At 45.1% G+C, this 72089-nt stretch overlaps 3 protein-coding genes, 3 long non-coding RNA genes and 1 other non-coding gene across 9 annotated transcripts; 6 read left to right on the forward strand and 1 right to left on the reverse strand.

The window, feature by feature from the left end:
• The first annotated feature begins 2619 nt into the window (after positions 1-2619).
• Positions 2620-8135, forward strand: LOC117844453 (uncharacterized). Of its 3 annotated transcripts, none has more exons than XR_004637883.2 (3): positions 2859-5988; positions 6090-7400; positions 7480-8135. It is a non-coding gene; the product is annotated as an uncharacterized lncRNA (long non-coding RNA). The 3 variants fall into 3 exon arrangements; XR_011897741.1 differs by having other exon boundaries at positions 2867-5988; positions 6090-7002; positions 7079-8135; XR_011897740.1 differs by having other exon boundaries at positions 2620-5988; positions 6090-8135.
• A 683-nt stretch (positions 8136-8818) lies between these two features.
• Positions 8819-10363, forward strand: LOC117845227 (uncharacterized). The gene is made up of 2 exons (XR_004638036.2): positions 8819-9198; positions 9610-10363. It is a non-coding gene; the product is annotated as an uncharacterized protein (transcript).
• A 31-nt stretch (positions 10364-10394) lies between these two features.
• On the forward strand, positions 10395-11422 carry LOC140220106 (exocyst complex component EXO70A1-like). The gene is made up of 2 exons (XM_072291349.1): positions 10395-10439; positions 10556-11422. Exons 1-2 carry the CDS (start codon positions 10395-10397, stop codon positions 11249-11251), a joined length of 741 nt encoding a protein of 246 aa, XP_072147450.1. The 3' UTR covers positions 11252-11422.
• Positions 11423-32442: 21020 nt separating this feature from the next.
• LOC140221599 (disease resistance protein RGA2-like) lies at positions 32443-33499 on the forward strand. Its single transcript, XM_072291350.1, has 2 exons — positions 32443-32448; positions 33011-33499. The coding sequence occupies exons 1-2, from the start codon at positions 32443-32445 to the stop codon at positions 33497-33499; spliced, it is 495 nt and encodes a 164-aa protein (XP_072147451.1).
• A 2458-nt stretch (positions 33500-35957) lies between these two features.
• On the reverse strand, positions 35958-55147 carry LOC140222354 (uncharacterized). The gene is made up of 3 exons (XR_011897742.1): positions 55007-55147; positions 37274-37344; positions 35958-36340 (listed from the first exon to the last, which is right to left on the reverse strand). It is a non-coding gene; the product is annotated as an uncharacterized lncRNA (long non-coding RNA).
• Positions 46250-53308, forward strand: LOC117849464 (uncharacterized protein At4g37920). The gene is made up of 6 exons (XM_034731030.2): positions 46250-46517; positions 50867-51273; positions 51367-51538; positions 52007-52251; positions 52384-52571; positions 52656-53308. Exons 1-6 carry the CDS (start codon positions 46349-46351, stop codon positions 52813-52815), a joined length of 1341 nt encoding a protein of 446 aa, XP_034586921.1. The 5' UTR covers positions 46250-46348; the 3' UTR covers positions 52816-53308.
• Positions 55148-55510: 363 nt separating the features above from the next.
• Positions 55511-56906, forward strand: LOC117849473 (uncharacterized). The gene is made up of 2 exons (XR_004639013.2): positions 55511-55650; positions 56320-56906. It is a non-coding gene; the product is annotated as an uncharacterized lncRNA (long non-coding RNA).
• The last annotated feature ends 15183 nt before the right edge of the window (positions 56907-72089 follow it).

Genomic DNA, 72089 nt, shown 5'->3' on the forward strand with positions numbered 1-72089 from the left:
AGGCTTATATACTCTCATGTATACCCTTAGACCTTGATACGGTATATAATTGTAGTACTTATATCTAAGTGAGATTAGTCTCTTACTTACGGGTTTGTCACTTTGTATTTATACAAAGTGCTATAGTTTTCTACGGGATGTCAGATGTAGTTAGGCTAACGTCAGGTTGCGGTGTCGTGGCTGTGAGCTAGGGCATTGGGGGAGTCGGTGATAGATGGCAATATCGGGGTTGCAAGCTGGGGTGGCAATGGGAGGTGCGGCATCAGTGTCAGGGGCTTGGGAGATGGAACTTTTGGAGGGATCATGTGGAAGGGCAGCATACCCTCTTCACCGCAGGTATGTTAATGGATCTGATGGCCCGGGGTAGATCGACAGCTCTGGGATGGCCCAGCCGCTTATCGACGCATCCTTCTCCTTCCTACCTCCGACCCTGGTGCGGGTACCTGCAGAAGGGCTCGAAAGAATCGGTTCAAGGCTTCGATCGCGCGATAAGGGAAGCGGCTTGACAGAGGAACGACCGATTCTTGCTCGAGCGGGCGGGGTGGATCATCCAGCGGGACGCGTGGCCATCACCGCAGAGAATTTTTCTTCCTAAAACAAACCTCCCCAGTCCCCACGTCCACGCCTATAATTAACCTTCCCTCTATGTTTTAACCGCACAACCCTGATCCTCACAATCTTACCCAGCAGTTTCCTAGCGATTAGGTTGTCAGCGTTCCTCTTGGACCGGTGGCTGCCTGCTCCTATATGTGTTCCATCTCGTGCTGCTCCAGTCCATGGAGATCTTGAGTCCTGATCTCCCCCGTGAGGCTGCATCACCTTGTTCCTACCATTGGCGCCCGCTACCCTCGTTGTGCTCCACCCAGCGGCGAACTCTTTCAGATGCAGTGGCGTACGTAGAGCATTCAAGCGGCGGCGGCGGCCAAATCTGAGCTATTTTGCTGCCCTGCCCCTCGATGGCTCTCTGATTGGCATCTGCATCGCATCTCCATCCTGAGGTATTCGTATTTTCCTCCACTTGGTTTTGGTTTGTCCTGATCTGTTAGAAACCAATTGAATGATCTTCAGTCCGCAATCCATATGTAGATGGCATGAGAGGAATAAGAAACAATTGACGCACACAATATTTGGTTGTGCTGTATTCCTAATTGTAAGCCTCCTCCCTCATTTCAGATTTTACCACTAAGGTCACCGATTCTTATGTCCTGCTATGAATCTTTGGATATAACAATTATTGGGTGCCCGATACTAGATGCCTAATGGACGGAAATGTTTGACCTAGTGATAATTATTTCTGAGGCAACCCAACTTCAGTGCATGCCTTAAACCCCGGAAAAGGGTTGACCTAACATAAATCGTTTGTGTGGCAACCCTTCCCCACAGCATGCCTTAATCGTTGGAATACAACATGCCTTAATCGTTGGAATACATGTATAGTGTAGGACCACACGTTGTACATAAGAGTAGCATGAGGATGTTGAAAAAACTTCAGATTATGAACAAGAGATTTGGCCTATATCCAAATATAGACCGGTTTCGCAAGTGTGCATGTAGAAACACTCCATCACTGATAACAAGATTGCCTATACATAAAAGGCATTACATTCATACTATCGTATATGTAACCCTCTCATAAATAGTTCCTACCATAATTCAGGGCTTGGATATCCCTAGACGGGATAACCAACCCTCTCAGTAGTAGTTCCTCACCGCACTCCTCCACAGCGTATTCTGCAATGATGCTTAAGCCAAGAGACTGTCTTTTGATGAATACTTGGATTATTATCGCCCATGCGAGGTCTTGCAGACTGCTTTTGACATTTGCGAAAGCAGTGCCACGAAGATAGAAAACCGTGACAATGGATTGGTAGTCGATAAGAACGACAAGAAGGTCAAATGTATTTACTTTTTTCATGGTGTATTTCATGGTTTTTTAATTTGAGGACACAATATTAATTAGCACGAGTATCTTTGCATGGGAGGTGGCAAGACCCATTCAAAAGCTTATGACCTATGTCAAGAAATCAAAATTTTATGAGCAGTATACGATGCGAGGAGTTGTGTCTTGTAGAAGTGGAGCTACCATATAAACTAGCTAGGAATTTGGGAGCTACCATATAAACTAGCCAGGAATCTTGTAGAAGGGGAGCTACCATATAAATCGAAAAACTGACCTATGTCTGGAAGCCATTCCTAGCTAGTTTATCTGGGAGCTCCCCTTCTACAAGACACAACTCCTTGTATCATATATTGCTCATCAATTCTTCAATTTCCTTGACATAGGTCATCTTGCCACCTCCTATGCAAAGATACTTGCGGTAATTAATAATGTGTCATCAAATAAAACAATCCATCAAATACACCATGAAAAAAGTAAATCCATATGGTCTTCTTTTCATTCTTATCGACTACCAATCCATTGTCGCGATTTTCTATTTTCGTGGCACTACTTTCGCCAATGTCAGGAACATTACGCAAGCCCTTTCATTGGCGATTATAATCCCAGTATTCATCAAAAGACATGTCTTTTGGCTGAGGCATCGTTGCAAACTAGGCTATGGAGTGTGGCGAGGACTACTACTAAGAGGGTTGCTTATCCTGCCGAGAGATATCCAAGCCCTGAATTTTGGTAGGAACTATTTATGAGAGGGTGACATATACAATAGTATGAACGCAATGCCTTATATATATAGGAAATCTTGTTATTAATGAGGGAGAGTTTCTACATGCACACTTCGAAAACTAGTCTATATTTGGGTATAGGCCAAATCCCTTGTTCATAATTCGATGTTTTTCAACATCCTAATGCTACAGTTACGTGCAACGTGTGGTCCTAAGCTATTCATGTGTTCGCACGTGTGGTCCTAAGCTATTCATGTGTTCCAGCTATTAAGGCATGCTGCAGGGGAGAGTTGCCAGTTGCCACACAGACGATTTATACTGGGTCAACCTTTTTGGGGTTTAAGGCATGCACTAAAGCAGGGTTGCCTCACAAACAATTATCAGTGGGTCAACCATTTCCATTGATTAAAACATGCAGTGGAACAGTCACTCATAGATCCCGAAAATCCAACTGGGACTAACTATTTGAGACAAAAGGGGGTCTTTTAGTCCCGAGTCATTCATCCGGGACTAAAGATACCCTTTAGTCCCGTTGGTAACACCAACCAGGACTAAAAAATTTCATAAGAAAAAGGTCACAGCGCCGGCCTCCCGTGCCCCCGCCTGTGCCCGCTCGGCCGCCCGTGCCCACGCCGGAGCCACCTGCTCCCCTGCCTGCCTGGAAGAAAGGGAGAGGAGGAGGGAGAGGAAGAGTAGGGAGAAGAGATAAGTGGGAGAGGAGCTACCTATCGTGCAAGATAAAGAAAGGGAGGCGAGGAGATAAGGTGGAGACAGGGGCGGGAGGCGCGCGTGAAAAGGCCGGGATGGGCGTTTAGTCTCGGTAGTCCCGGTTGGTAATTCTAACCTGGACTAAAGAGGGGCCTTTAGTCCCGGTTAGTGTTTTCAACCAGGACTAAATGCCTCACCAGATTACCTCCATTACAATCGGGATAAAAGAGGCTCTTTAGTTCCAGTTGATATTACCAACCAGGACTAAAGAGCCCGTCGGAGATGGCCGTCAGTGGTTCATTTTTTATCCGGGACTAAAGGCCTTTTATTCCTAGGTCAAAGATAACAGGGAAAAAAGAGTTGGATGGAAGGTAAATTCTCTAGTAATCGGGCATCTAATAATTGCTACATATATATTAGATTAAAATAACAAGAATTCCTCCGTTAAACATACAGGATACTGGAAATGAATCCTCAGCTGCATTGGTTGATTTGTGCAAAGGTTCTTCTACCAAATTGGGTTGCAGTTTGAAGTAAAAAAATCAAATCGCGTTTGTCGTCACCATCTTCTCATAAGAATCCAGAGATCCAATGATCTTTGATACTGACAAAATGGAATTCCCTTGAAACAGCTACCCCACCAATAGTGCTCCTCCATTAGCCTCACTTGTAAATATTCTACAAAAATAATCTTACGCCTGAATATTAAAAACAAAGGAGGAATGGGAAAAGATAAGGCCAACGATTCTGAAAATAACCAAAAAAAAAAACAAAAAGGTTTCAAAAGAGACAGGATCATGAGAGTGTAGGGGTGGGTGCACAAATACCCAAAGTAAACTGTATATACCATCAAAACGTTTAAAGGGCACCAGTAAATATAATGTGACAGGTTGCCACGGAAAGAAAAACCATACTTTACATTGCATGGTGTTCAGATGAGATGAATCAGGCATTAAAGAAATTTTCAATTTTTTTTCTTTGATGTCTATTCATCATGATTTTTCCATTTGCTAGTATTTGGACCACATTTCAGTGAGAGACTCAAGGGGTGAAAAAAAATCAAATCTGGAAAACGATAATCTTTCAGGGTTGGTGGAAAACAGAACAGTTTTGCCAGTATTTAACTTCGGAGGCAGGTGCACTGTGTTTCACATGTCCCTAAGCTAAAGCAAGATTTTATCTTAAAACGGACTTCAAATACAAGAATGCACCATTATCAATCAGCTTTGAACTGCTTAATTATTACTGTTCCTACATCTCACGCTGAAATTTCAACGAAGTCGCAGAGTTGAAACTCGATACTATCCTCATGTTCAAGAATATTTCAAATGCTCATACTTCAACTTAGACCACTGTAGAAGTATTTTTTCTTAAAAAAACATGCATCTGATAACATTTGTTGACCGAATGAAAATGGAAATCATATAACCATTTGTTTGTCAGTTTCATTAACAGGATATATCACTTTAAAAGCAACAAAACCAGTTGACATAGTATGCAGAAGGAGGGAAACAAGTAGTGTCTAGTATATATGGTGAAAGCAAATAGTGAGTGTATGACATCATTAAAACCAACCTTACAGATAATTCTGGAAATTGATATGACGCTGTTATTACACAACCCCCTCTGTGTAGAATTTCTCATTCCCCTATCTATGATGTAATTCGTGTTAAATTACTGCATTTATCTATTGTTATACCGTTGGTTATTTTCAAATTTGTAGCAAATCTATATTTAGCATACACTATCACTAAGCTCAATACTAATTGATTGCAATATAGGAACGTACATTATCTTGCATTACAAAGCGCATACATGTAAACACAATTGGGCGAGAGGTCGCATGCTTCCTCTCCTTTGCCAGGCATCATGAATCCTTAAAAATAATAACGCACTTGCTCCTTGGTTATTTCTTCGGACGTGTGCTTGATATAATTAGAGGGTGAGCAGTCTATGAGAAATGGCGTGGGTAGCTGCTCATTAATGCCATAGCTTTGCCCAAACAAGGTTATAGATTGTAACTCTTTATGTTTTCCTCACGACTTACTAATAAGTTTCTAACTCTTACTTAGTAGTCATGTATTGCTGAACTTTCTTTCAGAAAAATGGTATTGCTGAACTGTTTTTGAAACTGTTCTATAAACACTTATGAAGTTTGATGAAAAGGATGGAACTTTTCCTGAAATTTCCTTCGACCATTCTGAAACTTCAAAACTCCTAGACCCTGTTCACATTGACGGTCTTAAAATTCAATCTTTTAAACTGAAACTTCCACGAAATTGGCTGCACCAAAGGAAGTCAGATGAGTTTAAAAGGTTTTCAATTGGTTGGCCACGTACTGACATTGCTCTTATCAACTAAAGTCCATAACTGCCGCTGTGCATTTAAGAAGTAAATCATTTCAGTCTACATCACTGGGCCCTACTCAATCTATGTCGCCTAGCATTACTTTGGCTCTTCTCCCCAGACTGCTTCATCCTGAACCAGTAGACCACAAGGAGCAGCGATGCATGACTTGATGGCTGTGGCCATATGGTAGGGTGGAGCAACCGCAACCAACGATTTGGTGGTGGCAGGAGCTGCTGGAGCAAGCACGAGCATCAGTAGTGGAGGACATGACTGAAAACAACAACTCGGGGTAGCCAAAGACTGGCCCTTGTAAGTCATGCTGCGATCTTTGCTCATGTTTAATTCCACTGCCTAATTAATCTCTTATTACTCTCAGTTATTTGGCTGACCAATTTTTTCATTCGTACAAGGCAAGAAGATGTTCCCCAAGATGGAGGAAGTAACTTTGTCTGCTATCATGGCTGAACTTGCCAATAGATCAGTGTCTTTCCTCATCAAGTGGTCAAAGCAAATTGCGCCAACCAATGAGATGGTTGACAGACTGCAACGACTGCTACTAAGGATTGGTGCCATCGTTGAAGAGGCAGATGGATGATGCATAACAAACCAGGCCATGCATGCTGCACCAGCTTAGTATATATCCTGAGAAAGGAGTTGTACACAGGTTACTACACGCTACATACATTTAGATGCAGAGCCCATGAGGGAAACAAGGCAGAAAGCCATGAAGTGGGTCACTGTTTCACATTTTCTAGATTCAATCCTGCAAAGCATCTCTGTATCTACAGTAGTAGTAGACAGATTGTGATAGAGTAACGTGAGTTCTCGAAAGCCTGGAATCCTCCCTACAAGATGCAGCTGAGTTTATCTTGCTCATCAGCCATATAGCATATACTCCCTTCGTTCCAAATTATAATCCCTCTGTTCCAAATTATAAGTCATTCTAACTTTCTTGGAGAGTCAAATCATTTTATGTTTGACCAAAATTATAGAGAAAATTACAAAAGTTTATGGCACCGAATAGATATACTATGAAAATATATTTAATGAAGAAACTAATGGTACCTATTTGATATCATGAATGTTAACACTTTATTGTATAAATTTAGTTAAACTTGAGATACTTTGACTCTCCAACAAAGTTGGAATGACTTATAATTTGGAACAAAGGGAGTACTTACTTTTGGACAACTGTAACTCGTGATCAACTTTTTGTTGCAAGCGCAGGATCCTGGTGCCAAGAGTCATGGAGTTCTGCCTATCATTGGCCCACGAAAAGTTGGAAAGAGCACTCTGGTGGAGCATGTTTCCATTGATCAAAGGGTGCGTAGTTACTTCTCACAAATTATGTTCATTAGTGGAGATGATCTAAGAGGTGAACTCATGATGACACTTGGAGATCGTCGCATCATCAAGTACGACAACAAAGACTTGATTAGAGGAAGGGTGTTGATCATCATTAAACTGGATGTGGATATAAATGAGGATTTGTGGCAAAGGTTGCTCTCAGCTTCAAGAAGTCTTGCACCTCAGTTTCAAAAAAAAAAAAACAGGTCTTGTACCTGGCAGTAAATTCATTATCACAGGTAGATCCGAAAAGATTATTAGATTCGGGAAGCCTTCTGGTACTTCTTCAAGGTGCGTATGTTCGGATGCATGGACGTGGTCGAGCACCCAAAACTGGCATCTGTAGCTATGGACATGGCCATGGAGTTGAATGGGTACTTGATGTGTTTTAATTTCATCTCTGAAATTCTGAAATCAAACATTGATCTGCAGCCTGACTCTTGCGATCTGCAGACACTTCAAGCAGAAGAATCCATTTGTGTGTGATCCACCAAATCAGATTGATCCTTGGGCACTGACCAGACCAATACTTAGCCCAACAACAAACAGAATATCTCCTGGGAACATTTTAATAATTGACATGTATCAGACTGCCTCTGCTCAAAGTGGAGCTCATTTCCTTGAAGCATCCACTCGGAGTGATAGCACAGCTCCAAAAATGACCGTGAAAGATCTGATGTTTGGCATGCTAAACCTCAGCTTGCTGCTTTTGCATGGAAATCTCACATTCGACCTGTTTAATGTGAGCTAAAGGATGCCACAGAGAGTAGCATTTAGGAAGAAGAGAAATTAGAAGGTCTCCTACTGATGGTATGGTTTTTTGCTGAATCTGGTGCAATCATGCAAATTGTCACCTTTAAGAGCCATTTATGGGTATTGTTGATTTCTCACATCTAAATTAAAGTTAAAACCTAAGGATATTGTTCAGCTAGTAATATAATAAACAAATGATCCCCTGCTCTTCTCTTGTGTAATAACATAGCAAGAATCTAGCCCGGCCAGCTGAAACGTTGTAATCTACTCCCGGGCTAGATTCTTTTCTTTCATTTTATTAAAATTAGAGGAATCCAAATTATCTCTCTTATTCAATGTTTATCTACTTCTGATCAGTGACAAGTGTATGCTTGTGACATTTATCTAAGCATATCAGCTGAACCCGGCCTGGATCCTTCCAGGTACCTTTGCACAGTTTCTAAGCTTTTCAAAACTGTCTTCTAAATACTGCATCAACTCTACACAGCGCAGTATCTTTCAACTCTAGATATATCCGATTGAGACGAAAAACTTATAATTTACAATTCTACCACAAAGAGACGAGTCATCATTAATCATTTATATAATGCCAACATTCCAATTTCCAACACGTCAGACAGATTTTTTTTAGAAAAAATAGTTTAAATTCAGCCTTGAGCATCGTCGATTGTTACATCCTTATTACAACCATCATCTAAAAATGATAATACAGGTAAATCCGCTTTAGAAGATGTATTCCAACTTAGTACAGATTAAATTGAAAAACTTTGAAAAATCACAGCTAGAGCCGATCCTGATGACACTATAATATAGCTACCACCGCGTAGTTTAGATGTCGTTATCTAGTCCTGTTCCTGTCTCTATTGTCTTAGGCCTGGTTTGGTTCCATTTGCTTAAATTTAAGCAAGTGCATCAATGTTTAGATACTAATTAGGAGTATTAAACGTAGACTATTTACAAAATCCATTATATAAGTGGAGGCTAAACGGCGAGACGAATCTATTAAGCCTAATTAGTCCATGATTTGACAATGTGTTGCTACAGTAAACATTTGCTAATGATGGATTAATTAGGCTTAATAGATTCGTCTCGCTGTTTAGCCTCCACTTATGTAATGAGTTTTATAAATAGTCTACGTTTAATACTCCTAATTAGTATCTAAACATTGATGTGACACTTGCTTAAAAATAAGCAAAGGAACCAAACGAGCCCTTAATTAGCGCGAGCCTATGAGATAGAGAGAGATATATTGCCGTATTGGTTTGTCCACTCCAGTACTCCAACTTTGATTGCTTGATGCTTCTTCCTCTTGCGTGCATTCTGTTAGCCGCCAAAGCAAGGGCCTTCGGTGCAGCTTACTTCGTCAACGCCGACCTCATCCGTCTCCGAAGCACACCGCTACCATCTCGCAGTCCCCAGGTGCGTTTGCGACTCCGGATGCTCTTTTTCGAGTCTGAAAATCACGTATGCTTGTTGAAAATGGATTTGCTTCTTTTTCACTTAGATAAAGTGTGGAACATGAACTCAAAGTGCGATGCATCTATGGCTTGGTAGTAAGGATACAAAATGTTCTAGTCGAAAGTACAAAATACAGTATAAAGTTGTTAAAATTTAAGGACTTAATCGTTTAATCCTCTACGATCTCCTTAGGAAGGGAATTACTGAAAAGGCTTAACGATGAGTCGAAGATCAGCAATTTTGAGTGCAAATGTGCAATAAGAGTCCTGGTGTCTGTTTTACTGCCGTGCGGCTAACGGGCATTCAAGGAATTGTTAGCTAAACTGCCAAGACGAAAGCTTAGGTTGCTGTATTTTTTGCCTGTTGGTGCAGGGCGTAGAAATCTTGGTTGGGGTCAGGTCACCTTCAGCTCCTAATTAAAAGCAGGGTTCACAATTTCGGCAAAATTTCACCAGTAACTTGCCGATCGACGATTTCTCTAAAAGCATGGTTGCCCCGCGGCCACCTACGACGTCCACTATCAACAGCAGCTGCACCAGCTCAGCGACCTCCTACGTAACCTACCTCACGCCAACAACGTCTGCCACTCAAGCCTATGAAACGCCAAGCAGAGCTCTCCTCGAGGAGCACACCCGCGTGGCCATGGAGATTTCTTGCGGCATCCGGGTTCCCACCTCTGCCACCATTGACCTGGGCGTGCTCGCCTCGCCCAACCAGGGCCTGGTCTTCAGGGAGCTAATCAAGATAAGCATGACCACATGAGTATTACCACTTTGTGCATGCAGCAGGCCGGCATTGACACACTTTTTAGATCATGGACTGATTTAGCCAACCAGGAGTTCAAGCTGCTGACGAGTATCACCAAAACCAGTGTTGCGCCGCACCCGGATAATCTCTTCGTGTTACTTAGCATGTTGAATCCACTCACTGACCTGTTCAGCCTCGCCAAGGAGAAGTTTCTGCCTGTCATGAAGGTGCTGTCTTTAGAGGATCATGCTGATACCTTAGCCACAGGGTTTGACCGTGCACTGCTGGCGCTGGGAAGCACAGTAAAGAGCACAATTGAGATGGTCCAAGCATGGATCTCTGGCGAGTAAAATGCACCAGCGGTACATAAATTTCATAACCGGTGTCATCCAGATCCCCGAACTCCCAAAATGCACATTGGAGTTCCTGAACTTACTAATCGATTCGCCGTACATGTAGATTATAGAGATTTGGACTTCAGATGAATCGATTAGCAAGTTTAGGGACTCAAACGTGCATTTTGATAGCTCGGGGACCTAGGTGACACATGCTACCACTGAGATTTTGATAGCTCGTGTACCGCAGGTGCATTTTACTCATCTCTGGCTATGCTACCACTGAGATCCACCACAGTGGCGGTGTCCACGAGATAACAAGATACGTCATGATGTGCATCAAGTTGCTATCCGAGCATAGTGCCCTGCTGACCATCGTCCTCAACGTCACTCATGGCACAGGGGACGTCGCATCTACAACGGAGGCTCCTGAACGCATTATGGCCGATCTCATGTCTCGTCTGGAAAGTACACTTGAGAAGCAATCATACTACCACGTTACTGCGATGAGATGGTTATTCTTAGTAAACAACATGCATTTCATAATACAGCAACCGGAGACCTTGGATGTGCTTGAAGATGACAGTTGGGTGCCTAGGGACAGTATAGAGTTTTACATCTACATGTACCTTGATGTTTCATGGACACCCGTCCAATTTTGCTTGCAGTACAGAATCAAGATGATCCCAGCATGCTTCAAACCACCTGCAACAAGAAGATTCAACACCTTGTTTGAGAAAACTTACCGGGCTCAGAGGTCCTGGAAAGTTGAAGATCCCCTGCTTCGGAAGCACATGCGACAGGCGGTAATAGGAAAGCTCATCCCCGCCTACCGTTCATTCCTGGAGAAGCAGGAAAACAAACCTGCAAAGCTTATTGAGCATACACCTGAAGAACTTGAGGAAACGCTGTCCGAACTATTTGAAGGATGATGAGTGAGCTGACAATAGCAAGAAGTGGACAGGTGCCAAATGTTTGTCTAATTATGATATTGTCGAATTGGTTATGTTGGTATGTAAATCTAGCTACTTGCATTGATGCAGCATCCAGGGGACTTCCTACCGTGCAATTAAACAAACTAGATCTTTTCTTTTGCCCTCGAACATGTAAGAGCTGCATGTTATTATAGTAAGAAAGAAGAATTGACCAAACACAAGCCAAAAGCGATGGCAGAAAAGACAGATAACGACAGCGCTCCCTCCACCTTGACCTCATGGCCTGGTCCATGATCACCTGGAGAACTGCTCCTTTTTGGGGCTCTCGCCATCAAAGACTCAACGGTTTTGCTGCTTCCACACCGTATGGGCCACAAGATGACGAAGGATTCACCACCAGACCTGAAAGGATTAGTCCTCCAGCCCCAGGGTCACTACCTGAAAACCTAGCAACTGCACGCCAGTGCACCGGATCAGACATTCATGGTGAGTGAGCAATTAGTGAGGATGTGCCCACAATCTGGGCGTGTCTGCACTCAGCAGAACTGAAAACCGATAGACTAAAAACATATATTATCCTTTAAGAGAATGTGTTTCCGGTATGAACCAGGTTAGGCCCATCGACTCTATACATAAACAAATGAGTCAAGCAGATGCAATCGAGAAAGCGACACAATATAAACAACGCTAGAAGCTTAGAGGTCATTCGAGGCTTGAAGCAACGTTGTACACTTCCGCTTGTGCAACTCATGGAAAATATCGCAGTTACTGGTTACTGCTAATTGCAAAGGCCTTATTCTTTTCTTAAACAAAACAAGCACTTTTTCTTGATCTTTAAGTTAATTTATTATACTTGCCGAACCACCACTTTAAATTTCATGGTCAATGCGAAAGTTAGCTAGTATTGTATACACCTGTCCCGGCCAGCCATTAATTACTCAAAGCTCAGGTCATCACACACCGTTCAAAATGTCCCAGCACTTGCTCCTCGTATTCCTTTCTGCAGGTACTTGTTACTCTTGGAGTTTGGAGGGGAAGTGACGAGTGGGCGTGCAGCTGGGCCTAGCGCAGGGCGGTGCGTATGTTGCGAAAATTAAATTTTTGGTTTCAACTTGATGAAAAGTTTCCAAATTTTTTTGGTTACAGGAGTTTACTGAGTATTGATCAAAAGTAGAGTTTTTTTTGCATGTATTTCAAAATGGACGTGCTAGCGTCCGGATGTCTGATAATTTTTTTTTATCGGACGCTCCGTCGCAATATTGAAAAATAACTATCGAAACATCAAAAATCAACACTTGCAACATGAAAACATGCACTAAAAATAGTTTTGGAACTCATGCACGCCATCCATCTCAAGGATAAAAAATCCCCATGTGCAACATTTCATCATGTTTCATGCAACATTCATCAAAAAATAAATTTGCAACACCTTTACGTGCATGAAACATCTCGAATCGCTTCGTACAACATTCACAACAGAAACATTGCAACAATAAAAATCACAAGTTGCAACATCTCGAATAGAAACAATCTTGCGATCTCGGCCGAATCAAGTATTGCAACAACAAAAAAAAGCATCTCTTATAGTATTGCAAAAAAAAATATCTCTTACAGCATTGCAACAACGAAAGAAAAAGAGACTGAAACAAAGAAAACAACCATATGCAACATCATGAACAAGTTGGTGCAACACCCGATTGCTAGCAAGTTGGACTATTGCAAACAGATGTAACATCAAAAGCCAACTGTTGCAACATCCAAAAATTTCTACTGCAACATCAAGAGATACCTATCGCAACATGGAGCCGTCAGTAGGTGCGCTGACACGGGTGCCGACTTCTCCCGGCCGAAGACGCCCTCGCCGTCGACGATGTAGACGAAGGCGTTCCAGCCCTCCGGGACGGGCTAGTGGATCTGGGAGCCCGAGCGCATGGTGAAGTCCATGTACATGGTCGGGGTGCGCGTGTAGATGAGCACGGCCACGCAGATGATGATGAAAGTGAGGTCCCATAGAAATCGAGCATCATTACAATGCGGGAGTAGGCCAATCAGTGTGCTGCTGCTCCACCGTATTCCGCCATGGCCTACTGCATCGACATCGCCGAGCGCCCTTGCAGCAGCCCCTACGTGCAGCATGCCCCGTGGCACAACCCGCTGGCCGCTGCCGTCGAGGAGCAGTGCCGAGTCCATGGTACCTCGCAACAGGATCTCAAGGGACATGGTGTTCTTCTCTACGGGAAAGTGATAAGAGCAAAAGAAGAAAGGAAGGTGAATGAGTGGTCAAGAGTTACCTGCACTTCAGGGTGTTTCTAGTAAAAGTTCATATGTGGGCAGGGATGAGACACGTATTCATGGTGGAAAGTTGGCCAGCAAGATTAATAATTAAGCAAGCACTATGAGCTGTGAGCGAGCGTTCGATTTTGTAGGTTAGGTCGGATGACCGGGTAGTAGCATTACCGAAAGAAGAAAGGAAGGTGAATGAGTGGTCGAGAGTTACCTGCACTTCAGGGCGCTTCTAGTAAAAGTTCACGTGGGCAGGGATGAGACACATATTCATGGTGGAAAGTTGGCCAGCGAGATTAATAATTAAGCAAGCACTATGAGCTGTGAGCGAGCGTCCGATTTTGTAGTTTAGGTCGGACGACCGGGTAGTAGCATTACTGATTTCAAAATTGTGCTGTGAAAGTCTGAAACCCTTACGACCTTTGCTGACAAGACTGCGAACTTACCTCGAAACTTCGTTCAACCAGTTCCGAACTTGCCTACCTCCTAAAACGCGCTGAAACTTCATTGTGACCTTCTGATATTCAATCCTTGAAACTGCAACTCCAACTTGAACACCTTTTGACCGTACCTTGTGAAAACCAATTCTCATACCATACATCGCTGTGCCTGTCCTGTAGCTTTATTTGCCTGCTCTGATACAGTTGACAACTTGGAGCAGAGCTGCATGGGTTTGATGACGTCGGTGGCCTATACCAGAGTAGGAGCAACGAGCTAACGACTAAAGATTGGGTTGTGGCAGACTGGCCGAAGCTGTTGGAAGTAGCACGAGCATAAATAGCACAACGGACTGGATGAAGTTTGCAAACAAGATGTTTCTAATGGAGTTTTTTTTTCCCTTTACTGCAAATTCGAACTGCAAAACATCTCCCAAAAAAAATATGGAACACTCTAATGCAAGAACACTTCCATATGTAGGATAGAATCGCACGAGTGCATTCCAAATGCAAAGCTCCAAAAATTTAGCAACATGGACCTTCCAACCACAATTTCAATCCTCCAACTTAAGAATTTAACTTCCAATAATTTACAAAGATGCGCATCTCTTGTGCGTATTCGAGAAAAAAATCAATGATTTTAAGTTGTAAGGCAGTGCTGGTGGATACGAGGAAGGTTACACAAGAACTTAAACACATTTGAGAACACCGTTCTGCTGCCATCCAGGAATCAAGTTGAACAGTTAATCCTGCCGAATAATATAGTTTTGACTTTAGAGATAATCTTCCTTTTTCATAAAATCCATAAAAGGCTTGATCTTGTAAGATCTTTTCCTAAGATAAACCTGGTTTAGACATAAATAAATGAGGCAAAATAAGTTAACAATGAAATCAACGGAATCCAGAAAGAGACAAGTTTTTTTTAAAAAAAACGTCAGGAGCATAGATAGATACAAGCAACATAATAGACTTTTAAATTCACTGCAAATCACCGAATTTACCATTTTAGTTATTATCAGTGGTCTATTACCAGTACTTCGAAGTTGCAGTAAATGATACCCTACTTTCACTTGCACAGTTAGTCAGTCACTGCTAGTAAGCACTGCACGCGTTACCTATACTCTATAGTCAGTTTAAAGTGCTTCGTGTTAGCCAAATCTTGTATAGGTCTTAGTTTAGTTTAGTTTCTGAACCTGTTTTGTATCAGCATGTGCATGAGCTCACGAGTTGTGTGATGGCCTTGCATGTTAGTTCAGGTTGTGGCGAGAATAGCTCGCAGCAGACCGAGTCTTTGGGCTACAGGATACGCTCTCTCGCGTCGTGCGTCGTGGGGATGGACGCGGCATTGTCGCGGCGAGAGAAGCGCTCGTGTGCTTGTTTTCAGTTGTAATCAGTAAATAAAAGGGAGAATACAAAACAGAAAAGCTGCAGCTTCATCGCAGCACAAATCCTCTTGCGCCCACTAGTGTTCGCGAGTGTTCTTGAGCTCGCCGGCGTTCATCACTTGGCGCTCCCTAACAATTGGTATCAGAGCCAGGTACAGGCTGTGGGTCCACGATCGCGCTCTCGAGGGCATCTTCATGCCTCGCAGACGCAGCGCCTCCCCTCCGTCGGCTTCCGGCGACCGCGCCTCGGGCAGCGGCGGGAACCAGAACCGCGGTCTGGTGATTCACCGCGTGGTCAAGGAGGCAGGAGGATCGGCGAACTACCCCATCCTGACGAAGAGCAACTACGAGCAGTGGGCTGTGATGATGAGGATCAAGCTCCAGGCGCGCGGTCTTTGGGATGCCGTCGAGCACAGCACCACCGACTACGTCGAAGATCGCATGGCACTGGAGGCCGTGTGCAGCGGCATTCCCCCGAAGATGTACACCACCATGGGAAACAAGAAGATGGCCAAGGAAGCATGGGACTGCGTCGCCACGCTGTGAATCGGCGACGAGCGCATCCGCAAGTCCGCGGCGCAGAAGGCGCGGCGAGAGTTCGAGACTCTCGCGTTCAAGGACGGCGAGGCCGTCAAAGACTTCTCGTTGCGGCTCACCGAGCTAGTTAGTCAGCTGGCTACCCTTGGTGATCCGGTCGACGAGTAGAAGGTCGTTGAGAAGTATCTCCGTGTCCTACCACCCAGGTTCTCCCAAATTGCCATCTCCATTGAAACAATGCTTGACATGTCGAAGCTCTCGGTGGAAGAAGTCACAGGACATTTGAAGGCTGTGGAGGAAAGGTTCAAGCCGGCCCCGGCATCCGGCGCCGGAGGCAAGCTCTACCTCTCGGAGGAGGAATGGCTCAAACGCTACAAGAAGCAGGAGTCCACCCGCAACGGCTCTAGCTCCAGCAGTCGTGGCAAGCACCGTGGCAAGCCTCGCAGGCGTGGCAGCGGCGGCGGCAAGGACGCGCGCACCGGCTCTGGCGTGGGCCGGGTCACCATCGACGATGTCTGCAGGAACTGCGGCAAGAAAGGCCACTGGGCCAAGGACTGCCGCAGCCGGCCCAGGAGAGATGAGCAGGTCAACCTAGCCCAGGACGACGAGCCCACCTTACTGCTTCTTCAAGCCAACGCCGAGCTCATCGACAACACCACCTCGCCAAATCCCCTTTCCTCTCCACTGGTGGAACCCATCGGCGAGAATCCAGTGCTCGCCGGCGGTGGGCAACTGCTCCGACTGGTGGAGGGCGAAGTTCCTTCCACCCCTTCGAGCCCAGGTACTGCCTGCGGGCTCATCAATCTTGTGGAGGAGAAGGTGTTCGCGACGCTAGGAGGTGAAGAAGAGAAGGATCCAGGGCGGTGGGTGCTGGACACCAGGGCCACCAACCACATGACGGGGTCCCGGGCGGCGTTCTCCAGTATCGACGCCGGCATCACGGGGATGGTGCGGTTCGGCAACGGCTCTGTCGTGCGAATCGAAGGGTGCGGCACAGTACTGTACACCTGCAAGAACGGAGAACATCATCCCTTCACCAACGCCTACTACATTCCGCGTCTCACCGCCAACATCATCAGCGTCGGCCAACTCGATGAGCTCGGGTACCAGGTGCTGATAGAGGACGGCATGATGCGGATCCGCGATGAACATCGACGCCTCCTCACCAAGGTACATAGGAGCCCAAGCCGTCTCTACACCATCAACTTCAACATCGCCCGACCCGTCTGCCTAGCAGTGCGCACCGGCGAGGACGCCTGGCGGTGGCACGCGCGTTTCGGCCACATCAACTTTCATGCATTGAGGAAGATGGGTCAGGAGCAGCTCGTGACCGAGCTGCCCGTACTGGATCAAGTGGAACAGGTATGTGAGGCGTGCCTAGCTGGGAAGCACCGGGGCGCACCATTTCCCCAACGGTCACAGCACCGTGCGACGTCGCCTCTGGAGCTCGTACATGGGGATCTTTGCGGGGCCATCACACCTCCGATGCCTAGCGGGAACAAGTACTTCCTGCTGCTCATCGACGACTATAGCCGCTTCATGTGGATCGCTCTTCTCCCCTCCAAGGATGTTGCACCGACCGCCATCAAGCGCATCCAAGCTGCTGCTGAACGCAAGAGCGGTTCCAAGCTCCGTGCACTTCGCACGGACCATGGGGGAGAATTCACTGCCAACAACTTCAATGACTACTTCATGGAGATCGGCGTGCGACGCGAGCTCACAGCACCGTACACGCCGCAGCAAAATGGTGTCGTCGAGTGCCGCAACCAGTCGGTGGTGGGCACGGCGAGGAGCATGATGAAGGCCAAAGGATTGCTAGGTATGTTTTGGGCGGAGGCAATCACTCCAGCTGTCTACCAACTCAATCGGTCGTCCTCCAAGAGCATCGGCGGCAAGACGCTGTATGAGCTCTAGCATGGGAGCCCGCCAGCCGTGCACCACCTCTGCACGTTTGGGTGCATGGCGCATGTGAAGACCACCTCACCAAACATCAAGAAACTCGACAACAGGAGCCGGCCGATGATCTTCGTCGGCTACGAACCGGGTTCAAAGGCGTACTGTGTCTACGACCCGTCCACCAGGCGCGTCCACATCAGCCGTGACATGATCTTCGATGAGCAAGCTCAATGGCAGTGGGACGCCGACCAGGTTGGGAACGATGACGGCAACTTCATCATCAAGTACACGACCGTGCACCAGCCGAGCATCGTTATCCAGGAGGAAGTTGTGGAGCAGGCTGCATCGGCATCGCCACCAAGCCCGCTCAGCCCCGCACCAACCTCGTCACCTGCGTCTGACTCGTTCCTGATCGAGCTGGCAACACCGCCTTTTGGAGCAAAGGCGGACCTCTACGCCGACCACGACGATGGCCCCCTCCGATTTCGCTGCATCGACAACGTGCTTGGCCCGGCCACGCCGTCGGGACTTGCCACACGAGAACTGGAGGAGGACCTGCTGATGGTGAGCACTGAGGAGCCGGCAAACCTGGCAGAGGCGCAGTAGGAGCACTGTTGGCGGGAAGTGATGTCCGAGGAGCTGAAGTCCATTGAATCCAACAGGACTTGGAAGCTGGTTGATCCTCCACCTCGGCAACGCCCAATCAGGCTCAAGTGGGTGTACAAGACCAAGAGGGATGCCGCCGGCAACATCACCAAGCACAAGGCACGACTCATGGCAAAAGGGTATGTGCAGCGGTAGGGCATCGACTTCGACGATGCATTTGCTCCACTGGCGAGGCTTGAGTCTGTACGCCTGCTGCTGGCTCATGCGGCGGGCGAAGGTTGGGACCTTCACCACATGGATGTCAAGTCTGCTTTTCTCAACGGCGAGCTGCAGGAAGAAGTGTACGTTGTCCAGCCACCTGGGTTCGAGATCGATGGGCAACGAGGCAACGACACAAGGTCATGCGACTGATCAAGGCCCTCTACAAACTCCGGCAAGCAACGCGCGCCTGGTACGCCAAGCTGGACGCGTCACTTGTGGCACTTGGCTTCCAGAGGAGCACCTCTGAGCATGTTGTATACCTGCGTGGAGCTGGAGACCATCGCCTGGTGGTGGGAGTTTATGTTGACGACCTCATCATCACCGGCGGTGACCGCAAGGAGCTCGAGCACTAGTAGAGAATTGGCCTTTAGTCCCAGTTGGTAGGGTGCATATCTCCTGAAAATCCATCCGGGATAAACCAAGCGGGACAAAAGGGGGGGTCTTTAGTCCCGGGTCTTTCAACCGGGAGTAAAGGTCACCCTTTAGTCCCGGTTGGTGTCACCAACCGGGACTAAAGGGCCTGCCACGCCAGGCGCGGGACAAGCCCTTTACTCCCGGTTGGTAAAAGCAACCTGGAGTAAAGAGTGCTCCTTTAGTCCCGGTTGGGTTTCCCAACCAGGAGTAAAGGGTGACCCTTTAATCCCGGTTGGATTTCCCAACCGGGACTAAATGGCGCCCTGCATGGCACCCTGCGTGGCGCCTAAAATTTTCATGCATCACGTACGTAGTACCGTGGCCCTTTTGTTAACCTTTAGTAGTTGAGATTTTTTTTAGAATGAAATCAACTAGTATTTAAACGAATGAAATTTGTAATTATACAATTACTATATATATACACAATTCATATACACAATTCAACCAGTACAAATCGATCATAATTAGTGCGTATTATATATACAAATAAATCAAACTATATATCTACAATCTTCCTGTCGAGGTGTTGCTACTCGTAGCGTCTAATTGTCGTCCATCGTAATAAAATTCTCCTTTTGGATTTACCACCTCGTCCATTAGGAATCCAATGAGACTTTCACGTATTGCCACTACTCTTTCTTCCTTCAAGAGTCCTTGTTGAATATTTAACATCTATAATTTGGAAATTTGTGAATGTTACACGAACAAATAAATATAAGGAGCTAGAAAATAATTAACTAATAATAGTTTTATTTTACGTACTTTAAAGTTGTGCAGCATCATCTTTAGTCCCTTGGGTCCCATAAAACTGTGCATGTGCTCACAGATGTAGTAGCCACATAGATTATTCCCGGGTTCCTGTCTTAAGCACTTTAGTGCGGAAAAAAATAAGTTATGAAATATTCGTGTTATACAATGTAATAAATGTGCAGACTTCATACGTACCGGGAAGTCTGTGTTCCATGTAAGTTTTTCTTTGAATGGATCTTTGTGTGTCCTTATGAATTGTTTCCATGTGCTGCGGATTAGAATACTGAATGATATAGTGTAACAGGGATAAAATTTAGGAAACAAACTTTTGCATAGAGATAAAGGTCCAGAATTATTACAAGCCTAGCATGTCTTGCATGTCTTCGTACTCCACCGGATCTTTCCTCAACGAATCGAAGACAGTGACGTGGCTTCTTTCAAGCTCAATTATAATAAGGATCTAGTGGAAGCTACGTACGTAAAATGTTCATGCATATTAGAGCTAACTAACATATAGACATAAGGAAAAAGACAGCGAAAGTAGACGGTATACACACACTTACTTGCAGTTGTATGGAAGTAGTATGAAATTCTTGAATGTTTGTTTATCTTGGAAATTGTATACTTCCACCAAGGTATTTTCCGACGCTAATTGTATCTATTTTTGGTTAACTACAGATGGATCCATGAAGCCTATATGTAGGTACGCCTCTCGTGTGCACGTCTGAATTAGCATCCTACATAAAATGGAAGATGAAGTTAGTACAGTGATGCACGCCAAAATTTACATGCAGAGATAAACGGACACTTACAGAACCCAAGAGCTGATCAGAAAGACGTCCAGGGCATCATGATGGTACACTTCGTATATATCCTTGAAGTCTAGCCACAGCACTTTCTCGCCTTCGCCGTAAAAATCTATTGGTTTTACCTTCAGGCCGAACATCTCCCTCGAGTCGGTGGATGCCATCATGTACTATTGATGGAATGCGTACATCTTTGTTGATAGCTTCCGTACCAACGAAAGCCTTACAAGAGGTTTGCCTACCTCATAAGGCCATCTCGGCTCAGGGGGCGGTGCAGTTGGCGTCTCAACTTGCCCTAAGCATTCATCAAGTCCCAGACATGTTTCTTGCATGAATTTCAATACTTCTGCTTGTTGATCCAAGGGCATTGCTGCTACCCTTTGAGCGTCTTTTTTTGATAAATGTCTGAGGTCGGGGACAGCCTCACTGGAAGATGACTTTCCTTTCCTTTTGTCCTTTTCATCAGCCTTTACTAAAGCTCATTCATAGTTTGATAAGAGTGGTATCCTTTTCTTGGCTCCTTCTTCCATCCTGATAAAAAAGTTTAAATCTCTTTGATTTACTAGCGGTGGCTCCATCTCCCTTCCTTTTTTTTCTTCGGCTTGTTTCTTGAACCACTCACTAGCCTCTCGTTGGATTTCTGCCCACTGTTCCGCATGAGTCATTGCCTCCTAGCGTTCCTTACGAGTCACTTCAGGCTCCTTTGTTTTCTTCTTTCTCTGTCTTTGCTTCGGAGGCGGTGCTCGTGACTTCTTTAGTGGTGCTGCACGTTCCTTCATAGGGGCTACTCTTGGTGCCGGCGACGGTGATCGGGGAGGGGTGTTGTTATTGTCGTCGTCGCTCCCACCACCAAGATGTGGTGGAGATGGAGACCTTGATATAGCAGGAAGCGACGGTCCTAGAGCAGATTGTGCAAGAGATGACGGTCTCGAGCTATGAGGAGAAGGTCGCTGCTGGGGATCTACGGGGAGCGGTCTTGAACTCTGAAGAGATGGTTCCGTGTCGGGAATAATGATGTAGCGTTTTTGCCATAGAATGATCCCATGAAGTGCATCTGCCAGTATCTTTTCCCCATCGCCTCCCAGGAGGTCGAGCTCTAGGCCTTCATATTGGCTATCAACAATTTACTCTACGCGGACTATGGCGTAGCCAGGTGGAATCTCCATGCCATGACTGCTCTGCCCCGCCAGGGTTGCTAATGCACTCCCGTACGCTACCTGTACATGTAGCAGAAGTAAACAAGTTATTAAACTCTGATCACGAGGCATGGATCAATTGACAAGATTGCATAAATATTATGTATAAGTATACCTTAATAGTGAGGTTGCCGACCGGTGCATGCAGCTCACATGTGGTGCGTTGCGTGATGGAATCCACGAGGAACCGTTGCTCCTCCACGGGTAACCTGGGCGTCTGCGCATCAGGGACCCCTGTAGAAGCACAACTTCTCAAGAGACGTTGAGAAGGACTGGCGTAGTTTGGATTCGGCAGTGCTCCAGATTGGGCCAACTCCGCAACTGTGTGGGACACTCGACGATTGATTTCCTCCAACATTCTTTCTTCTTGTGCCTGCACTTTGGATTCTAGCATCTTCCGCCAGCTCTCCTCAATCTGTTCCTTTCTTTGCTTGCGGCTTCTGTACAATGCGTTGTCGCCTCGGAAAGCAAACTTCCACGGAATGACCCCGAACCCTCGGCAACGTCCTGGGTGCTCGGGATTACCGAGGGTCAATGTGAGCTCATCATTCTCTCGGTCCACCTTCAACCTCCCAGCCTTTGAATCTTCAATGTTCTTCATAAGACGTTCGGCCTTCTCACGTATTGTGTCATTGAAAATCAACATCCCATCCTCTTAGCTCAGGGAGCCTTCATAAGCATAATACCAATTTTTTGATCGTTCGGGCCATTCAATAGTTGCAGGTACGATTCCCCATTCGATCAGATCTTGTTCCATCTTCCTCCATTTGGGAATTGCTGTGCCATAACCACCTCGCCCTAGATGATGATGGTAGCCCTTCTGACCAGCATTTGTAGTGTTGGTCAGGATCTTTTTCACACCGTCTTCACTCCTCTTATATTCAACAAAAGTCTCCCAGTGGTCCCTCAACTTTGGCCACACGTTGAAGTCTGGAGTTCGGCCCTTCTTAATGTAGTTGGCATCCAGCATCTTTTTTAATGTCTGGAATTGTGTAGCCATCTTCTTCAGCGTCCACGCTTTCACATCCTTTTCAATATATCCTTCAGGGAATGTGAAATATCTCTTGACGTCTTCCCACAACATATTCTTTTCTGTCTCCGGGAGGGCGTACGGATTAGTGCTTCTGCCCTTCCATTCTCTGAGGCTGATAGGCACGTTGTCCCGGACGATTGCCCCGATGTGACTCACGTACTTCTTTGCTACTTTCTCGGGAGCAACCGGCCTGCCCTCTTCTATCACTTCCGTGATGACAAGCCTCTCTTCCATCACCTTTGTACGACCTCGAGTCTTCTGCCCTTGTGTCGATCTCGAGGGCTAACAGTTCAAGATTCGTTAATTAGTACGTAGTAGTAACGGTGGCGTGAAACAATACAAGATTCGTTATATATACCTCGCCAGAACCTTCCGCCACGGCAAGGTGTTGCTGGGGCTCATGCTCTTCATTCCCATCGGCGGACATGTTGACGAACATGTCCGCCTGGGTGCCCTCTTCATCGGTGTACGATAGTGGAAGGTTGTCGCCACTACCATCACCAGCGATTATCTGCTCCATGAGATACCTTGCGGTCTTGTCGTCTGCCATTTGAACTATTGATTGAAACAGACATGAAATCATACATGATAGTCATAGAAATCGTCTTAGTTATATGTACATAAGGGTATATACATGAAATCATAAAATAACATGAATCCCACAAAGTTCGGAATGTTTACACAAATTTCAACAAATTAGTAGTACTTTGTACGAATTTCTACCAAATTTCTACTAATTTATACATATTTATTAGAATTTCTAGCAAATTACTACTAATTCCTACTAATTTTACAATAACATGAATCCCACAAAGTCCGGAATGTTTATACAAATTTCAACAAATTAGTAGTACTTTATACGAATTTCTACCAAATTTCTACTAATTGATACATATTTATTGGAATTTCTAGCAAATTACTACTAATTACTACTAATTCCTACTAATTTGATTTTCTAACTAATATACAAATATCTATTGATTTTATAACTAATTCGTTCCCGACGCCAGTGCCGGCGGACCTCGCGCGGTCGACAGTGCCTAGGTTGGGACGGCGGCGGCCGGGGCGGCGGGACGGCGGAGGCGGGGATGGAGCGAGGTGGCCGCGGCAACGATTAATTTCTAACCTAGGCGGGGGCGAGGACGGACGTCTCTTGAATTAGTCACCGTCTCCTATGCGAAGGAATGAACCACGACGAAGCACGATTAATTTCTAACCTAGGCGGAGCCCTTCGTAACCCGGGACTAACTAATTACTACTAATTTCCACTAATTTGATTTTCTAACTCATATACAAATATCTATTGATTTTCTAACTAATTACTACTCATTTCTATTTATTTTCTAACTAAAAAATAAAAAAGGCCATTGCTGAGGCAAGCCGGTGGGCTTGCGTCAGCAAGAGCGGTAAACGTTCCCGGCGCCAGTGGCGGCGGACCTCGCGCGGTCGACGGTGGCCAGGGCGACGAGGTGGCCGGGATGGCGGGACGGCGGAGGCGAGGACGGAGCGAAGCAAATGCCGGGCGGAGGCGGCCGGCGACGAGGGGCGATGAGGCGGCACGCGCGACAGAGGCGGCGACGAGGACGGAGGCGGCGACAAGGCTCCGCGATGGAGGCGGCCGGCGGCGACGAGGTCGAGGGGGCGCGTCGGAGGAGGATCGAGGCGGGCTGGGGTGATGGAGGAGGAGGCGGTCCGAGTGCGGGCGAGGCGGTCGGGCAGCGGGACGACGATGGTCGGGGTAATGGGGGACGACGATGACGGCGGCCGGCGAGGGGGCGGATGGGCGGCGACGGAGCAGGAGCGCGAGATCTTGACAAAATTTTGGCTAAGTGTAACTGGCGTGGAGGGTAGAAGTGGCTACAGTGCCTTTTATCCCCCCCTTTTCTCCCGGTTCGTAATGGCACCCGGGACTAAAGGACCTTTTGTCCCGGGTCCCATTACCAACCGGGATAAAAGGTTTCCCGAGTCCTATTACCAACCGGGATAAAAGGCCCCCCCCTTTTATCCCGGTTGGTGATGAGACCCAGGATAAAAGGGTACGTCCACCTGGAGGGACTGGAAACCTACCCTTTTACCCCGGGTGCCAACACCAACCGGGATAAAAGGGGGGCCTTTTATCCCGGTTGCTAACTGTAACCAGGATAAAAGGGTACGCCCCGGCGGGAATGAAAAACTACCCTTTTATCCCGGTTGCAGTTGTCAACCGGGATAAAAGGAGGGTCTTTTGTCCCGGTTTCAATTGGCACCCGGGATAAAAGGTCCTTTTCCCACACTTTCATCACCCGCCTGTTTTTTGGAAAAGGATTTTATATATGTTTTCACTGCATTTCAGGATGAAAAACAAAAAACTTCACATATTTTGTACATGCAAAAATATATTTAATTAGCGAGTATATTGACAATAAGTGTGATTTAGTCATTAATTCCATACCAGTTCATTTAGCCTTTAAAATATTTATTTTACTGCATCGCTGTGATCAAGAAATTATTCAATTAAATAATTTCAACGCGCAAAAAAATCCATGTATGTAGGTGGTTAACATTGTTCATGTTTATCTAATAAATCTTCACCTAACAAATTTAAGAACACATGAAATCATTCATAGGGTAAATTTAAATTTGTATCAAGTACTACACAAAGGTCATGTAAATTTAGTGCATTACAATACAACATTGTAAAATTTCTTCTTCACGAAAGTTCCTTAATCATGATCGCGGCGTAAGTACGGAGCCTCTTCTTTGGATAGCAGGATGCTTGGATCAACTTCAACTGCGAATAGAGGCATACCATCAAACTGATCATAATCATCTGATTGGTCCGTTTTATCCTCGACTCCCACGATTTTTCTTTTACCTGGAAAAACTATGTGGCACTTTGGCTCCCATGTCTCTTCTGGATTTCTCTTGGGTTTGCTACACATGTCCTTCACATAGAACACCTGAGGCACATCATTGGCAAGTATGAATGGGTCATCACTGTATCCAATCTTGCTCAGATCTACTATTGTCATTCCGTACTGATCTTTGGTTACAGCAGTTAGCTTCACCCAATTGCAAAGAAATAGAGGGGTGTACAACGATCCGTATTCGAGTTCCCATATTTCATGTATGAAACCATAATACGACTCCTTGCTATTATTTCTATCTATGGCATCTATGCGGACACCACTATTCTGGTTCGTGCTTTTCTGGTCCTGGGCTCTTGTGTAAAATGTATAACCATTTATCTCATAGCCTTGGAATTTCACGATTGTGCTAGCAGGTCCCTTGGCTAACCAAGCAAGTTGTGGGTGAATCTCAGAGTTACCCATAAGTTGTTGGCGCAATCAGGAGGGAAAAGTTTCCATGTGATGACGGGTAAGCCAAGCATCGGATTTGGTCAGGTTTTTGGAAACTACCATCTGCCTGTACTGCTCGATATACGGAGACACAAAGGATGATTGTTGTAGAACAATGTAGTGTGCCTTGTCGAACAAATCAGTATCATTGCTGAAACTTGATTTCCTTCCAAGGGTGCCCATTCCTCGGAGCCTCCCCTCGTGGCGTGAAGTTGGAACCCCAATCGAGTCAATTGAATCAATAAAATCAACACAAAACTTGATCACCTCCTCTGTTCCATATCCCTTGGCGATGCTTCCTTCTGGATGGGCATGATTAAGAACATAGTTTTTTAGGACTGCCATGAACCTCTCGAAAGGCTACATATTGTGCAGGTATACAGGTTCGAGAATACCAATCTCTTTTACTAGGTGAACCAGTAAGTGCGTCATAATATTGAAGAAGGATGGTCGAAATAACAACTCAAAACTGACAAGACATTGCACCACATTATTTTGTAGCTTTGATAGTTTGGATGGATCGATTGCCTTCTGCGAAATCGCATTGAGAAACGCGCATAGCTTTACGAGCGGCAACCGGACATTTTCTGGTAGAACACCCCTCAGTACAACCGGAAGCAACTGGGTCATCAACATGTGGCAGTCATGGGCCTTGAGATTTGTAAACTTCTTTTGTTTCATATTTATTATTCCCTTTATATTCAAGGAGAGCTAGACAGGACCTTCCTACTATTCAAGCATTCAAACATGCTATCCTTCTCTTCCTTGCTGAGAGTGTAACTGGCAGAACGTAAGTAGTGCTATCCATTATCTCTCTTTTCCGGATGTAGGTCATCTCGTTGCCCCATGGCTTTCAGGTCCTGTCATGCTTCCAATTATCTTTCGAGGTTCCATAAACACCTATGAAGCCTAGCACGTTCACGCAAAGATTATTCGTCAGGTGCATCTCATCTATTGCGTTGCGAACCTCTAGGATTTCCTAAAAAGGTAGCTCCCAAAGTATTGACTTTTTCTTCCACATGGGTGCATGTCCGTTATCGTCGTTCGGAACAGGTTGGCTACCAAGACACTTTCCAAAGACTACATTTACATCTTTCATCATCTCGAAGACACGCTTTCCATTACGGTGTGCAGGTTTTTTACGATGGTCTGGTGCCCCTTTGAAATGCATCCCGCTCTTTCTCAGCTGGTGGTGAGCAGGGAGAAATCAACGATGACCCATATAGACGACCTTCTTACAGTGCTTCAAATACATGCTGTCTGTGTCGTCTAAACAGTGGGTGCATGCCCGATATCCCTTATTTGTCTGTCCCGAAAGGTTACTCAGTGCAGGCCAATCTTTGATGGTTACGAACAACAATGCTCGTAGATTAAAGATCTCTTGTCTATCCTCATCCCACACACGTACACCTTCTTCCTTCTAGAGTTGTAAAAGGACATCAACCAACGGTCTTAGGTACACGTCAATGTCGTTACCGGGTTGTTTTGGGCCTTGGATAAGCGCCGACATCATAATGAACTTCCGCTTCATGCACAGCCAAGGAGGAAGGTTGAACATACATAGGGTCACAGGCCAAGTACTATGGCCACTACTCAACTCACCGAATGGATTGAATCCATCAGTACTTAAACCAAACCTTTTGTTCCTTGCTTCACTTTCAAAGTCCGGGGATGCTCTATCAATTGATCTCCACTGGGCCCCATCTGCGGGGTGTCTCAGCATCTCATCTTCCTTACGTTCTTCTACCATCGCATCAACTTAGCATTCGCCTTGTTCCTGAACAAGCGCTTCAAGCGTGGTATTATAGGGAAATACCACATCACCTTCGCGGAAACTCTCTTCTTGGGAGACCGCCCCTCAACATCACCAGGATCATCTCTCCTGATCTTATACCGCAGCGCTTCACAGATGGGACAAGCATCCAATTTCTCGTATTCATCACAATGATAGAGGATACAGTCATTAGGGCATGCGTGTATCTTATGAACATCCAATCCAAGAGGGCAAATAATCTGTTTAGCTTCATATGTTGTGGACGGTAATTCATTATTCTTGGGAAAAATCTTCTTGACAATGTTCAACATCCCCTGAAATGTCTTATCGGACACACCATTTTTTGCCTTCCATTGCACAAATTCTAGTGTCGTACCTAGTTTTTTATGGCCCTGCTGGCAACATGGGTACAACAATTTTTGGTGATCATCTATCATGCGCTGCAACTTTGCTGCTTCCTTCTCAGTTTCGCAATCTCTGTGTGCATCTCGTATCACCTGACCAAGGTCATCAGTAGGGATATTTTCTGCAAACTCATCTTCATCAGCCTCGCCCATTGTAGTATCTGCAAAAGCTTGGCCTGCAACCCAGTCCGGAATGGTGTCATCTTCCTCCTCCTCCTCGCCATCTTCCATTACAACCCCTCGTTCACCGTGCTTGGTCCAAACCAAATAGTTAGGCATGAAACCGTATTTAAACAAGTGGCTGTGAATCGTCCCCCAGAAATCCTTTGAATACTCCTTCTTGTTATTGCATTGGAAGCATGGACAACATACGAACTCATTCTCTGGCTTGTTCGCTTTGGCCACTTCGAGAAAATAATGCAAGCCATCAATAAACACCTTGCTCCGTCTGTTTGCATTATACATCCATTGCCGGTCCATCTGTATCATATTACGCATGAAAATGGATTACACTTGACAATGGATTACGCGTGAAAATTGATTAAAGATCCAAACAACATGATACAATACAACAACATGAAGATCCAAATACACATATTTAAATTAAAGATCCAAACAACATGATACAATACAACAAGTCATCCACTGGTTATTATCTAGGAGGACTTTAAGCATCCTTGGGCGGTGAAGACGAAGGTTCCGCTGACCTAGCCTCATCCTTAGGTTTATTTGTGCCGCCTGAAACAGTAGTACTAAGTGGACGTGAAACACCCGGGACTGAGGATGGAGCATAACGACCACCAAAAGGAGGTTCCTGACCCGCGGCAATAGCTTCTTCATGACGTTGCTGCAAATAACGAAGCATTGTTTTTTCCAGCGCGCTCATTTTCTTCGGCTTATGCTGAGGGCCAACTATGATTTTCCCCTTGCCGAAAGAGGAACCACGATCGCCCCCACCATCACCACTTCCTCCAGTAGCAGAAGCCATCTATGTATAAAAATTATTACCTTAACACTGCATAAGTTGTTGAACTTGAAGACTGTGATCATCTCGCGAGCATGTCCTCAACTGGGTGGCACCGCACTTCGTCATGAAAGAGGTTCGATTATACGGAAAAGAGGACACGGTCACGATGCCCGTATCCACTCTTTCTCGTAGAATCGAACCTCCTTCTTGACATACGTTGCTGCTCGGCGGAGAACATCCTCTCAGAGATGACCACAATATGCAATTTCAACAAGTATGGATTTGAAAAACCATATTGAATTTGATAAGTTCAACAAGTAGCAGAAGCCATCTATGTAAAAAATTCTTTCCTTAGCACTGCAGAAGTTGTTGAACTTGAAGACTACGATCATCTCGCGAGCATGTTCTCAACTGGGCGGCACCGCACTTCGTCATGAAAGAGGTTCGATGCTACAGAAAAGGGGACATGGTCACGATGTCCGTATCCACTCTTTCTCGTAGAATCGAACCTCCTTCTTGACATACGTTGCTGCTCGGCGGAGAACATCCTCGCAGAGAACATCCTCACAGAGATGAACATAGTATGGATTTGAAAAACCTTATTGAATTTGATAAGATAAACCGTCTAGACAAGGTAGCATCATTCTTAAACCACTGCAAGAATACATACTATATATGACACATCAATCTCCCTCACATTCTAGCTCAAAATACCTCTCCATTTTCTACTTCATCACATTCTAGCAATTAATCTTTCCATCTCCAAAGCATAAATCAAAGCATAACACGAGGATGAAGTAGCAAACCTTCACAACACTTGTGTTGGCTGAGTGAAATTCCCACGAAAATGAGGGAAAAAACTTCGGGCAGCACCTCCCTTGCTTCGGCACCACCGGAGAGTAGGTGAAGCTCAGCTCTCTGTCTATGTGCTGGACTGGCTCGGGCTGGAGGAGGAAAAAAGGCCTCTATCTTGGTATATAATGGGGATGAGTTTTTATCCCGGTTAAAAACTCCAACCGAGACAAAAAGGAACACCTTTTGTCCCGGTTGAAAGTTTAGTCCCGGTTGGAAGCTGCAACCGGGACTAAACTTTTTGTCCCGGTCTCCAACCGGGACAAAAGGGTTCCACCACCAACGCCCCGGAACTAGCCGTTGCAACCGGGATAAAAGGTGGGCCTTTAGTCCCGGTTGCAATTACCAACCGGGACTAACTCTCCCCTCCATTTTTGCCTACCGTGGCACACCCCCTTTTGTCTCGGGCCAACTTTAAACCGGGACAAAAGGGGACGCATCGAAAGCCAATTCTCTACTAGTGGAGCAGTTCAAGCTGGAAATGAAGGCCATGTTCCAGATGAGTGATCTCGGTTTGTTGCACTACTACCTCGACATGGAGGTGTCCCAGACTGAGAACGGCATCACCATCAGCCAAGGTGCCTACGCCACGAAGATCTTGGAGGCTGCTGACATGGCAGGGTGCAATCCCAGCCAGATTCCCATGGAACCTCGCCTCAAGTTGAGCAAAACAAGTTCTGCACCAGCTGTTGATGCCACCGAATTCAGGAGGATCATAGGGTCACTCAAATACTTGGTAAATTCACGGCCGGACTTGGCTTTTTCTGTAGGCTACGTGAGCAGGTTTATGTCTGCTGCCACAGCAGAGCATCAGGCGGCCATGAAGAGAGTGCTGCGCTATGTTGCAGGCACTATAAACTACAGGTGCTGCTACAAGAGGAGGACCGGAGACGTAGAGCTCGTGGGGTACAACGACAGTGATCTTGCGGGCGACATCAACACGCGCAAGAGCACTACAGGAGTCTTCTTCTTCCTCGGCGACAACGTCATCACCTGGCAGTCCCAAAAACAGAAGGTAGTAGCTCTGTCCTCATGTGAGGCAGAGTACATTGCAGCAACAACTGCTGCCTGCCAGGGAGTTTGGCTGGCACGACTTCTTGCTGAGCTCAGAGGAGAAGAAGCCGACGCCATCACACTGAACATCGACAACCAATCCACAATCATGCTCCGTAAGAATCCTGTCTTTCACGATCGCAGTAAGCATATCGATACTCGCTATCACTACATCAGAGAGTGCATCGAGGAGGGCAAGGTGAAGGTCAAGTACATTGGCACAAATGAGCAGCTTGCAGACATTCTGACGAAGCCACTTGGGTGCGTGAAGTTCATGGAGCTGCGGTCTAGGATTGGCGTTGTCAACATCAAGTAAAGTACAAGGTTTGGGGGGAGTTTTGTTAGCCAAATCTTGTACAGGTCTTAGTTTAGTTTAGTTTCTGAACCCGTTTTGTATCAGCACGTGCATGAGCTCACGAGTTGTGTGATGGCCTTGCATGTTAGTTCAGGTCGTGGCGAGAATAGCTCGCAGCAGACCGAGTCTTTGGGCTACGGGATACGCTCTCTCGTGTCGTGCGCCGTGGGGATGGACGCGGCATTGTCGCGGCGAGAGAAGCGCTCGTGTGCTTGTTTTCAGTTGTAATCAGCAAATAAAAGGGAGAATACAAAATAGAAAAGCTGCAGCTTCATCGCAGCACAATCCTCTTGCACCCACCAGTGTTCGCGAGTGTTCTTGAGCTCGCCGGCGTTCATCGCCTGGCGCTCCCTGACACTTTGAACTAGTCGGCCACGTACTGACATCAACCATTAAAGTAATTCTAGTACCTATCCCTATGGTTTAACAAAAAAATATTTTCCGTTTCCATCACCGGTCCTCGTTGGTCCATGGCCCTGTTTTATCCGCTTGTCATCAAGGATTATATATCTCGCTTCTCTGCAGCCTCTTCATGCCACACCAGTTAACAGTACAGAGCAGCTGCATTAGTTGGAGACGGTGGCCGCCAGAGTAGCAGGTTCAGCAACCGAAGCTTGGGTGGTATAGCAGGAGCTGCTGGAGCTAGTGCGGGTATTGGTAGTGAACCACGGACCACTCACGCCAGGAAGCAATAGCGCAGTAGTATTGAACACCAAGCCCCTCAGGACACAATCTCCTGTAGTTTTAATTTCTGTTCCAATGTCGAATTAGTATAACATTCTCTCGGCTGGTTCTTGATCCATTTATCATATAGCTGGAAGAAGAGAATATGTTTCCCAAGATGGAGGTAATTATTTCTGCTGTCATGATTGAACTTGCCAACAGGTTCATATCTTTCGTCATCAACAAGTGGTCAAAGCTAATGGCGCTAAACAAGGAAGACATGGTGCACAACCTACGACGCCTGCTACTGCGGGCTGGTGCCATAGTTGATGAGGCAGAGGGACGGTGCATCACAAACCTGGCCATGTTGCACCAGCTAAACATGATGAGAAAGAAGCTGTACAGAGGTTACTATATGTTGGATACATCGTACATTTCTATGCCAAGATCCTGAGGGAGACAAGGCCCGATGCCATGAAGCAGGCCACTCTTTCACTCTATCTAGATTCAATCCTGCAAAGCGCCTCCGTATCTGCAGTGGTATAGTGAGAGTCGCAAAGAGCTGATGAGAGTCCTCGGAAGCCTAGAAACCACCCTTCAAGATGCCGCCGAGTTCATTATGCTCTCCGGTGGTAGATATCCTCAGATTACTCGTCAACCTTATAACATGTATTTGCTTTTGGACAACTGCATGTTTGGTCGCCAGAAGGAGATGGAACATATTCTAAACTTTCTGTTGCAATCAGTCTCCCAGTGACGATCATCTTGGTGTCCTACCTACCATTGGACCACGAACAGTTGGAAAAAGCACCCTCGTGGAGCATGACTGCATTGATGAAAGGGTACGCAGGCACTTCTCAAGAATTGTCTTTCTTACAGGAGATGATCTTAGAGGTGAACACATGGTGGCTCTTCAAGATGGTGGTATGATCAAGTATAATAACCGAGCCTTTAGTGGAAAGGTATTGATCATTGTCGAATTGGATGGAGATCTTAGTGATGAGGGTTTGTGGCAAATGCTGTACTCAGCAAAAATAAGTCGCATCGCATGTGGCAGTAAAATCATCATCACAAGCAGACCAACAAGATTGTTAGTTTCAGAACCACAGCCTCTTAGAGTGCTGTACTTCGCAGAAGAAGCCTTCTGGTACTTCTTCAAGGTCCGTATGTTTGGAAGCATTGACATAATGGAGCACCCAAAGTTGGTATCACTAGCCATACATGGCCAGAACTAAAAGGGTGCTTCATGGGTGCAAATATCATCTGTGGAGTGCTGAAATGTGTGGACATTCCTTTCTGGAACCTGGCCCTTGCAATCAGACGAATCTTCAGGCAGAAGAACCCATTTGTGTGTGATCCGCCTGATCCTTGGGCTCTGAGTGGCGGAGCTCGCCCAAAATTTTAGCTGGGGCAGAACATACAAGACACACCATGGCCTTCATGGATGCTCATGCCCACCGACATATCGTGCTCATGCTCGCCACGGAACTCGATGGTCGTGCTGAATCAAGCGCTTTGCTCTACCCGTCTGCCTTGTTACACCCTGTTCATCACTTTATACCGCCATGTTCACTGTGAACAATAGCAGCAAAGCCTCACTTTGGCAATACCACAAACACCCTATGCGCATAAGGCCATTCTCACCGTTTTCAAGAGTGCCACATTATCTTCAAAGATTTAACTCACAATGCACAGTTTCATGTCACGATTTCATAGACTCCTCATAGTATTTAATTGTTGTGTTGAGATCAAATATGCCATATAAATATGTAACCACTTGTAATTGTAACTAAATTAATTAGTGGCATACTAACCATGGCCACATAGGATCGATAAAAGTTATGGAGATGAAACAAATTGCTCTCAATGGGAGTTTCATCATAAGTTCAAAGTCTATGTAACCGTGTACACAGGGTATCATCCCAAGAAATCCAACTCCTCTCTCTCTCTCTAAACTTTATGCCAAGTCACCATTTGTATTATGTCATTTAATGAGTTTGAAACCCTCATGAAACTTGCATTGAGAATGGCCTAATAGCTGGGGCAAACTTAGGCAAAAACATTGCATATTATTTTGCAAAACAGGATCTCAATCGTCACACTGTATATGTTCATTAGAAAACCAGCTCACTAATTAATTGCACCAAGGCAGGCCAAATTCAATCATGAAGTGAAAGGAAAGGGTGAGAGATGGGAGAACTCACCAGCATATCTCCCCCCATCCATCACCCAAGGTGTGCTAGGTGGACCAGGGATGGGCCGGATGGCTTCTCGTCTTGCAGGACGGGTCAAGATCAAGGCGTCCCATTTGCTCAAATGAAATAATCGAGACGACAACGACGCCAGCGTGCCGCACATGCACAGGCTTCGCTAGAATGGACGTTGAAGCTGAAGGCAAGGACTGGAGTAGGATCACAACGGGCACAAACCAGCTAGGTTTTACCATTCCAAATTTATGCCCGCGAATATAAAACCCGCATGTTAAAAAACTCATGACTCGTGATGATGATCCAGCAAAAAAAATTGTCATATACATATAGATATTCACAATTTAATATATGTGCATGCAACTTTGATGTAAACCAACAGAAATATAGTAAGACAATATATAAGATGTATCAAATCATAGCACCACATGTTAACAAAAGCACTTCATATCAGTGATATAAATGCATAAATGCATAATATAGATTTTAAACTACCAAAAGTTCAGTGTTTAACAATTTCAGTTACGATAAGAAGTAGCACATGCATATATGAGTTGGCTTTCGCCATCAAAGTTGAGGTGTGGACTAAGAACGTGGGCTTATTTGGTGGTATATGGACGGGTCTAAAAAATCCATAAGTTTACGGGTTCGGGTTTTACGTTTACAAACCCATGCTCGAGAGCCTGATGGGTGTCACTTTTTGCCTATTAATAAACCCATGGGTAGAAAAATTGACCCACGTCCATACCCTAATGGAGTAAAAACCTATTGGGTCTTGGGTTTGGGGCACCCATTGCCATCTCTAGATTGGAGGAGCTAGATAGCAGTTGGGCCCTTACTTCTCCAACGTTAATCGCAGTTGGGCCAGCTCAAATAGGCATACCCCTTCATCGCTTCTTTCTTCTTCCTCCATGCGTCGCTATGTTCATCAGAACACCGGCCAAGGGTGTGAGCTCTCGGTGGAGGAGGGATTTCGCCATGGATAATAAGGGGGTGAAGGGGTCTCGTGCTGCCAGTAGCTAGGGCAGCTGCCACACACCCTACTATACGGGGAGCTCCGCCTATTTGATCGAACCAATATTTATACCGATAGCGAAGAGAACAACTCCGGGCCACATTTTAGTTCATGATATTTATCAGACTGCTTCTACTCAAAATGGAGCTTATCGCCTTACAGGATCTGCTCAGAGTGATACTGCAGCCCCGATGGTAACGCTGAAAGATTTGATTTTTGGGAGTGCTAGGCCTCAAGGGAACTTTCACGCTCTTGCCTGGAGATCTCACATTCCACCGCACTATAACTGTGTGTTTAAGTGTGAGTTAAAGATTCCACAGACTGAGGTCTCTAGGAAGAAAAGAACTTAGAAAATCTCCAACTGATGTCTTGTTTTCACTGAATATGAATACAATTGATGCCTGAAAATGTATCCTCGACTGCACTGATAGATTTGCGCAAATGTTCTCTAGCAAATTCGTTCGTAGTTCATAGTAGAAAGTCGATTACTGTTTATCACAACCATCTTCCACATAGGAATCCACATATACAATCATCGTTTACACTGAAAAAATGGAACTTCCCTTGAATCTGCCACCCCAATAGGGTGCTCCTATCTTGTTGTCACACCCGATTTTAAAACAAAATCTAGTGTTGTATGTCAGGATCAAGTTTCATACATATGGTGACATCATCAGTGAATAACAGTAACAATATCACGTAAAGGAATATAAATAAAGACTTACGAGTCTATCAGAGATAAACAACTTAATCCTAGAAACAAAAGCTCCAAACTTCACAGGCAATCGACCGGGGGTTGCGTACGCCTAGAACTCAACACCATCTTCCCAACAACTTCATAGCAGCTTCTTCTTCTGAGCAACATTGGTTATAGCAAGAGTGAGCACATGTCATACTCAGCAAGTGTGGGGAAAATATAAATGCAAGGCTTAAATAAGGAAAGGCTGATAGGTTTACAGCGATAAGCAATTTTAGTTGGTCAAATTTTATTAGCACCTAAATACTAAGGTATATATACCAATCCACAATTAACATAAACATAAGCCACAAGCATATGACACAACCATAACCACGATTTAAGTCTATCTTCAAGTATATTAATCATGTGAGGGGTTTAGGCCGCTCTTAACCATGAGCTCGGCTGATATATCAGTTTTACACTCTGCAGAGGTTGTACATCTTTACCCACAAGTCACGTAAAAGTTTAGAAGAACTTTAGACCCAACCGTGATGTACTGATCACGCACTCATCGTACTAACGAGGTGTGACTGTATAGGGACGCTACGAGGTCTTTACAAAAATTCCCTAATAAGTGGTAACCCACTAAGATTTCAGGTCGAAGCAGAGCATAAACCTCTCTCAAGACTGCGAAGCTACCATAGAGCAAATCAGACTGAGTGCCGGGTTATACCCCATCAACGCCTCCCCTCTTGCTCTTTCGGTAAGATTATCCCAAACTAGAGTCCCTAATTAATTAGCCAAGATCAGAGCCATATAGTCCTTGTGGTTGCACTGTTTTCTTGGGTGGTCCTCCATGTTCCAATTAAGCATGATGATCTTATATTAATGAAAGGTATAGCATAAATAAAACAAGTTAATCTTAAACCACCATAACCCATGGTATCGCAACTAAGCATATCTACCCAACAAAAAGGTAAAAATCAGGTTGACAAGGAATGATCATAAAAACTAGGCAAACCTTAATAGGACCCATCAATATTAAATGCAGAGCAATGCAATACAATTAAATATAGCTATTGGAACAAAAGCATAAGGACACACTTGCCTTTCTCTAAATAATAGCTGCTCAGATTAACTTCAGCTCTTGTTCCTCGAAGCTCTCGAACAATGTTCCTTCTACTCGCATCAATCGTTGGCACAAGCATACAAAGCAAACAACAATCACAACAAAGAACAATACATCAATCAAAAGAAAAGCTTTGAAAGAACGCACAAAAGGATAGGGATCGATTCTAGGATCACGCGAATGAAAGGGACAAGAGCTACATGCTTCATTTATTTTAGTTGAGAAAAATAATATAAAGATATTTCAAAGAAATATCCTTAATTAGAATTAATCAAGTCATATTTACGTATGAAAAGACGATGTAAAGCTTAGTCCAATTTTATGTATAAATATTTAAGTACAATTTTATACAAATTAAACATTTGATTTTTAAAAATAGCATGTAAAAGCATCTAAGGATATAAATTTATTATTTGGGTTGAACTAACCAAATATAATTGAAAACACATTTATATTCATATTAGTCCAATTAATATTTAATAAAGAAAAACTGAGACATAACCTATGTAGCTTTTATTCATAAAACAAATTAAATAAACATTAATCAAATTAAGTTTAATTTATAAAAAGTCAAGGTATATCTCTAATTAGCTTTTAATTGGATGAGTTGTTTAAATAAACATTAACCAAATTTACATTAGTTATGAAAACACGAGGTTGAACTCTAATTAGATTTTAATTAGGAAAGCAAGTATATAAGTACTTAATCATATTACTATTTTGAACAAATTATAAAACAAAGAATATGATCAACATTGCTTCTAATGCATGATTTAAGTTGACATGAATCTAACGCAAAAAGAACAAGGTTAAACGGAGGTAAAACGTAGAATCTATGAGCTAAACAAGCTACAGGAGTCTAATCGCGATTAACCCTAGATAACAGGGGCTAGCAAGGAAGATTCCCGAGACACATGGAATAGAGCTCACCATTAGGTCAAAACATAGGGTTAGATCTGTTAAAGTGCTCGGGTTCCTACCTCGCCTTATATTGCTGGGGGTAGGGTTACAGATTGGTTGTTTACTAGTCGGATTCGACCAGAGAGTCTTACTCTAATTGCTACAAATAGTTTCCTAATCCTCGACTAGTCATTGTCCTCCACGTAGACCACGCCGTCCTGCACCATAGCCTCTATGTTTGACACATCTCGGTGTACAGCCCCGTATTGTAGGAATGTCCAAGCCTCCAGGTGGGCCCATAGATGTATGGCCGATAAGCCCCCGAGTACTTTTTAGTCAAATGCAGTAGTTCCGAGTACTTCTATAGATGTCTCCGACTAGTTTGTGGTGCTCCTTTGCGTACTCCATTGGATTGAGTCTTCGAATGTGTTCAAGTACTGTCATGCGGCTAGAAGGTGCTCAAGCCTCAGTTAACTTGGTCTTGAATCTTGAATCTTGAATTTAATATGGAAAATCGCACTTCATATGGAGTAGCCCTCGAGCCTTAGGTTGAATCGAAGAATCAGGCTGAGGGTCAATCTTGTAATTTCACATCTTTTTCCCCTTAAAACCCGAAGAATTTTTTTTTGTCCAATGGGCATGTGGCACACAGCTCCCAAGCCGTTACATGACTACTTTGGGTATAAGGGTCAACCACTGATCCATGTGACCGTTCGCCTTCAGAAATCTTATCTCTTCCGAAGAAATTGGAAACCATTCCAGCAATAACCAAGGGCTTTCAAAATGGAATATTCCCCATAATTCTCGCCTCTTAGTTAACTGTACCGCAGTTATGAATATCGGAGGGACTTATCCCTTCCATTTCACCCGAGCTAGTGTGCCCATTCATCTTCTCACTGTTGCCCTAGCGCCGCTGCTTGCCACCCCGAGCACTATTGCCCTAGCACCGCCGCTTGCCATTCCTGAGAGCCGCCACCCCTCCACTGTTTAGCCCTCCAGCTCATGCGCCAAAAGACCATTGGAGCCATTGTGCCAAGGTGGCTGAGACCAAGAAGTGCAAGGCCACCAAGAAGAAGAGGAGATCCAACTGCCAGCGCCCAAGTACGGGAAGACCAACTAGACAGCACCGCCGAATCAGGCCTGCGTCTGGAAGAAATCTGTCTTGAAAGAGGTGGATATCCAGGTACTAGTGAATGCGAATCTTCTCCAGGAGAAGGAATTTGCCGATTGGAGGGAAGCAGCCGGCAATCTATGGCCTCTAGAGAGCTACCCGAATGAGACAGTCATCTTCACGCATTTCGTTGAGCGCAGGCTGGCTCTACCATCATCCAACTTCTTTAGGGGTCTTTTGAGGTACTACAATCTGGAGCTAGTTCACCTCAACCCCAAATCCATTTTGCACGTTGCTATCTTCGTGCACCTCTGCGAGGCCTTCCTGGGCATTCAGCCCCACTTCCAGTTGTTTAGGAAGTTCTTCAGAGTGAAACCCCAACTCCGGATGGACCACACAGAATTAGTCGGAGGGGCGGGGATCCAGCTTCGGGAGCAGTTCAAGAGCCAGTACATTGAGTATAAACTCATAGACTCCCATTCTGGTTGGAAGCGACAATGGTTCTACATCGGTAATCACGAGCCCATCTTCACAAGGTACCGACCACCGTCCAGTGTGGAACAACCATTGGCTGGATGAGCCGAGTACTACCGATGGCTTTCAGCTGCCAGATTTGATTGCGAAGATTGCCCGCCTCAAGAAGGATGGTCTGACCGGCGTCGGTGTGGCCTTCAGCTTCATGAGGAGACGTGTCCAGCCCCTGCAGCTGCGTTGCATAGCAGGGTACGATTACTAGGGTCCCAATGACCCGTCACGGATGATGTTTGAGCAGTTGTCACCAGACGAAGTGATGGCGCGTCTGAAGCACTTCTTTAAACACATCACAGGCATCCCGACAATCGTGTAAGAGCACTGCGCCGCTAACCTGCCAAACCAAGTAAGTACCCGTGGCCTGCAGTCCCCGAGTAATAATTTTGGCATCTGTCAGTTTTGCTAACTAGTCTTATTGGTTGCAGGATGAACTTAACTTGTATGTTTCGAACCCTCCTTCGTCTGGTGCTGACGTCACGCCCCGTATACAGTCCCTTGTGGCTGTACAAAGGGCGATCGAGGAGGAGGAGAAGGAAAAGGAGCAGGAGAACTCACTAGACTGGTCCTCCTTCAGCAGCTCTGATTAAGATTCTACTAAAAAATATGTTGTCAAGCCCCATCTTTCCAACAAGGAGAGGTCATCTTCTGTGATGTCCAAGCGTGCAGCGAAGGACGTTTAGGAAGTCGAAGTAGCACCACTCCCGAAGAAGGCGTGTACTGTCACCATCAAACAGGCAGTGAAGAAGTTGTCAGCCGATGAAGTCCTGCCTCAGGTAACAAGATCTTGAGGATCAAGTACCCATAATGTGTTTACTTTATCACCACTCTCACCATTGACTCTATTATGGCCGAGTTGCAGGTAGTCGAGGTGGAGACAGAGGTGGAAGAGCCGACTATAGAGGAAGTCCCGGCGCCAAGTACTCAACAAGATGAGATGATGGCTAAGGTTGGTGAGCATCTAACTGTGATCCGGTGAGCTGCGCAAAAGAAGCTGTCACCTACCATTAAGGCACTGCACTTGGGAACCGGACCCTCCATCAAGATAAAGAGGTTTACCCAATAAGTATTCGTGTACTAAGTGTAACTTGATGTCACCGAGTAGTGTGTTGTAACACTTGTCTCGTTTAAGGAAATCCACCAGTGTGGAAGCTGAGAGCCTGAGTACGAAGTCTGGGGTTGATGGCAGTAGCTGCTCAGCCCAGGAAGTTGTCCTGGAGTCCGAAGTTCCACCGCCGGAGGAGCAGCCCGTGCCCGAAGTCACTCCAGGTGCGGTGTCCCTTGTAGCAGCACTTATGCATGATATCTTGTCATCATTTGACGTATCTGCAGTGCCAGCCCCCGAGCTGCCGAAGGCCGAACCCATCGCGGAGGGTACTTCCGCGGTGGTGACGCAGCTGGTGACTCTGATGGTGAATCCAAAGGTCGAGCCGGAGCTGGAGGCCGAGGTGGAGGTGGCAGCTACTGGTGAAGTTGAGGTGCTCTCGAGTTTGAGTGATCAATTGAAGTACATGACCCAGTGCTCTGGTCTTTCTGCTTCTGCGGTACTTGATTTTCCTGCGGACCCTGCCATGAAATCGACTAGTGCTTGTGACTTGATGGCAGTCCTTGGCTTGAATTTCAGGGACAAGACTCCGAGTTCCACTGCCGACTTGAAGAATCTTCCTGTTGCATCTCTGTTGTGGAGGATGTCTCCCAAGGGGAAGTCTATGATGACGGAGATGTTATGTTCCTGGAAGTAGTGTCGTAGCTTCCGCGAGGTGAGTAGTATTGCGTATAGCAACTTCTGTACTGGCGGGTACCTAGTTTCGGAGTCTGACAACACCTCACTGACGAAGTAGACGGGCCTCTGTATTTTATATACATGGCCTAGTTCTGGTCTTTCGGCCACGATCGTCGTGCTAACAACATTAGTAGTCACAGCGATGTAGAGCAGCAAATCTTCATTGGGCGTAGGCGCCGTGAGGACCGGTGGCTTTAATAAGAAGTCCTTTAGTTGTTAAAAGACTTGTTCCACCTCCTCGGTCCACTGGAATTTTTCTTGCCGCTTGAGTAGTTTGAAGAAGGGTAGTCCCCTTTCTCCAAGTCTTGAGATGAATCTGTCGAGAGCCACCATACATCCAGTCAGCTTTTGGACATCCTTGATGCACGATGGAGCGTGCAAGTTGGTGATGGCAGCGATCTTCTCGAGATTAGCATCGATTCCTCGATGACTGATGATGAACCTGAGTAGTTTTCCGGAGGGTACACCGAACACACATTTTGTTGGGTTCAGTTTCCACCAGTATGCTCACAAGCTTGCGAAGGTTTCTTCGAGATCTGCAATGAAGTTGTCAGGATTTTTGGTCTTTATGACTACGTCATCCACGTATGCCTCTACATTATGGTGTGGTTGCTCTTTGAAGCATTCTTGGGTGGCTCGTTGATATGCAGCGTCTGCGTTCTTCAATCCGAAGGATATTGTGGTGTAACAGAAGGTTCCATACGGGATGATGAACGCGATCTTGATCTGATCTTCTTCCATGAGGGCTATCTGGTGATACCCCGATTAGCAGTCAAGGAAACAAAGTAGAGCGCACTCAGCAGTTGAGTCGATGACTTGATCAATCCTAGGGAGCACGAAGGGATCCTTTGGACAGTATTTGTTGAGGTCCGTGTAGTCAACACACATCCTCCACTCATTATTGTTCTTCTTCCACACTAAGACGGGGTTGGCCAGCCACTCTGGATGATAGACTTCTTCTATGCAGCCAGCCACGAGTAGTTTGGCTAACTCTTTTTTGATGGCTTCTCTTTGGTCTTGGGCGAATCGACATTGTCGTTGTCGTTTGGGTGTAGCTTTGGGATCCACATTTAGCGAGTGCTCGATCAACTCCCTGGGCACCCCCGGCATATCAGATGGCTTCCATGCAAAGATGTTTCGATTGGTCCGGAGGAAGCTGACGAGCGTGTCTTCCTATTTGGGATCCAGCACTGAGCCAATCAAGGCTGTCTTGGAGCTGTCGCCGGTCTCAAGGTCGATAGATTTGATATCAACCTCTCCTGTCGGCTTGACCTTGGTCGCCCCCAACTTCTTCTCTAGGATTTCAAGTTCTGTCGGGGACAATTTCTTAGAGGCGGCAAGACTTGCATCATCGATTTTGGCACTTGAGTAGTCGCCGCCAGCTCCACAACTTCTATGTCGCAGTCGTATGATCTCTTTAAGTCTCCGGACAAGGAGAGTACTCCCTTGGGTCCCGGTATTTTGAGTACTAGGTACACGTAATGTGGGATGATTATGAATTTGGCCAGTGCTGGTCTTCCAAGGATGGTGTGATACGATGTTTCAAAGTCAGCCACCTCAAACCGGATGTACTTGATCTGGTAATGATCCTTGGTCCCAAAAGTAACTGGCAAAACCACCTGACCAAGGGGTACATCCGCGTTACCCGGGATGATCCCGTAGAATGGAGAGTTCATCGGGGTGCATATCTGTAATGTTGAGGCCCATCTTCCTCAGAGTCTTGGAGAAGAGCACCTTGAGGCCGTTGCCGCCGTCGATGAGTACTTTTGTGAGTCGAGAGCCTATGACTACTGGATCCAGGACGAGAGGGTAGCGCCCCGGATCTAAGAAGTTAGTCCACTGATCCTTCCTTGAGAAGGTGATTGGCACCTTGGACCACTTGAGGAACATAGGTGTTGCTGGTTCAATGGATATGATCTCCTGGAGGGCTAATTTTTGGGACCGCTTTGTGGCAGTACCCGGTGTATCGTCGAAGATCACGTTGATGGTGTTGGACGGGTTCTGGAATTTTCCATTGTCGTCCTCGTCTTCATCTTCTTTGGCCTTTCCCTTGTCCTTTGCTCCAGAAAGTTCTGGTAAATCTTTCATAACTCTGCAAAGGCTATAGCAATCCATCGCAGAGTGTTTAGAGTGTGGATGCCATGGGCACTGCTTTTTCAGGAGATCCTTGAATGGAGTCCTCTCTTGATTTCCACTGATTTTCTTGAAGGACTAGGATATCGCGGTGACAGTATTGTCTATCATCCTCTTGCGGTTTTGACTACCCGAGTAGTTGCCTCGGTTGTCGTTGGGGTGATCGTTGCGATTGTTGCCGTTAGTTTGGCCATTGCTCTGGTTGTTGTTGTTCTGGCCTCGGTTATAGTTAGACTCAAACCGCTTGATCTCTTTGTCTTCTTCATCCACCTAGGCTTGAATCATAGTCTTGAAGGACTTGATATCTTTCGGGCATCTTCTGCCAAAGTCTTGGAACATCCGGCGGTTGTAGAGACCGTTCTGGAAGCACTCTATGGCGTCCTGCTCCGTGATGTCCACGACAGTGGCTTTCTTGTCGAAAAAACGGTGTAGATAACTACGCAGAGTCTCGCCTTGTTGCTGTTTAACTTGCAATATGGTGAGTAGGTCAATGGTGGTGATGGTGGCGAGAGAAGTGTGATGGTGATGCGTTTGAATTGTTTCGAACGTGTGATCCAAGTTCATGATGGGTAGGTCAGGTGCAAGGCGGCGGCGACATTCTGTTCGTGCCGTGTTCCTTGTTCGCCGATGATTCCTTTAACTTTCGGTCTCTTCTCCTTGGACATTTGCGGATAGCTCATCCGCTGACACGTCGTCCGCATGGCGCTCGCGTCGTGGATGTCTTTTTGATGACTCCTCACCATTGCCGTCTTGTGCAGCGACGATGGCGAGTAGTTCTCGCTCTAGGGAGAAACTACTCGAGCTTGACATGATGATCTCTGTAGGGCCGTCTTCTTTGTAGATAAGCAATAGAGAAGTTCCCTCCTGGTATGGAAGGTTGTCGAGGTACGCGATGAGGCGTGAATCGTTGTCCCTAGCGAGAGCATATGGTTTCATGTCGGGCCAATAGACAAATCTGCCTTGTGGAGTAGATGTGATTACCAGGCCCTGCTGTGGACCTGATAAAGGAGTCTCCTTGTCCGGATCTGAGTAGTAGTTGGAGTCCTCGATCAAATCTGAGTTGGATTGGGATCTGGATAGGGAAGCTTGGTAGACATCACCCGTGTTTCGGAGTCCGAACAGGAACGGAGTTGTATTGTAGACCGATTCACATGATGGCTCGAGCGCCAGCTCATGGGAACCAGTTCGACTGGTAGGAGAGGTCGAGTTGTACTCGGACTCGTCCCTTGATCCTCGAAAGAAGTCAAAAATTTCATTGAATTTTTCAACAAAATCCTCAAAAGCTTGGCGATGGAGGTTGATGTCATAGTGCTTCTCCTCTAGGGCCGGCTTGATGTGGAGGCGGAAGTTTCCAGCGCCGTCCGCGACGCAGACCCAGGAGCCGAAGACGAACGTCGCGCCTTCTTCGAACGCGATGGTGAGCTTAATGACGACTTGAGCCATCGAGTTCGCTGGTGGATCTTTAGCGAGATCCCCTACCTGGCATGCCAGCTGTCGGTGTTTAGACCCGGCAACCTACCAAGGGGTACCCGAGGTATGTTTTATGCATGGGGCTCGCCGAAGACATGGAACTCGAAGGTGAACTCGAATACACGATTTGGACAGGTTTGGACCGCTTATGTCGCATAATACCCTACGTCCTGTGTGTTTGTTGGATTGTATTGACTGATGTTCGTTTGGAGGAGGTCCCTACCTCATCTTATATTGCTGGGGGCAGGGTTACAGGTCGGTTGTTTACAAGAGTACTAGTTCATTCGACCCAGAGAGTACTACTCTAATTACTACGAGTAATTCCTAATCCTTATCCTCCACGTAGACCACGCCGTCCTGCACCGTAATCTCCATATCTGACACATCTCGGTGTACAGCCCCGTATTGTAGGACTGTCCAAGCCTCCCGGTAGGTCCATAGGTCCATAGATGTATGGCCGGCAATTAGTGAATCATGACAAATCATCAAATAATTGTAAGGAGCTGTATAACTAGCAAGGAGCTGTTTCAATACCTGAGGAGCAAAATGAACTTAAAAAAAAAGTTGGTGAAGCTGAAAATTATGGCTCTAGCTCTGCGGGCTACAATAGCAATGCCGTTGGGCGGAGCTACACCAAGCATGTCTAGTTCAACATTAATTGCATCCTATTTTTGTAGTTTGTAAAGAAATGGGCGCTAACCCGTGCCATGGTATCTGATAAAAAGCCAGAACAAACATTAAACCATACCCAGGTAAAATGTTTTTCCAAATCTCTAATCTGGCTTGATGAGCATAAAATCCAGTAATGAAGACATTTCTATACAGTGTCGAGGAGTCGGAGTAGGCTGTAGCATTTTTCGGTTCGGCCCATTCACAACCATCACAGCCGGCCCAACCCAACCCATCTAGCAAAACCCTATCTCCGCTCAGTCAATGAGGCGTAGCGCGCTGTCGACTCGTCGACCACGCGCCTCCGTGGCCGCCCCCGTCGCGTCCACCAAGCGCCACCACGTGCCCGCCGCCCGTCCGCCCGCCCGCCCGCTGTCCGCAGCCACTCTTCCCCTAAACCCTAGCAAGCAGACGAAACCCCCCGCCCTGGCGCCCTGCCCACCTCATCCTCGAATTCGCCATGGCGGCGATGCCCGCCACCTCCTCCGCCTCCCCCTGCCAGGCGCCGTTGCCCGCCGGCCTGGGCCTCCCGCTCCTCACCTCCCCAAGCGCCCGCGCCGGCACCCTCGCCTTCGGCCGCCGCGGCCTCCGCCTCCGCCTCCGCGGCGCCGCCGCGGTCCCGCCCGCAGGTGAGGACCCTACGGCGACCCTCTTTCGGTTCTTAAATGCGACGCTTGAGTAGAAATGAGGGATCAGAAAGAAGGGAACTTCTTGTATTTTGGTGGCGGCGGTTGCAATTTTGCTAAGTGAAGTGGCTTGGGCGAGAAATTGCAAATTTGTTGCGAGGTTGCTCGAATTTTTTTTGTTCTGTAGTTCTTGTGAGAGGCTATGGAAGCTCGTTGTTACATTCTGTAGTGCTGATGATATAATAGACAGGGTAAGTAAGTCTGTTACTTGTCTTGAGAGCTGGATTCTGTGGTCTACAGATGGAGAGCACACTCAGATGGGTTTGCGAAGATTGTAATTGTTTAGATGCTGAACTGCCTGCTGTGGGCACCTCCAGCATACAGGTGCCATGGTTGGCAACCACTGGAGCACTGGGTTTAGAAGAGATAAACTAGATTGATTTGGAAAATAGATAGCATTTGGAAGAGAATGGATTTATTTCATCCATCACATAGCTGGCCTTTGTAAATTCATTATGGCCAAACCCTCATAGGGCTAGAACTTGGGACTCTATCTTGAGTTTCCGAACTCTAAATCAGATTTACTCTGCCTACTCTTGCTCTTTCATAATCTATATGCAAGCCTAGTGCCTCCCTTAACCTACCCGGGCTCAGATATGTGCCAACTGATTAAAGTCCAGAACAGGTGGGGTTTTTTTGAACTCAAAATTATGATGATGTGAATCAAAGCGGCAACCATTACAATTTAGCTATTGGTGGTCGGTTGTATATTACACAACTGATGTTATCGTCAGTCAAGCAGTAGTTCTTCTTACTAATGCATTTGAAGGTGCACATATACATAAACAATGTGTACTGCTGAATCAGTAAGAGAATAAGTTTGCTCTTCAACATCATTTTTTTTTTGCCCATATCCCTTACAATGTTCATAGCATATATGTATGTTATCAAAGCATTGTTGATTCCTTATGATGTAAAAAAAGAGTGAATGATCGTCTTTTCCTCTTCCCCACCTAAACGAATGAAATGGATGCTAATGTGGTTGTTCTGTTCATTTGCACACACCAATGTCAAACATTGTGGTTGTTCTGTTCTCCTTTTCTTTTCCTGAGACCAAGGCTGGTAATGTGTTAATTGATCAGATTTTAGTCTAAATTCACCTTTCCCCGAATTTCTCTTGAAACTTTAATTACAAATGATATAAATAAGAAGCAAGATTGAAAAGAACACAACATAGGATATACTCACCAGGTGGTATGCCTGACACTAACCTGGAAATTGTTCCTGCCCATCATCATTTTGAACCCTGGCTGACACTACACCCAATTAGTCTAACGGGATAACTGAGCATGTCTTTAATTTGAAAACACGTGATAAGTTTAGTAGTCTCCTTAGTTCCTTGCTAGATTTGTATAACTTGCTCAACTCAAAAGGTTCTTTTGATGTTTACATTAAATGAAGGTTATCTTGATGATTCGTATATTCCTTGGAACTCATTCATGTCATTTATTAGTTTAAGGTCATGCTCTGAGCATTTTCCTTCCAATAAGTTAGGATCTGTTTACCAGCCTTTGGGGCCTTTTCTCAGTCTTGCAGCTCAAGAAAATTCTTCTTACTGCAACACCTTGGGGGAGGTCCTCCCCTAGGGCTGATTTTTTTTCCTGCAATTTTTATGGATATTTTGTTTTGGGTGTTAGTGATAAAAATACTTATATCAATATTCTAGGTAATTAAGGATGCCAAAGAAATTCACTTGCCTTCTTATTTTCATATTTCTGTAGAAACAGTTGGGTGGTGTTATGCACGGCAAGCAGTTACGAGTCCAGGTTCCAGAGGATTAAGTTGTTAGCTTCGTTTCGGTTAGGAGTTTCGTTGTGTTTCAGATTAATAGGAGGTTAGTTGGTAGATTTTGTAACTTGGGCAAAGGGAAAGTAGCCGGCTATTTATATGGAGCCGATGCAATCAGGAAAACCAAGCAATAGAATCAATCTAGTTCCCCAGTCTATTTTCTTTATCCCTGCCTCCAGGTTGCGGCGTCGATCACGGCACCCAAGCCGCGGCCTCGAGGTCTAGGGCCACGTCCATCTACCTCTCACGACTACACCCTATGCCATATTCCATCCTCCAACACCCTTGCCCATAACAATCTTGTATCAGATAGCTCAGGTGCCGATTCCATGGAAGCCACCAACAAATCTCTCCAGGAGCTCACCGACGCTGTCTGCAAGCTATCTGAGAAGATGACGGCATTGGAGCCGCTTGTTCCCTGTGTGTCCGACCTTGCAAAAATTCCGGCTGCGATGACATCGCTGAAGGAGTCTGTGAAGGACAGCGGTGAGCAGATAAGGGCTATCAATCTGGCCGTGAAGAAGCTGGAACTTGGTGGCCACGATGACCAAGACGCATTGAAGAACAAGGATAAGATGGAGGACGATGGCCTCATTGGTAAGAGACCGGCGCCGCCTGCGTTCTCGAGCCCACCACCGCCACTACTTCCTCTGAAGACTCGTACACACCAGCAGCAGGAAGGGAGCAAGGATTGTTTCTGTACACGCGTCCTCAAGCTAGACTTCCCCACCTATGACGGAACTGGGGATCCGCTGCCGTTGCTGAACCGATGCGAACTGTATTTTCGCGGTCAAAACATGCCAGAGTCTTGGCGGGTCTGGTTGGCATCGCTCCACCTGACGGACGCGGCGCAACTCTGGTATTACTGCTTGGAGATCAACGGTGGTGAGCCGTCATGGCGTCAGTTCGTGCAGCTGGTGCCCAAGAGGTTGGGCCTCCCATGACCGAGTCACCGCTCGGGGAAATCACCATGTTGTGCTGCTCTGGATCGGTTGACGACTACAGCAAACAGTTCATCGCTTTGGCGTGCCGTGACATCGAGCTCACCGAGAAACAGCAGGTTCAGATCTTCATTGCCGGACTCGTCAACCCACTGAAGACGGACGTGGCGCTCCAGCGACCTGCTTCTCTGGATGATGCCATCATGCTTGCACGGGCTTATGAGCAACGTCAAATGTTGGAGCCCGAGACAACACCTTCTGGCTCTCGCAGCACACACATACCAGCGTTACCAGCGCCTACAGACTCGACGGGATCGACAGCAGCTTCCTCAGCTATGGCAGGGTCTGGGAAGTTGGTCACGCTGTCAGCAGCTCACCTCAATGGAGATGGCTCAACGCCGAGCAGAAGGCCTGTGCTATAATTGTGATGAAAAGTTCGTGCAAGGTCATCGTTGTAAGAGGCTCTTCATACTTGAGGTAATCCCAGCAGATGATGGATCCCTGGACACCACAACAGAGCAGCCGGAGATCTCGCGAGCCATCTTGGATTGAGGAGTTTCATCATCTATGTGCAGCTTTGCAGCTCGAGGACGAGCTGCTTCTCTTGGGGGGGTAGAAATGTTATGCACGGCAAGCAGTTAGGAGTCCAGGTTCCAGAGGATTAAGTTGTTAGCTTCGTTTCGGTTAGGAGTTTTGTTTGTGTTTCAGATTAATACGAGGTTAGTTGGTAGTTTTTTGTAACTTGGGCAAAGGGAAAGTAGCCGGCTATTTATATGGAGCCGATGTAATCAGGAAAACCAAGCAATAGAATCAATATAGTTCCCCAGTCTATTTTCTTTATCCCTGCCTCCAGGTTGCGGCGTTTATCATGGCACCCAAGCCGCGGCCTTGAGGTCCAGGGCCACATCCATCTACCTCTCACGACTACGCCCTACGCCATATTCCATCCTCCAAAACCCCTGCCCATAACAGGTGGTACTACGATTTTTTGACCATCTTTGACGTATTTTGTTGTAGAATTTACATACTATATTTTATGACTATCTTTCAGTCTCTGTTATAGCGTTTTTGAACGCTTGTTCATTTCAGATGCTACAGCAGCAGTCCCTTAGCTTCTTATTCTTCTGGCTTAATGCATATAGATTGACACCTTCTCACTCTCTTTTGGCTTACTTGTGTGCAAATGCTCCATTTTGTCCAGAGGTCACAAACAAAACAAGTTTAAACTTCCTCAGAAGTATTTATCCAGAATATTATTTTGAATTGTAGACATGCCTGTATGTTTAAACCCCTGTCAGCTTCTTGAACATGCTTAGGAAGAACAGCTCCTACTAGTTTATTCAGATGCGAGCCTACTAGGCATCCACAATTCTCTTGATACGGCAATGATATGTATTTGGGTGTATATAGTAGACTTGAGCTCATGAGGTTCCCTATAGCTTCCTCTTTATCTATTCTTGAAAAGTTTTTTCTCCTCAGTTTAATAGCATACTTTTGTTTTTAAAGATTGAATAGGATTCCCTGCTTTATTTGGGTGACATACTTTTCTTGTCTTGATCACAGGACATCTATTTCTTGGTCTTCCCAAGCCACGATGCTCATATATTGCAGCCATTGGCGATGTGGCAGCGGTTTCCGATGATTATATAGATAGCTCGCCATCAAGCAGTGGATATCCAAATAGTTCAATGGGTTCTTCATCTCATGAAGATAATCAACCAGAAAGGGTTGTTAAGATGAACCAAAAATCTAAAGACAGCAATAAAATGATTAAAATATGTGATAAGTTAATTGGCGTATTCATGGTTGATAAACCTACACCAACGGATTGGAGAAAATTACTGGCGTTTAGCAGAGAATGGGACAACATAAGACCGCATTTCTTTAAACGCTGCCAGGAAAGAGCGGATGCAGAGCCGAACCCTGAGATGAAGCACAAGCTTCTCAGGCTTAGTAGGAAACTGAAAGAGGTAATGACCTTATTAAAATAATTGTGCTTCACCTGATTATTTAATTTAAAATTCTTATAATTGATATTAATATAGTTTGTCCCTTCTTTTTAGATTGATGAGGATGTACAGAGGCATAATGAACTTCTTGAAGTAGTAAAATCCACACCATCTGATAAAATTGGTGCTATTGTTGCTAAGCGGCGTAAAGATTTCACAGTGGAATTTTTCAACCACCTTTACTATGTTGCGGAGTCTTATCATGATGAACCTGAAAAGCAAACTGGTGAGCTGTACATGAGAACTTGACTATTATGTTGGCAAACTTTTTATGTTGTTTCCTTGTATCTTTTATTTTGCATTTTATGATGTAAACCCTTTTTATTATTTTGCCATCTCTACTTTTCCAAATGTATCACATATCATGAAATAGAGAAACATATCCTCTTGACAATTTACTAATGTGCTTATCCTAATAGAGTTGTATCTGTTGTACAACTAACACCCTTAACAGTTCCATGCGTAGAATGTATTTGTTTACTCTGCACTTTCATAATGAGCACCATCTCCTTTCTCAGAATTATTCAATGATTTCTGGGAACTTTTATTTTTTGTAGCTTCCAATCTCATCCATTTAGACACATTTAGACAGCAGAGGTGTCGATCCCTTATCTGAAGATAAAGATATTACTTTGTGTTGTTAGGCCGATTGAACGGTAGTACTGTACTGATTCTTGTTTTTTTATGCTTGTAGAGTTGGCAAAGCTTGGAAATGATTGTGTAGATGCTCTACAAGCTCACGATGATACAACTGGGAGTCTTGAGGCTTTGAATGCTGCAGAATTGAAGTTAAAAGATATACTTAATTCATCTTCGGTGGATGCTGCTTGCAGAAAGATTGATGACTTGGCTGAGAAGAAGGAACTGGACTCTGCATTAGTGTTGATGCTTTCAAAAGCTTGGTCAGCTGCAAAAGGCACTGACATCACTAAATCTGAGGTAAATGATTATAGGACTCAGCAAACATGTATGCTGTTGAGTTGCTGTACTTTTTCAGTTATCTTTCAGAACTGTGCTCTGGTGCACAAAATTCATCTTTGATTATTTCATTATCTACTAAACATGTCACAGGCAAAGGATATAATGTTTCATCTATACATGACTGCGGTGGCTAATCTCCAGAGACAAATGCCAAAGGATATTAGAATACTGAAGCATCTTATAATGATAGAGGATCCAGAAGAGCGGTTGAGTGCACTGAATGATGCTTTTACTCCTGGTCCTGAACTTCAAGGGGACAATGTTGATACATTATACACGTAAGTACTATTGGTGCTTCAATGGATGCTTTGTCACTGTTCCTTCTGTCGTTTTCATGTCGCGTGTTGCCTGGTGGATTGCAGGAGTCCAGAGGCATTACACACTTGGGCAAGTGCTATAGTAGATGCATATTATAACAGCAGAGAAGGCACTCTCCTTGGACAAGCAAGAGACTTGATGAACCCAAAAATCATCAGGAGAGTCGAAGAGATAGTGAAGATAATCAAGGACAAATACCTTTAATCTTTGGTTATCAGAAATTTTGGGTTTTAACATTTCTACTGATTGCACAAAGTCTTGCGCGGTGACCATAGGATGATGGCCCTGTACGAACTGCTCCCTGCAAAACTACAGGCATTATTCCAGCGGAACTCTTCACCACTGTCGACTCCTTACAGATTAAAGGAAATGCAGATTGTTGTAACTCATTACATGAAAAGGTGGTTGTAGCATGTGATGTATCAATGTAGCTTTCACATAGATATTAAGGGAGTATCCACGTCTCGTACACACTAACAGTGTTGTAACTGGTTTGACTAGTTTAGAATCAGAAGTCATATGTATGTACCCAAATATCCTTGTAATGAGCTCCTCGATGATCTCAATAGTTGTACGGATGGTGCTGACCCACTCTGATTAAGACTTCTATTTCAGCATGACAAATGTTTCTGGACATGTTTGAGGCTTTGAGCCGAATGATGTAATAAGACTCAGTCGATGCTCATATTTACAGCTATGTTACCCATGTGGCATAGTCAACAAGATTAAGAAGGTCTATCAAACTACAACTTCTCGATAGATATGTTTTGCTGCATTCTTATAAAAAATTGTTTGCTCTCATGCAGCTGCAGGACAAAGAACTCTAGTGGAGTAAAAGCCTCAAACTCTGGATTAACGCCTGGTCCTGCGAACACGTATGTTATCCTCAAACCTATGCCGGGATATTATATTGAATAGACAATCATTTAGTGATCTTTCAGAAATCTAGTTTATATTGTTTACCGTAAGGTCATTTTCCGTCCTACTCCTCAATCTTGTTTGATGTTTCGTGCTATCCCTCTGTATGATGTGGTTGACAGTTACGACAAGCTTTTTACATGTATTTACTTGCCCAGATAAGCTACTGTGGTTTTCATACACGAAGGTCATTCCAAATAAACAGCGCACACCAAATGGAACTTCAAGTTGCTGTTAAATTGCAAATAATTTAACCAAGATACTGTTGATTCCACAGGCAAATCCAAATCAGCCGTTAAATTTTTTAACTTCTGTTGGTTTTCTACTGCTTTTACAGTTGGCATGTTATGCCGCATCGTTTTATACATTATATGTCGTAATTTATCTAGTGTGTTAGTACCATCCCCCTTTATAATGTGGTTGAGAGTTGAGACAAAACATTTACGTGTGTTTGCTTGCAAAGATGAATAACCGTGCTTTTCATGCAAAGGTCACTGCAAATAAACTAATGTGGGAGAAATGAAAACTCCAACTTGCTGTTAAATTCAAAAGGATTTAGACAAAGAATATGCTGATTCCACCGACTGATCCAGATCGACCATAGAAATGTTCAAATTTCTTTTGGGTCTACTGCTTTTACAAATCAGACGCTTGCATCGTTTGGACCACTACCTCTAAGGTCTAACAAATTCCTGCATATCTTGTTTGAGGTTGGTAGGTACTACATACCATCCTACGTATAATGTGGTTGGCAGTTAAGACAAAACTTACGTGTATGTTTGCTTGCCACGATAAACAACCGTGCTTTTCATGGTCACTCACTGCAAATAAACTAGTGTGCGCAAAATTTAAAAGTTCAACTTGCTGTTAAATTCCAAAGGATTTAACCCGAGAATATGCTGATTCCGCTGGCAATTCAGTATCAACCACAGAAATGTTCAAAATTTAGTCTGGTTTTACTGCATTTACAATCGAGAGATGCTTCCAAGTTCCAACGTCTCTGGACCACAACCTCCAAGAAGGTTTAAAACAATTTTTGCATAGAAGAAAGAGGTGTGATAGGATATAGTGGTTCAAAAATGAGTTTTTAACAGCAGTACAGGCAGGTTCAGCTCCCGAGCGTAGTTGTAAGGAGTCGGTGCTCGTAGCCTAAGAGGGGGAGGGGTGAATTAGCCAACTTAAAACTTTAACTTATGACTTTCACTACTTTTGCATCAAACTTAAACTAGATCAAGCTATCAATCTAGTATGAAACCCTCGTCCCAAAATAAGTTTTGCAACCTAGAGCCAATCCTAACAAGATACTACACTAAGAAAGTAAAGGCACATAAGTTGCAATTATGAAATGCGGAAATGTAAGAGGTGAGGATGAGGGGAAGCAAACTCTTTGACACGATGATTTATCCCATAGCATCGGTAGGCACTAAGCCACCGCTAGTTCACGTTGTTGAAGCACTCACACAAGAGTATTGCTTACCGGTCACAAGTCTCTTCCGGGACACCCCTTGACTTGCCACAAAGGCTTGACCACTAAGGATCACGTCAAGTTCCCCGGTCACCTTGATGCCATCTCCACTAAGGAGCTTTTCCACGAAGGGGTCTCCACATCCCCTGCATACGGTCGTCGATGCTGCTCCACACAAAGCCGCAGGGTTGAAGACTTGCCAGCGAGCCGCCAAGGCTCCAAGGTGCCGGCACACCTTCTACAGCTATGGTTCACTCCTAGAACCGATCACAAGGTAAGCACAACTTGCACTCTCTCTTCTCTAGGTCTATCCTAACACTAATCACTCTTCTAAGCTTGTGCTAAGTCTTTGACTAATCACTTATGCACTTTTGGTGGCTTGGATGTGTTCTTGATAAGTCTTGATCTTCAATGGATTCTTGCACACTCCAGCAACTTCAAATGGGCGAGTGGAAGGGGTATAAATAGCCCAAGACCTCAAAGAGCCGTTGGTCCAATGGCTAGTTAAAGTATATCATCGGATGTTCTGATGGTCTATTTTGGCATGCATTGGACATCAAGTGCAACTAGCCGTTAGCTCCTCCACGCCCAGCTTCTTCAATAATTTATTCGACGCTTCATCCGTTGCCGCCGTCGGAACATCTGGTGCTGAAGAGGTTTTCTCTAAAACCTCTCTGGACAATTCCAAAGTAAATATGTTTCGTCCGACGCTCCTCTTAACCTAGCATCAGAACATCCGATGGTACAGGGGTTCCTCTGCTTTCCGTGCCTTCACCTTAGAATTCATCCGACGCTACTAGAAATCCTACCATCGGAACAACCGGTGGTCTTGCTCAGACAGCCGCCTGCACATTGTACCAATTGCTCCGATGGTTGCTCCGGTGAGCCATCAGAACATCTGATGGTACTAATTTTTTTTGAGTTGAATACCACCACTTGCATACCGAAGATACCGTCACTTGGATGCTCTAGAATACTACAGAATAATTTTAGATACCATGGTTTGGTCACTTGAATATCATAGTTTGGATACTTGAATACCATGATTTGGATATCAAGAATACCATAGCTTGGATACTTGAATACCATGATTTGAACCTTGCCATGGTTTGGTTTGCACACTTGGGACTAAAAAACCTACAAGGTACACGCTGAATAAAGCATTAGTCCCAATAACTATATTATCACTCAATCACCAAAATCACAAACTATAGTCTATTCGCTACACTACAGTAGTACAAACTTTTTTATGAGTCTTGCCGGAACAATATTTAAATTGAATTTTATCACTATTTCTGCCAACTTTTTGCTTTGGTTCCAAACAGGTCACGCTCAATTTGCAACACCAGACACTAGGAGTACCTAGGACCCGGTGTCCAATCTTCTAAAGGAAGGCCTTGCTCCTGTTTATCGTTTACTTTGTGATGGAGAGAGCGAGAGCTCGTACCATCAGCGCTGTTGCAAGGTCAATTTTGGAAGGCCTTGCTCCTGTTTATCGTTTACTTTGTGATGGAGACAGCGAGAGCTCATACCGTCAGCGCTGTTGCAAGGTCAAGCAGGATTGCAACACCAGGAGTACCTAGGACCCGGTGTCTAATCTTCTAAAGGAAGGCCTTGCTCCTGTTTATCGTTTACTTTGTGATGGAGAGAGCGAGAGCTCATACCGTCAGCGCTGTTGCAAGGTCAATTTTAGAAGGCCTTGCTCCTGTTTATCGTTTACTTTGTGATGGAGACAGCGAGAGCTCATACCGTCAGCGCTGTTGCAAGGTCAATTTTAGAAGGCCTTGCTCCTGTTTATCGTTTACTTTGTGATGGAGAGAGCGAGAGCTCATACCGTCAGCGCTGTTGCAAGGTCAAGCAGGATTTGATACCATGATAGATTGAACAGGAGAAGTACAATTGCAATGACCAATGAGATCATCGGACATGTGCTGATGATATATATGACCTAGACAACTTAGTCCTAGTTCAGTACAAGAAGGATACACGTCTAAAAGATCTGAACACAAAGAGCACGGACGATGTTACACACACACATGCACATCGTCCTTGCCAACATAGCTGACAATGATCCCTACTTCTGTCTACCTTAACCTCCTAACTTATGGTCACTCCTCTACCTATAGCGCCATCTTTTTCCATCACCTTAAACTTTTCAAACAGGTGCAATCCATGATCTCGTCAATACAACAGTTTCTTAGTTTCTCTCCTAATGGATCACCACATATATCTACGCTTCTTTGACTTCTTCACTGCCACTAGAGGTCTATTGTCACCTCCATGTAACTGATAATAACGAAGAGGGCAGGAAAGGGAGAGGTCATGTGCCACAAAATTATGCTTGGCCCTACTCGATAAAACTATCTATAGATCTCTTTGGAGCCACCCGATTAGATAAAATTATGTGACAACAGTCTAGCCCTGCACTCTTTTTTTCACTTTTTATTTGCAGCCTGTTCTAATGAGCCAACCGCCCTTATTATTTTTACAGTATGTACCATCATCTTACCCTCCCTCTCTATGGGCATTGAACCCATCAGGAAAAATCAATTACAACACAACTTAAGTTAGATGGCTAATAATCACCGGTGGAAAACTGAGCTATAGACCGGAGAGACGCGTAGGTCTCGAAAATCCAACCGGGACTAATCATTCGGGACTAAAAGTCCTAGCCTTTAGTCCCGGGTTTCTCACCGGAACTAACCTACTTTTTATCCCAGTTGGTATTACTAACCGGGATAAAAGACTTCCAAAAAATTAAAAAAACTACAGGCCACCGCCATCGTGCCTGCTTGCGCCGCCACCCCTGCAGCTTAGCCTCGACCACCATCTCCTCGAGCTCCAACTCCACCATAGAGACAATCAAATTAAGAGTAAGAAATAATTGACGCTTCATAAATTGATTTATGAAGCAAGAAACATGCTCATCTCACATGATCATCACACAAGTAAGAACACACAACCAATCAATTTGCACAAGTTCTGATTCACAACACATAAGTTCGATTTGATTCACAACATGCGGTGGATTCACCAGCAAAAATCACAAACGAATCATTCACGAACAAATAATCATTCACAACCGTCAATCTCACACGCCCATGGCTCCCCTGGTTGCTTCATGCCGCGTCACGGTGGCGGCCTCGCCGGGCCGCCTGCGGCACTCGCTGCGGCATGGGAACTACAATAAATCTTCCGACCTATGATGAACCAAAAAGTATCATAAATGTATTTTTTTGCATCATAAACCGTGATTTATGATGCGGGAATAACGAAAATTGTTCATCATTAGTCGAGCATCATAAACCAGGACTAGTGACGGTTCTTATTTCAGTGCATCACTAAGAATGAATGAAAATTTGTCCCACAAGTCATCATAAACTGACTCCTATGTAACATGCCATGACGGACCACAATCTGATGTGGCATGATGGTTGTGATGAACTGCTTCATCATAGATTGAATTAGGCCCAATTCTTGTTGGACCAAGCCTAATAATTGCTCTCGTCATAGATTGATTTATACCCAATTCTTTTTGTGCTGAGCACAATAATTACTGTGGTCATAAATTGATTTAGGCCCAATTCTTTTGGACCAAGCCCAATAATTACTGACATCATAACTTGGTTTAGACCCAATTCTTGTTGAATCAAGCAAAACATATGCTAACGTCATAATTTTATTTAGGCCCAATTCTTAATGGATTTAGCCGAACATTTGTTGATGTCATAACTTTATTTAGGCCCACAAAATAAGGGGCCGAGGGGGCGAGCCCACGAAATTTTGGACCCAGTTATTTTGGGGTGTAGCCCAGGTAGCGTTTAATTAAAATATAATCTAATTTAATATTACATACAAATTAATTCGTTAATTGATAGTACCACACATACAAATAAATGTTTCTCATCACACTTCACACATTATTATTCATGACCAAAGAACAAGCACAAGCATATTGTCCATAAGAGATCATAAACCACTACACATGATATCTCTTTGAACAAGAACAAAAGTGGCCTAGAAACACATTGAGAATAAATCACAATACTCACAAACCAGCACAAGCAACTGGGAGGACATGAGCAGATGTCTAAGAAACACATTGACCTTACCCTCTGAAGTTTAGCAATTAACGAAGGAGGTACTCAGTTTCTCTTGCTGCTTTCTTCAAACTCCCAATCTCCTTAGACTACATTTTCATTGCTGCATCTGAAGCTTGTGCCTTCATCTTCAAGTCGCTCAACATTTGCTCCTCTTCAACAACTTGTTGTCTTAGTTCTGCAGCTTCTTGTAGCCCTTCCAAAGAAACTTCAGATCTTGAGCTTGTAGCTAAGGCTGACAACACGGTCACATAATCAAGAAAGGAACTTGACTGCAAATCATGAGGATCAGAATCTGGTACTGCAACCCCAAGAATTGTTCTCAATATTTTAGCCTACAAATGAAAGGAGCTGAAGTCAAACTTCAATCTTAAACAACAAGTGAATAAAGTAAATACAAGAGCAGGATAATCACTTGTTTAGTTATGAAAGGAGCAAGTCAAACTTCAATCTTAAACAACAAGTGAATAAAGTAAATACAAGAGCAGGATAATCACTTGTTTAGTTACATACCACGACATGTGATTGAATTTCAGCAATGTAGGAATGTGCTACTAGGCCCTGTGAAAGGATCGTGTGATACCTAATGGGGGGTGAATAGGCTCGATCTTTAAAACCTGAAAAATTCTTTGCAGCGGTGTTAAATATGTCAGAACTTCCGACGCTGTGCCAAAACATCAGATGGGGTTGGAACTTCCGGTACAAGGGTGGAAGTTCCGATAGAGTAAAAACTAACGAAATTCAAAAAACATACAGGTTTCAGCAGAATTTATTTGAATCAAAAGTTCAGCAATGAAGTATAGGAAATGTTGCAGGTGATCTTTATGAGAGAAACTTCACACAAATGTGGATTGGCACAAATCAAGCTCTAAGTCAACAAGAACTTGAAGAACACAATAAGCACATGAGACAAATGATTTATTTACCGAAGTTCACTCCCACAAAGGGAGCTACGTTTCTGTTGAGAAGCTCACAAAGAGCCGGATCCTTACTAACCCTTTACCTCTCTCAATCAACCACAAAGGAGGATTGAGTCACTTACTATGAATCCTCCAAGAGGATGGACAATACAAACTTCCCGGGCACACCACAACGAGAGGGCGCTCAAACGGGCGACGCTGAACCATCTAGAAGCAAGCTTCAAGAGTAACAAATGCGAATCAAAGACTGAAGATGCTTCAAATGCTCTTGAGATGAACTTGGTTGACCTCTCACTCAAAGCTTGAGTCACTCAACTCTAATCCTTCCCACACCCAATCTCTAGCTCAAAACTCTCAAAGATTTAGCTCAAGGAGGGAGTGGGGAGGAGTATTGAATGCCCAAGGAGGTGTTTGTCTCAAGTTAGGTCAGCAGCAAATGAAGTGGGGGGGGGGGGGCTGAGGGGGTATAAATACCCAAGCCCTAAAAACTAGCCATTGTTGTTCTGTTAAGTGATTGTCGGAACTTCCGACATAGTTCAAATAGAACAGCTGAGCAACCCCTGCCAGAAGTTATTGGAAACTGCTAGAAGTTATTGGAAACTTTCGGCACCTATTATCAGATCTTTCGACACAAGGTCAGAACTTACGATACTATTCAATTAAATCTGTTGAGCACCCCTTATCAGAAGTTTTTGAAAACTTCCGGCAAGTGTCAGAACTTCCAACCCCATGTCAAAACTTTTGATACTCAAAGAAACTGTGAGAAACTAAATGTACAAGTGTGTGAGTGGTGTCTCTCATAGGTTTGACATCTTCAAGCTATTCATCCGCGTGCCCCTTTATAGTACGGTGTTCCTATACTCAAATTAAAAAATAGAAAGTATAGAAAGATCTTCCTTTATGCTTCAACACCGTTCTTCAAACAAATTGGGGTCCTTTCTTGTAGTTTTTTATTTCTTAACATTTAAACCTATCAATTTCTTGATAAATTCATTAGTTCCTTAGTTATGCATGTCATCAACACCAAAACCCACTTAGGGGCTCAAATGCACTTTCACCCTGCACAATAAGTATTTGGTTAGTTGTCTTAGATATAAGGAACAGAATGTACTATGATCATAAAATTGTAGATGCTGACCTTGCAAATAGATCTAGAGCGGCCAAGGTAAGAGAAGGTTCTCAAATCTAATACAATACACCGTGAAATTTACTGTTCGCTAAAGAAATACTCCAGCAGCATGGGGGCTGTGGCCACATCTAGGCGTAACTAGGCTCCGCTCTGGATAGAAATAAACTTGAGTAGAGTGCTCTCCAATGAAGCAGATGTGGATTCAGAAAATTGGAGGGGACTACAGAGAAAGGAAATGAGATTCTCACTTATGGAGCTCGAAGATGCAGTGGCACATGGTTGGATGGGGCAGCTGATGCTTGCGCGACATCCTTGCTCAACTGCTCAGCTGTGCTAACATTGGCACAGCTGCTGCAAGGATGCTGAGATGTTCCTCCAAGAGTGTCGCTGACCATGCCGCACCTTGATGCCTACCGCCCGTGGAGCTTGCTGCCGCCGCTAAGGTACCCCACGGTCAGCTGCCACCATAGATCTAGTTGGACTTTACAGCCAGCAGAGAGGAGGTGTTGATTTTAGAAATACAAGGGGGGAGTTTGGAGGGGCACTGCGGTAGCCATGTTTTTATTATTTTGGGGGAGGCAAGGGAATACAGAATTTGAAGACCCCGCTTTCAAGTTCCTGGACGTGAAATAAAAATTTGGTAACCTGCAAAGATTGTGTGCTCTTATTGGATCCATTTGTCACCGAAGTCGGGTGCATTTCATCTTGCATGCAATATTAGTAGGAGATGAATATCTGGAAGAGGCCCACGCTTCATTGAACCTAGGTGCGTTTCCAGTCACTGACCGCAAAGGGGAACAACTGCTTTCTCCAATAATAATGCCTACACGTCTGTTTTTTTAACTCAGGTGGATGTCAGAATTTTCCTTCTTTTATCGTGAGCAAAGCGCACTTGTGTACCCATCGAATATTTCACATGCCTACTTGTGAATGAAATCCTACATATTCCACCCTATACTTGTGGTAGGATTCCTGATCAGTGTAGACCTGCATATTCTGAGCATCCCACGTATTTTCATGGCTATTGTAATCCCATGAGGCGTGAGCTGCGAGAAGGTGCACTGCATTGTGGATCGTTCATGGTGCTTCAACAAATAGGTGTGCCCCCAAGGCCTTTGCTCATTGGCTCTTCATCTTACATGCATTGTTAGTGGTTGTGCTAGGCGACCTACTTGGTTATGCACCCTGTGAGAGGTGAGCTCATAGCCTCCGCATCTTGTTTATAAGTTGCCATCATTGCTTGTGGTCATTGCTTATCATTTTTGGTTCTGTTGGTAAGTGTTTGTAGGAGGATGGCTGGTCAAGTGAACGGAGCTGGCAACTTCAATGTTGTGCCACCTTCGTAGCAGCCAAGCTTCGTTGATCCATGTGATCTGTATGACATGGAAGAGGCAAACGAGGATGAAATAGAGGAGCTAAAGAAATCTGTGTTCGCTTGGCTGCAGGACCACGGTCACACGCACGTGCGCTGCCATGGTTGCTTTGTATGCCCTTTCTGCCATCTTGCTCATCGGGTTTGGGGTATTCATGACATCGTGCAGCATGCATCTGGCATTATATTGGTCACTCGGGTTGTGTTACCATGGACACGAGGGCTAGGCATCATGCATTAGAGGACTATCTCCACGGCGATGCTCATTTTGCTGCATTCCGTGTTGCCGTAGGTATGCTAGAATAAGCTTATGCCATATCCATCTCGATGACTGTGTCCGTTGTCTCCTCTTTGCCATATCCGTGTCTGATGCATTACATCTGCATGTTGTGACACTTTCGTGTAACAGAGATGACTTTATTTGTATTGTCTGGATAAGTGGTTTTAGCCTATTGGTGCCTAGTGACAGTGCACCCATTTAGTATTTAAAATATGTATGGTTTTGTTGTTGTGTGTGCGCACGCCTGTGCCACTATATGAGTGTGGATTTGTGGGGATGTATCATGTATCTGTACTTAAGAATGCGATCTAATAAGAACGGTCATGGTTTGTTCATTATTTCAGAATAGAGGAACTTACATTGTGTATCTTCTTATACAAGCTGATAGTCCTCTATACTCTGCTCCCTATTTAAGGCACAAAAGAAATCCTCTGTTGTTCGCTGCCTCTGCTCTCTTCTCCGCATCTTTCCAATCTCCAACGCCACCCGACGAGCTGCTCGTCCTTGATGCCCAAATCCACCAGCATGGCTCAGAGCTAGACAAGCTTCTCAGAGCGCACCAACACACTCTTCACCTTGGCAAAACCCTCTCCCAGGAGTTCAGCGCCCATGTGGCCATCATCGCGTTCTCCCCCACCGGCGAGCCCAAAGCCTATAGAGCACCCACCGCCGACTCCATCCTCCGCACCTACCTCCCGAGATCCATAGCTCACCGTCTCTAGTTTGTTCTGAAACGGCGGGGAAGGCTGCCGCCAGGGTTGATGGAATGAAGCGGGAGGTGGAGGAGATCGCTTTCCTAGCCGAGGCGGAAAGGGCGCGTTAGGATGCTGCATGGTTAAAGATCTTGGTGGCTCAAAGGAGTGCGGGGAAACAAAACTGGTGGGAGGTGGACGTGGAAGCTCTGGGGGTGGATGAGCTGCCGATGTTCGTTAGGGTGTTGGAGGTGCTAAGGACTAACATCCAACACCACCTCGACGCAATGGAATCATCCCGGAAGGAGAAGATGCAGCATTAATCCTTTTCTATTAGTGCTCTCACTGCAAGATAAATCATGAAGATGTTATCTGAACTTTTATGCTACCATAATCCTTTTATAATCCATGCAATAATGATTTGCATGTTCTTCTTATACATTATATTAGCATCAATCAGATGTATTATGTTAGGCCGACCTAACATTTGCAATCCTTTATTGGGAAAAAGATGCTTGGTCTGAATTTTGGCATGGTGAGCAAGGATTTTTTCTTGCTTTGGAGAGATAGCCAAATAGTATCACATTATTTGTTAATAATCATCCCATATTGATTTTCAATCTCTCAAAAAATGGATGCACTATTCCAACTACATTCTCATTAAATGAAACATAAAATTCGATCCATCTTGGTTTCTCGGGGCATGCAAGTAGGAGAACGATCCATTGGGAATTAAATGAGGGAATAGTATAAATTGGTTTCAAGTAACCATGCCTACACGAGAACCAAGGAAGAACGATTGTGACGACATGGAGGATGTGACATTACACAATGCTGGAACGTGGACGGTTGCCACATTTATCCATGGGTACAAATTATAATTCGTTACAATTTTTTAAAAAAAATATGTACAGACGTATGATCTGTTAGAGGAAAAGTGAATAGGATGGATCAAAATGTTCGATCCTTTGTGGGAAAAATGGTTTGCATTTTAGCAAGGTGAGTAAGGATTTTCTTGCTGTTGAGAGAGAGCAAAATAGGATTACATTATTTGTTAATGTTCATCTCATATTCATTTTCAACCTTCATAAAAACTGATGCACTATTCCAACTACAATCACATTAAATGAAACATAAAATTTGATCCATCTTGGCCTCTCGAGCTATATGAGTAGGAGAACAGTATACCAAAGATAAATGATCTAATTAATCTCCCTAGGAAAAGTTTGGAACTCTTGGAAATAGCAAAATGAAATCATGCAATTTGATTGGCAAAGTGGCAATACATCATCGGCACAATGATCAGAAATAGTGATTCTTGGTGAGGTATAGACGTATGATCCATTGTCGGAAAAGTAAACAGGACGGACTAAACTTTTTGTCATATATTGATTTTCAACCACTCAAAAAATCTAAGAAGGAAGATAGTCATTTGTTTCTAAATACACAAGACAAGATAGCCGTTGTTTCTAATGCACAGTACAAGAGAGTCTGTTCATGAACATTCAGTGGGAAACATTGACCTTTTTGCCGCAGTGCGGTGCGGTGGGATAAGAATAAAAAAAATCACATGACAAGATATGAAAATGGCAGGCTATGACATAGCATCATGACCAGGGAAAACTAAAGCACCAAGGAAGATGAACAGATTCTTGCTGATGTCCCATCACAGACCAAACAGAGCAGGAAAATAGGGGATTGATTTTCGGACTAGAAAACAGGGGATTTCCCTACTAGATTCATAGAGCCGGAAAATAGGGGATCGATCTTTCCATCCAAAAGGAAACAGTCCATTGATCTTTCCATCCAAAAGAACACATATGTACATGCAGAAAAAATCCCAAATTGGAGTAATCTACGACAACCCCTCTGAGGAGTTCCCCGATGACTCTGGGTCAGGACTGACAATGGCGGGAGCCGTGGGACCGGCATTGGAGGGACCAGCACTGACATCGAAGTCCACCCGTATCCTCTTATTGGCCATCTCTGAGTCCACCTCCTCCTGCTCCCTTCTCTTCTTGGCAGCCTGCTTCTTGGCCCTCTCCTCCTCCCTTCTCTTCTTTTCCCTCTCTTCCTCCCTTCTCTTCTTGGCAGCCCGCATCTTGGCCCTCTCTCCGCCACAACCTCCGTCAATGCTGCTTCCACCACCCGCACCGCAACCGCCTCCACCCGGTTCCTCTTCTTGGCCTCCCATTCCATGTGGTAGGTCGTCGCTATTGCTTCCTCCTCCGCCGCCTCCGCCGCCGCTTCCTCGTCTAAGTTCTCCTCAATGTTGGTCCCGTCATCCTCCTCCTCCTCCTCCTTCTCGTACTCGATCTCCTCATCATAGGAGTACCTGGGAGACTCAGGTACAATGGAGGACTTGGATGAGGGGTCGGAGTCGTCATAGTGGCCCACCATCCTCGACAGGGCCACCATCCTCATCGGAGGAGTAGTTGGAAGGAAGAGAAGAATTAATCGGAGAATAAGCCATGGTAGTTTTCTGGAGGAAGAGAGCATGGAGGAAAGGCAATGGAGGGGTCGGTTAGATAAATAGGAGGGTACCTGTATATTAATGGCTCTCAGTTGCTAAGGGAAAGCCGAAGGGTCGCATCGGGAGTCAGGGGATGAAAAATGGCAAGAGGCACGTCAATCTCTAATAATGTAACAGTCTTTTGCAAGTGAATAACATTGAAATCTCAGTGAATTCTGATAGAGAAATAAAGAACTAAACTTAATTTGCAAGTACTAGAACATGGAGAGGTAAACAATCGATGGCATTACAAAGATAAACGATCTACGTAATCTCCGTAGGGTTGCCTGGGGACTACCCGTCACCCTCAAAGATGTTGAAACGACTGACGTGGTGGAAGATAATGACCTCTTTCCACCACTGCAAGGTGTGACCATGAAGGTGGTCAACATCCTAGGAGGACAGAAGCACAGGGAAGACAAGCTTAGAGGAGGTGTCGTGCGCCATCCTGAAGTTGTGATGGCCCAGCAAAGCACCGATGCAGACCGACGCGGTGAGCCAAGGAGCCTAGTGGTGCAGCTCGGTGACATAAGCCACACCACCCGGTCGGCAACACTGTTCCAGACACCAAGGTGAAGCAGCATGGCCTGAGTAACAGTGAGTTCCAGCGGCGGAGTTGGAGCATCCATGTCGATGATCTTGAAATGCACATAGAAATTAGTTTGATCAAAGAGGGGGCAAGGTCGAATGCATATACAAATCAATATAGAGACTAGGGAGAGAGCATTGTACTTGCGTCAAGAGGAGATGCAAAAGGGTTTTCTTGCGCTGAGAGTTGGAGATGCATAAGGGTTTTCCTGTGCTTGAGGCTGGCTGAACAAGGAGTGGAGGGCTGTCACATTTATAACAAAACCACCTCTACTTCGCTGGGCAAGTCTCCCAAAACAACCGTCGCTAGAACAACTTTTGGTTGCCATGTTGATTTTAGAGTAAAAATAAGAATTTGTTAAGAAACCGGAATTTCTGCGAATATAGTTTGTACGAGACCGGATTTTTTCGGTCACGTCTTACTGTAGTAGCAAAGACACTTGCGTTTCTTGGCGATGTGAGGATGTATTTTATGGTTTAGGAAAAGTGAATAGGCCGTACTAACATTTTCGTCCTTTGTTGGCAAAAAGATGCTTGGTTTGAATTTGGGCAAGGTGAGCAAGGATTTCATAGCTTTTGACCGAATAGGATCACATTATTTGTTAATAATCAACCATATTGATTTTCAACCTCTCCAAAATTAGATGCACTATTCCAACTACAATGAGTGGTGAAGTTAGAGCAAATTGAAGGGGTGCACTTGCCTTGGGAATTAAATGAGGGAATAGCATAAATTGATTTCAAGTAACCTTGTGTAACATCCCAAAATTTAGAACATTTAAAAATGAGGAGCTTTTAAATTTTTTGTGAAAAAACCTTAACATTAATCTTTATTTTACCCTTAATATTTAATATTTCTTAGAATAAATTTAACTATGCATGAACATCACATGATTGTGCATTTGAATGCTCTAGAACTTAGAAGTGATCCAAAGCTCTCAAGCATATCTCAAATTTGAACCTAGTTCAAATTTGAATTCAAACTAAACCAAAACCAACTCAAACAAATACCAAGTGGCACTATTTCTCAACCAAGTTGACAACTTTGCTATTAGCCCAATCGGCCTTCCGACTCGGCCAACCTCTCTTTCTTTCTCTCCTGCACGGCTCAACAGACCGCATGGCCCAGCTGTTGGCCCAGCCTGCCTAACGGCATCGTCAACCTCCTCCTCTCCTCCTCCCCCGCACGCACTCGCCCGTCCATCCCCTCTCGCCGGCGGACCCAGCACCACTGGATCTGCCTCCCTCGGCTACCTCCTCTCCCCGCCCCACGCGCGTCATCCTGCCCCACTGCCCCGCTTCCCATCCCGGGTGTCACAATCCCCCTCCCCTTCCTCACAACCCTGGCTGCTTGCTCCTGCACACACGATGCCACGACGTGGCCGCGTTGGTCACCGCCCTGATCTCCTTCTCCTGGCCACCTCCCGCCACCCTGACCAGCGTGCTGGAGCTGCCTTGCCACGCCACGTCACCCAGGACCCTCACCTCACACTAGATTCTCCCCCTTGCCCTCTGCACTCGCACTAGAGCACCGCATCGGCGCATTGCACATCCGCCTGCCATTAATGGCCGGCAAGCTCATCCGCTCGTCCCCAGCCTTATCGCCAGGCTCAAGCTCACCCGCGAACACCCCCTCGGCCTATAGATAGCCCCACTCGGCCTTCCCTTCACCTCGTACCACCTTCTCTCCTTCCCTCACTGGCTTTAGAAAGAGAACTCACCTTCCCCACCCGCTGCCACGTCCTTTCCCCAAGGTCCGGGCTGGGTCGAAGTTGAGGCAGCCGTGAGTTCCTAGCCACCCCCCTCCTAGCACAATAGTAGCATGTCGAGGGCTGCACTGCATGTGCCCATCATCACCGTTCACCCTTTCTGCAGCCACGCCACGTCCACCCATTGTCGTCGAGCTCTACCCCCTAGAGCTGAACCAGGTCAAAGTGGAGAATGCCACAAGGCCATAGCCACTCATCCTAGCGCCGCTCAGCCAACTGCTGTGCACAAGACCCGCCACTGTCGCTCAATTCCATCGCCACCGCTCACCGTTGCCCTGCTCCGGCCACCATGCTGCCTGCAGAAAGCTTCCAGGTAGCCCCGTCATGCTGTCCAAGTTTGCAATCAAGCTCCTTGCCTCCCCCGCTTCTCTCCCCATTTTTCCCGCGTTGCTACCCAACTCCGACGAGCCACACCGGCTGTCGTAAGCCTCGGTCCACCCCAATGCTTACCCTATCCACCTCGTCATGAACACCCGAGTTTGAATCCCTAGCCCTTACCCCTAACCCCATCCTATAGTCGCTGGTGTGGGGAGCTCAAGAGAGCTTCCCTGCTCCGTCACCGCGCTCCGGTACCTAGCCCAGTAGGCGCCTTGATGTGGTGCCCATGTGGCGGCCACGCCAGCATCAGCCCCACACACCAGCCTCACACACATGCCCCATCACCACCTCGTTAGACCTCCTCCCCTCTCTGCACCTGGTGCTGTGGACCACACACTCACCCGCACCCTAGTCCACGAGCCTACCCCACCAGTCCACAACACAGTGCTATGCCCATGCACCTCGCTAACTGCGTCAGCCCAGCCCCACTCACAAACCGTGCAAAAATGCTAGGTACATCATGCATCGTGCACATCAAATATTATTCTACCCAATTCTTTTCTCCAAAAATTCCATCAAAATTCCTAAAAATAATAGATAAATCCATAAACATATTAGAGCAATCCAATCCCTTTTTCCACATCTTTAAGGTCCTAAACTAAATGGAACCATTTTCAGCCAATAGGAAGTTCCCGTTAGTGTACCGCAAATTCCTCCGTTTACATTTCTTAGCCCCAAAAATACCCAATAAATTCACAAAAATGCTAAGATATATTCAAAGAATTTTCACAAGTTCAGATCTTAAAACTCATGTCCTAAACCCTCAAAACTCAGGAGCCACATAAATAAACCTATAGAAACTCTATTTTCTTTGTACTAAGAATCATGCTAGATTTCCAAATGATTCTGAGAAACCTAGGAAATCCTTAGCACATTCCCAAACCCTGTAACATAGAAACCACCATTAAGTCATCCTCTCACCCATGTGCTCACATCAAGAAACCCACATACAATATAGGAGAAATCACATAAAATATAAGCAAAATCACATAAAATAAAGGAGATCACAAGAAACTTAAGAAAGGCCATCTTAGTCCTATCCCATTGCCCAAACCCATTCACAACCCTTCTTAAGTCCCTTCTATTGAGCTTTGGATTACTTTTGTTTGGTAATTGATTGCATGCTTATCTCTTTGATTATTTAGTGCCTTAAGCTCTCTCCGAGAAGCTCACGTTCCATCTCGAAGATTGATTTCCATTGTAAGGATTTGGGTTCTCCGCTCATCAAGAAAGGCAAGTCTTGACACCAACCCCTTAATCATGCTTTTATCCTCTATTTTGGAATACTAAACTTTACCCAGATAATAATATGGTATTGCATAGTTTGATAACCCCTTAAATTATAAGGTTAGGCATATCCCAAGAAGCAAGCCTCTTTCCCCTCCTCCTTGCCATAAACCTTAAGGAAAATCCTTGTTCCCAAGGCTTATTAGATTGCATATTTTCGGTTTCCAATTTTATCCTTTGGAGTGTGAGTATAGGTGAAGGAAACAGCTATAAACCTTGACTAGTAACCCGCTAAGGAGGAATGTGAGGTAAGTTGGGTAGCCTCGCAGAGAGCTCCTATCCAACGTTATCTCAGTCATACAAGGACTGGTTCATGGAGAAAGTCTTTCCAGTGTATATGTGCGACCATACGAGCCAAAAAGGGTACAGCCTTCGGGAGTGCCTATTTATGTGAGGACTTGATTCACATCCCACTACAGAATCTAGTAAACCATCCCAATGGGCCATGGTGGGCAATGGATGGACTGGACCAGGACCTTCGCATAGTCCTAGGTCCAGCTAGCACGGGGCATTAGTTGAGGTCCATAGGACCTGGTGGCATTGTATGCCATGTTATGATGCATCTGTTTCCTGGGATAGTGTCCCTGAGTGGACGTTGAATGGCCCCTGCTTAGGCCCCAACTTTGTTCGTGGATGGAGCTAGAGGATGTCATCCAGAGATGGACGCTGGTGGGTATGAGTCTCCTAGCTAGGGTAGTACCGCAAAAAGGCCTTGGTATGGGCTACCCGATCATATGAGTAAAGTGTACGAGCTCTGTAGAGTTAATGAATCTATTCGAATTGCCGAGAATCTTGGTCAAGAACTCACATGGTCAAAGCTCTCTTTGATTAGTCACACCTTTAGTATGAAAATAGAGAATAAGGGGGCGGATGCCTGTACATTTGGAATAAGCAGGATCCTGAGGATTGCTGCCATTAAAAGATGGGAACCGGTAGGAGAGGCTTTGTTTCCCCCTCCAGGGCCAAAACAACATTATTATAATAACAACTTCCTTTTAAAAAGTCCCAATGGTGTTACACTTTGCATACAAATAACTTTCTACTTAAAAACCCCAATCTTACCTTGATTTACCTTACATGTCATTAACTTTTCAACGTTAAGATACTTGCTGAGTACTTCAAGCAAAACTACTCAATATTGCTTATTTTGCTAGGTCTTTTAGGGAGCCAGCTTTTGTCTTTCCACTGCACATTGATTGCTGCTTGATTATTCCCTAAAGGTGATAATACACCGGCATAAATCCTTCTATTTTCTCTTCCTCTTACTTTGATGATCATTCCGATTATCATTGGTGCCGGATTCTGGTCAAGGAAATGGTACTGTATTGCTTAAGAGGAGACGCCTGAGGGGCGGTCCCCACACCATGCCTACACAAGAACCAAGGAAGATCAGTTGCATTGACGTGGAAGATGTGACATTACACAACGCTGGAACATGGACGGTTGCCACGTTAATCCTTGGGTACAAATTAGAATTCGTTACAATTTGGGAAAAATATGTACAGATGTATAATCCATTATAGGAAAAGTGAATAAGACGGACCAAAATGTTCGATCCTTTGTGGAAAAAGTGGTTTGAATTTTGGCAAGTTTGTTGGTAAAATTAATGAATGCGAATAAATCTGCAAGGATATGGATACCGTTGTAACTTTCACCTTAGAGTATTCCAAGGGTATCAAATCCAAGGGAAAATGTGTGCACTAAATTCTATTCTAGTCGATCCAAGAACACACCAAGATAGGTGGCGAGGATAGAGAGGATTCCTATAGGTAGCACTTGAGGCAAGTTAGAGGTCGATCTCTCAATTAAAGATACTCACTTCAGGCACCGGCTTACCCCTGGTCTGCCAGGCAACCCCATCTAGTAGCTCTACACTATATCCAAATGTGGAGGATTACAAAGGACCAATAGGACTGTCACCACCTGAGGCCTATGTCTAGCAATTTGTGGGATATGAGGCAAACAAAGAATAACCCCTAGCCTAGACACCATGTCTACGCTATTGATTACTACTGCAGTCTAACTACGTCTGGATCCCCATAGAAAACTACAGCACTCTGTATAAATA

Source organism: Setaria viridis, chromosome 1 (genome assembly GCF_005286985.2).
Source record: "Setaria viridis chromosome 1, Setaria_viridis_v4.0, whole genome shotgun sequence".
Taxonomy (NCBI): Eukaryota; Viridiplantae; Streptophyta; class Magnoliopsida; order Poales; family Poaceae; genus Setaria; species Setaria viridis.

Bases quoted from the DNA above. Each gene is read 5' to 3' on its own strand.
- LOC140220106 (XM_072291349.1), top strand. From the start codon at position 10,395: ATGCACATTGGAGTTCCTGAACTTACTAATCGATTCGCCGTACAT. The intron at 10,440-10,555 runs GTAGATTATAGA...AGATTTTGATAG, and splicing joins CTAATCGATTCGCCGTACAT to CTCGTGTACCGCAGGTGCAT.
- LOC117849464 (XM_034731030.2), top strand. From the start codon at position 46,349: ATGGCGGCGATGCCCGCCACCTCCTCCGCCTCCCCCTGCCAGGCGCCG. The intron at 51,274-51,366 runs GTAATGACCTTA...CCTTCTTTTTAG, and splicing joins TTAGTAGGAAACTGAAAGAG to ATTGATGAGGATGTACAGAG. The intron at 52,572-52,655 runs GTAAGTACTATT...GGTGGATTGCAG, and splicing joins AATGTTGATACATTATACAC to GAGTCCAGAGGCATTACACA.